The sequence below is a fragment of the Rana temporaria genome, chromosome 3 (genome assembly GCF_905171775.1).
Source record: "Rana temporaria chromosome 3, aRanTem1.1, whole genome shotgun sequence".
Lineage (NCBI taxonomy): Eukaryota > Metazoa > Chordata > Amphibia > Anura > Ranidae > Rana > Rana temporaria.
The window spans coordinates 409183382-409244329 of record NC_053491.1 but is presented as its reverse complement, the minus strand read 5'-3'; the positions used below and the strand labels follow the sequence as shown (position 1 = coordinate 409244329).

Here is a 60948-nt window from a genome sequence, read left to right as displayed (position 1 = left end):
CAGTGAAAACACCCGGGACCCCCGGGCAGGCCCCCCCTGCACACACGGCAGCAAAACAGCACCCCCAAGCAGACACAGCCCCCAACCACTGGATGGAGCCCCCCCACCTCACAGCCGACCCCGCCAGCTAGAACGTGGGGAAAGGAGGGAGAGAGGAAAGCAGGGCGGATCCCAATCGACCTCCCCAGGAATGCACCAGCCGCACCACCCTGCCAAAGCAAGGGGACTGCTACTTATCTGTCCTGCGACCACCGGCTGGAGGCATCCCGGACAGAACCACCATCCGTGCAGTTACGGCATGGCTGTCGGCCCGGCACACTGACATAGAGCCCGGTCATATGTGTGCCCTGGAGCATATAGCTCACCGGCCACCCCTGGTGCAATGGGGCATGCCGTGGACAGCCCAGCGCGTAGCTAAAGGCCGGCACACGCTCGATGGCTGAACTTGGGGGGACTACAAGGATAAAGGATCCAGCCTGTCACCCAGTCGGCAGTTGATTGTAGATCTCAGGATCCAAAAATGCAGGAAAAAAAAAAAAAAGCAAGAAAATTAAAAAAAATCCCCAGAGCACATGGGCCCAGAGGAGCCATGTCATCTCAGCAGATCAGAGAGTGGGGGGATGTATCCGGGGAACCGCCCCCTGGGAGGTACTGTACTGTGTGGCGTGTTTAACACTTAACATGCTGTTTTTCTGCCTAGTCAATCTCATAGAAAGGAGGAGAATACCCTAAGGTCAGATGCTGCTGTGTCCGTCCATGAACAAAAGAGAAAAGTAAATACTAGCCTGTGGCATGCAGTGGTAATAGAAGTCTATATAAAATAGGCATAGGGTTGTTGCGAGGTCTTGAAAGATAAAAAATGGCATATCTGTGCTTGGAGATTGTTTCTGTGTTGTACACCCTTAAGATACCACCTCTCATGTCACAGCTCTCTAGAAGAAGTACCTTAAAAGCAGCTCAGAAACAATTAAAAAAAAAATTCTGATTTCCATTCTCAGTTTTATCAGGAATTGCAAGACAGCTGAAGTGATGAGAGGGAAAAATAAAAAGCTAGCCACTGTCTCTATGCAAAGGCAGTTTGATGTGATAGCAAGCATACATGGCATGGGTCAGCAAGGCTGAGCTTGGGCCTAAGGGGCATCTTTCCTGGAAAAGACAAGGTGGTTGTCGTATTTCTGCAATTGCCAATTTCCTGATCATCAGGTTTACCCATTTGCTTTAATACGGTACTTATTGCCATACCCGTTTCAGGTAAGGGATAAAGGAAAACAAAGATACGTTCTATGTACAGAAACAGCACATAGGCAATTCATCCAGAGCTCAGTTAATAAATCCAAAAACCTGTAGAGTCCACACGATGTAATCAAAGTCCATTACAGGTTCTGGTGTACACATCAAAGGAAAAAAAAAATCCCACAGCTCCTCAATATAGATCATGGGATGATCCAGCCAGCAATATGAAGAGGAAACAAAGTAGCAGGGTATGCTGTGCATTCTGCTACATGAATCCATTTTAATTATCTGTGTCAACATATTGGATGCAATGGTAGACGGAATAATCAATTATAACGTTCCTTTCTATATAATGTCTAAATTTAGAAATGCCTTTAGAATGTTTTCATTTTTATATTTTTGGCATTACATGTGTTCAAATTTTTTGAATTGTCAATAAACTTTTAATAAAAATTTGAGTCCGTTGATATTAACTTAAAATAGCTTTATTGTCCCATTTAAAAATATCAGGTTAGTGGTTTAATATCCTTTTCGGATATGCTCACACATAAAAGTATAAAATTTAAAAATACACAATTCCTCTCTTTTAAAACACTGAAAAGCATCTTCAAAAATACCTCCAGGAAGTTAAAGAATTATTTAAGTGCAAAGTACATAAATAATTATGTTTCTCCAATATCTTGAATAAAAAAAGGTTCCTATGTAGATACAATAAAAAAAAATAAAAAAAAGGGCTTCTACTAAATGGTAAATTAGAGTCTCCCAGAAGGTCTTCTGCCCATTGTTTCTGACCCCTCTGTAAAGTCTACTTGCACAGAGACTTTACAGCAGGGGTGCCAAACCTTTTGAAGAGTGAGGGCCATTTAAGTAACTGGTCGGGGGCCACAATGAGCAGAGCGGGCAGGTGACCGGTCCATGTTCACTCTGCATATGCAGAGTGCCCTCATCTACCCCCGACCTCATTCATTGGCGGGTCGGCAACCCACAATCTGGGCTTGCCACCCTGATCAGGAGGTCGCCGGCCATGTCAGACCACTCCACAGGCCACTGGCTGGGCACCCCTGCTTTACAGGAAAAGGCAAAATGTTAATCTCCCTGTAGTATATGCTTCTTTATGTACGGAATTCAGGCCATTAGTTTGAAAAATGCTTACAGAGAACACGTTTATAATAGTGACCAAGCAATGAAATATAGAACATGCAATGCACACAAAAAGCATCAGATATGTGAAACCCTATACCGATGGAACATGTTTAGACAGAACATACCATTAGATTCCAAAATGAGATTAAGTGTATATAAATATATAGCAATGTCCCTTACTGAAGTAGGCTGTAGCTTCCATGGATGGATAGCATGCTACACAAACCCTACTGGGGAGGCAGACTTCCGATGCAGCATTTCTCCAAGTCCTATGTCTTTGATTTGTCCAGCTTGCAATTCTTTAAACTTTTCAAATTCATATAAAAAATTGGCCTTCTAGGAGGTCAACCCTGACCATGAATATGGTTTATCATCAGACAGTGGGCAGCTCTTTTTATAGCTGTAATACTGTAAACAAGTAAACTAGATTTGCAACAAAGATTTAGGGTCTAGCTATGAACCCTAAAATGCATACAGTATATGAATATATGCACTACTGAAGTGTACAGCTGGCTTGGCTCCATGCACACTTCTACAAGAGATTAATACTGTATGTGGCAACAAAATTGCATGTACCATAGCGGCTCTGCAGTTCAGATGCATCACTAATTTATAGTACAGCGTTGCATTATAATGTAATACACATTATCTGAACAGACAGCATATACCAAATATATGCGGTGTTCATCAGGTGCATAGTGCCTCTATACTTATATTTGAATGAAGTCAGTCTTCTGTCCATATATAATATGGACAGGAAGAGTGTTGTTGGCCAATGCTCTGGCACAGCGCCTGCTGCCTGTGGTTCCGAGATGGTAGTGACTTCCCAGTGCACTACACACAATTGGCTATAAATGATCTCATGCAGTTTAAAGTAACTAGACCTTTCTCCTCACATACATAGTGAAGTTACATAAAGCCACCAGCTTTTAGGACACAAAGGTGAAAAAAAGGTGAAACGTTTACAGCTGACATTTGTCCTATGAAGCATATTTATCATGTAAATATACATGGCATTTCACCTTTTCTTTTCACACAGCCTGCAGTATGGTTACATTACTTGAAGCTGGATCACATTTCAGATTATAGGTGGACATAAAAAATAGGTCTTGTTCAGAGATCGCTGTGCTCCATAAAGCTCATTTGATTACGTTGGGGGTAACCTTGACATTATCACAACTTTTATTTATCTCATGCTGGTTTTTCATTTTGACCCTCTGAATTGTCCTGCTTCACCATACTAAGGATGGTGTGGTCTGCCTCCGTTGGCAGAGCTTCATTCCTCAGATACAGGTAAGCCTCTGTGTCGGCCATGTCCAGGAGCTCATCCAGAGAGGCCACCACAGTGTCATGTTCCTGTACTACTTCTGGATACTGAACTGCCGACTGATGGATTCGCTGCGACCTCCGCACTGGAGTCAGACACTTCCATTCCTGGCTGCCTCCATCCTTTTTCTTCTTGCTGGAAATGCAATTAATGAACATCTTTTAAATGTTGTTTAACCACTTACCCCCCGGAACATATTGCTGCCTAAAGACCAGAGTACTTTTTGCGATTCGGGACTGCGTCGCTTTAACAGACAATTGCGCGGTCGTGCGACGTGGCTCCCAAACAAAATTGGCGTCCTTTTTTTCCCACAAATAGAGCTTTCTTTTGGTGGTATTTGATCACCTCTGCGTTTTTTATTTTTTGCGCTATAAACAAAAATAGAGCGACAATTTTGAAAAAAATGAATATTTTTTACTTTTTGCTGTAATAAATATCCCCCAAAAATATATAAAAAAACATTTTTTTTCCTCAGTTTAGGCCGATACGTATTCTTCTACATATTTTTCGTAAAAAAAATCGCAATAAGCGTTTATTTATTGGTTTGCGCAAAAGTTATAGCGTTTACAAAATAGGGGGTATTTTTATGGCATTTTTATTAATATTTTTTTTACTAGTAATGGCGGCGATCAGCGATTTTTTTTTTCGGTATTGCGACATTATGGCGGACACTTCGGACATGTTTGACACATTTTTGGGACCATTGGCATTTTTATAGCGATCAGTGCTATAAAAATGCATTAGATTACTATAAAAATGCCACTGGCAGTGAAGGGGTTAACACTAGGGGGCGGGGAAGGGGTTAAGTATGCCTGGGTGTGTTCTTACTGTGGGGGGGGGGGGGTGGCCTCACTAGGGGAAACACTGATTTTCTGTTCATACAGTGTATGAACAGAAAATCAGCATTTCCCCTGCTGACAGGAACGAGAGCTGTGTGTTTACACACACAGCTCCCGTTCCCCGCTCTGTACCGAGCGATCGCGTGTGCCCGGCGGCGATCGCGCCCGCCGGGCACACGCACGGGAGTCGGGGGCGAGCGGGGAGCGCGCGCGCGCGCCTCCGGCGGCGCGCGCGCGCGCCCCCTAGTGGCGGCTATACGATAGGACGTATAGCTACGGGCTCTCGCCCAGGAGAGCCGACCTGCCGCCGTATAATGACGGTGGCTGGTCGGCTACTAGTTAAAAGGGTATTCCTCTACACAAACCCATAAAACATTTTTCAGCAGGATTTCACTCATTCTACTGATGTATTAAAAGGCACAATATGAACATTTTACCTGCTGGGCCATCTACAGTATTGAAGTAAAACTGCAGAAAGTCTCCCCCCCCCCCCCCCCCAAGAACTACACCAGGATCCTCAAACTACAGCCCTCCAGCTGTTGCGGAACTACACATCTCATGGAGGTATTGTAAAACTCTGACATTCACAGACATGACTAGGCATGATGGGAATTGTAGTTCCTGAACAACTGGAGGGCCATAGTTTGGAGACCGATGCACTACACTTTCCCTTGGTAAGCCAACAATACCATAATAATGGTATTGAATTTAAAAACTGTACATTGACCAGTGTGACGCCAAGCCACAAAAATATTCACCTACAAGACATCAGGTTGTTTCTTTCAGCCACAACTCACTGCACTGCAATCTTCCCATACTAGCTGTTGAGCCCATTGAAATCTACAGTGTTCCTCCAACCCAATGTTTAGAGGTTGGAGATCAACCGATTTATGACAGGGACAGCATTCTGCAGCTCACTGCCTGGGCAAAACTGATTAGTGTAAATGCTTTAAAGCAACATTGAAGTAATTCTGTTTTGCTAAATGAGCTGCCAATAACAGAAAGTGCATGCTTTTGCTGTTTTTATAATTTTTCTCCTCTGAGTTTTATAATTATAACCCAGCTGTGCTGTGACTCCAGGTATGTGGGTACCCCCTGTGCCTGCCGGGACCTACAGAGTCCCGCTGGAGTCTCCACACTCCTATTTAGAACTTTAATCCTATGCCGCAGTTCCTAGATAGGAAGCCAGAGCCATGCCTCTCCTCTTCCTCCACAATGGTGACCGATGAAGCCAAAGCTTTGCTGACAAAGGAAACAAGGGCAGTGGTCTCTTGGCTGCATTTAAGATTCGAGTTCTAAAATGGGAATGTGCACATAGAAGAGACTTCAGCAGGACCCCATAGGCCCTGGCAGGTACAAGAAGCAGCAATGGAGCAGCACGAGGAGAAAAGAAAAGCAAAAAACAAGAGCATGTAAAGTTTTATTATAAGCAGCTCATTTAGCAAAGAAGAGAACATGTACACTATTGTAAACAGGTCCCAATTTATATTTTATCTCTACTGCTCTATGCAAAGATAGTATTGACTGAATATTTGCAGAACTGGTCCGACACCGGAAATTAAACATTTTTAAAGGCCAGAGGACACTAAATGGGGTGCTGCTACCTAAAACTATTGTTTTTTATTTCCTGAAATGCTAAAAGTTGGAGCCGAGATCTGCATTTTTGCTATAAACAATTAAAGCAGACCATGCACTAAAATGCAGTCTGCTTATTACATAGTGCTGCCTCACCCCCATCTAAAAATTGCATTCTGCCCATCCAGTTAACAGCAATGGACAGGAGCTAAAGATTTTGTGGATGGAAAGATTTAAGCAGGTATTTTTAATGAGAAAAGTGCTTCTACTTAGACATAGGTGTGCACACAGGGTGTGCCAGGTGTGCCCAGGCACACCCTAATCACTCCCTGCAGTGCAGATTCCCCCTGCTGCCCGGTGTCCCCTCCCACAGCATGGCTGGCTTCCCTCCTCTCCCAATGGCTACTGCAGTGGGCACTCATAGATGATATGTCAGGATGAGTGGGGGAAAGGGTAATGTCATTTACTGGCCCCTTTCCTTTCTGAATGAACATAGTGAGAGATCGGTACCGTGTTTTTGAGCTTTCAGGGGCACACCCTAATGCAACAGGCTGCGCACACCTATGTACCTAGAACTGAAAAAAGTTCTTGTCAAACAGCCTACCCGACTCTGCATCTCTAAGTTCAGCACTGGAAGGAATAAATGGCATTTTAAAAAAGTAGGGTTTCTTGTGCTGTAGGTCACAGGACCACTCCCTGTGACCCATATTAAGCCAACCGCAGGCTAAAGTCTGTCAGCCGACGTCACTCAGCCCATCCAGGCTCTGGAGGGATCCCAACTTTAATGTCGGGACTCACCCAGATGCCTAGACCAATAGCTGGCACGGGCTCTCAGCAAGTCGCTGAGAGCCTGAGCCAGCTGCTCCTACCCCCTGCACAGTCATCCGCAATGAGCATGTAGCGGCCTTTGATCACTCGGTTCCCGGTCTTAGAGGCAGCAGGGGACTGATGCTGCATCCACCTAGTGGAGTATAATGTTTATTTTGTTTCCCATAGTTCTCTTTTAAAAGTGGTTGTAAAGGCAGGTGGTTATTTTTCATTTTTTTTATCTTCATGCATTCTATGCATGAAGATAAAAAGCCTTCTGTGTACAGCAGCCCTCTTCATCCCCCCCCCCCCCCCCCCTCTTCATCCCTGGACACACGGAGCTGCGGCTCGGCTCAGGGGCCCCCATAGCAAGTCGTTTGCTCAACAGGAGGGAGGGGCCAGAAACTCTCCAATGTGGCCAAAATAGAATGGAGAATTAACACATATGCCTAAAATGTCTAGGTAAGCCCATCATATACACAGTACAGCCAACCAATTACACACACACACATTATAATTATAATTATATATATATATATATATATATATATATATATATATATATATATATATATATATATATATATATATATATATATATATATATATATATTAGGGTTGTCCAGATACCGATACCAGTATCGGTACCGATACCGAGTATTTGCGCTAGTACTCGTACTCGCGCAAATACTCCCGATACCAAAATAGAATATTTTTTTTTTTTTTGTGACATCGAACACAAATTGGATGGCACCATTGGATGGCACTGATAGGTGGCACTGGCATTGATTGAATGGCACTCATAAATGGATGTCACTGATAGGTGGCACTGGCATTGATTGGGTGGCACTGATGAGATGCACTAATAAGCTGCCTCCCTGCACTGATGCACTAATGGGCACTGAACTGCACTGATAGGTGGCACTGGCTAGCTGCACTTTTGGGCACTGGCACCGATGAGCTGCACTGACAGTGATCACTCCTTCAATGATATGTAGTTTTCCAGTACCGTATGCTAAAAAACAGCCCCACATCATGATGTACCAGTTCTTCATAATTCTAAAGAAAATATCTTTGGTCTGTATTGTGGTTTGAAAACGGTCACATGACATTAAAAAAAGTATCGGTATTGGCGACTACTTGAAAAAAAGTATCGGTACTTGTACTCGGTCCTAAAAAAGTGGTATCGGGACAACCATATATATATATATATATATATATATATATATATATATATATATATATATATATATATATATATATATATAAAAACCAAATGGGTCAACCAGTGTTGCAGAACTATGGCCAATTCTATGAATGATAAATATAAAAAGGAACCCATTACCTGGAGAGACAGGCAACCTGGAATTTGACTGCAGAGCCCTGGTCACACATGCCCATTTCAAAACACGATGTCTCCATGTCATCCACAGACTTTATGACTGGTGTAGCATGACTGCATATATCCTTCTCCTCATACTGCTCACTGTCCACTGCAGTGTCCTCAATAGGCAATGGTCCAAAGGTAACAACTGCAAACACCAAAGGAAACATGAAATGAGGATTACACATAGCACTCATCCTCAGAAAGAAGATTAAGTGGAAGGCAATTACCTTTAGATTTCCTGCCTGTAGTCTTCATAATATCAAAGACAACTTCTCGTAATTCATCAATTGGCTACAAAATGAAATACAATTTTAATAACATTTTAAATCAGTATTTGTGATAAGCTCATAGACCTATGTATAGAGCTGACAGAAAGCATGCCAAGTAACATACACAGTGCTGATCACATAATATGTATTACCTTTTAATAAGTCCTTGAAATGTTACATTATGCAATGGGGGCACAGGTGACTTGAACACCTGTTGGAAAAGCCATAAATATTGTGGCGGATGTAAAGTATGCCCATGTGTCTACATGAAGGTCAGTGGTGAATATGTGGTGGAATCCATGTTTTTTTTTTTTTAAATGGCGTTGCCTTGGAAGGGGGTAGTCTTATACGGTGAGTATAGCCCCAAAGCTATGTTTTCCCTTGAAAAATAGGGGGTAATTTTATACGCCCAGAGACCTTATACGCCGGCAAATATGATAAATGTATTTTATGTGATAGACCAACACAAAGTGCCACATAATTGTGAAGTAGAAGGAAAACGATAAAAGGTTTTCCACATTTTTTCCAAGTACGAAAAAAGTGTGGCGTGCATTTGTATTCAGCCCTGAGTCAATACTTTGTAGAACCATCTCTCTCTGCAATTACAGCTGCAAGTCTTTTTGGGCATGTCTCTACCAGCTTTGCACATCTAGAGAGTCACATTTTTGCCCCTCTTCTTTGCAAAATAGCTCAAGCTCTGTCAGATTGGATGGAGAGCATCTGTGAACAGCAATTTTCAAGTCTTGCCACAGATTCTCAATTGGATTTAAGTCTGCACTTTGACTGGGCCATTCTATTACATGAATATGTTTTGATCTAAACCTTTCCATTGCAGCGCTGGCTGCATGTTTAGGGGCGTTGTCCTGCTGGAAGGTGAACCTCCGCCCCAGTCTCAAGTCTTTTTCAGACTCCAACAGGTTTTCTTTTAAGATTGCCCTGTATTTGTCTACATCCATCTTCCCATCAACTCTGACCAGCTTCCCTGTCCCTGCTGAAGAAAAGCATCCCCACAACATGATGCTGCCACCACCATGTTTCACGTGGGGGATGGTGTGTTCAGGGTGGTGTACATCGTTTGTCACACACACACACACACCGTTTTGCTTTTAGGCCAAACAGTTAAATTTTGGTCTCATCTGACCAGAGCACCTTCTTCCACATGTTTTCTGTGTCACCCATATGGCTTCTCACAAACTGCAAATGGGACTTCCTATGGCTTTCTTCTTATCACTCTTCCATAAAGACCAGATTTGTGGAGTGCATGACAAAGTTGTCCTGTGGACAGATTGTCCCACCTGAGCTGTGGATCTCTGCAGCTCCTCCAGACTTACCATGGGCCTCTTGGCTGCTTCTCCGATTAATGCTCTGCCTGTCAGTTTAGGTGGACAGCCATGTCTTGGTAGGTTTGCAGTTGTGCCATACTGTTTTCTGTTTATGCTCTGTGATCACTGTGTTCTCTAGACACAGCCGATTACAGATCAGTGTATGTGCCACTTTGTGTTGGTCTATCACATAAAATCCCAATAAAATACATTTACTGGTTGAAAGTGACTAAAATTGCAGTGTGGGGCCCAACTGTGGATACTGTACTAAAATGATATACGGGTCATGGACAGTCAAATTAAAAAAGCAAAGCCATAGCAGCATAAAATGCAAAACAAACCTGAGACAAGCAAGTTTACATTTGAGGTAGAATACATGTATTCTCAGAATTCATCAGAACTTACTGTAGCTCCACACTGGACGCCCTGCTTGTACAACTCCACTACATCAGTGATGCCCTCCCTTTCTAGGAGCTTTGCCTTGCACACCCAGTACTTAGCAAACTTTTTCCTTTCAGGAATTTTGTCCAGAACGGCATGGATATCCTCTGATGGAACACCCTTTAGAAACAAAAATAGCAAGTTGTTAACAAACAACTCTATGACTACATTATTCATCAAAGAAATGCTGTTTGCACGCACACTGAAATGCATGGCTAAAAAGAGAACCTGACCAAAGGAGAACAAAGATTTGCAGGCCAAGGACCCCGACTGTGGAATGCATTACCAACCAATATCTGAACGGAAGTGAATCACCAGGCCTTCAGAAAAAAAACTCAAGACCCACCTACTCTGAAGGCCAAATTAGAAGGAAATGGATACCAAGTGCCTTGAGGCCATTCAGTTTTCATTTGTAGCGCTATAAAAGTTTTTCATTCACTCACAATATATACCAGTAGTAAGCCATTCTTCCTGAAACTGCCTTTTATTTCATCAACATAAGCCGAAAGCCCTGCTGACTTCCCAATTTTCTCTTCTACACTTTGACATGAAAAGTAATGCCAAAAGCAGTGTGCCTGGGTGTGGGGGCCGTTTACGGCCCATTCACACCCACACATGTACTTTGTTCATGTAACACCACATGCGGTGGTACAATGTACCGGAACGTGGTCAGACGTGGAGAGGCCATTGCTCTGTCAGAAAGCAAAGACTGGTGAAAATAGCAGTGGGACAGGCAAGCATTAACCTTTTGCAGTTTCCACTTTTTAACATTTAAAATCAGGGACAGAGTAGCTTTGAAGTGGTTCTAAATTTTACTTAATTTTAAAAACCTTCTAGGTGCAACTCCACCCCCTTATGCTTAACTGAGCCCCATCTGGATCCAGCAGGCCTCTCTGCTCATTGGCTCACACATCAGCGGGAGCCAACTGTTAATCACAGCCAGTGAGGAGAGAGCGAGGGGGTCCCAATGCCAATTTACAGGAGTGTAGCTTGAGATTGAGCCTGCTCAAGTGCCCCATAGCAAGAGGCTTGCTATTGAGGGCACTTGGCGGGGGGTTGAGGAGCCAGGACTGTCGGTGGGGGACAAAAAAAAAAAGGAGGATTGGGGCTGCTCTGTGAAAAACCATTGCACAGAGCAAGTATAAAAGGTTTGTTATTTAGTAAAAATAAAATAAAAATAATCTTGCCTGTAGAATTACATCAAAGCGGTTGTATACCCCGCATACTAGTACATTATGCCATTGTCTTGCAGGTTTTTTCCCTCCCTCCAGTCATTTACTGCCACTTTAACGACTTGCTGACTATAGCAAAATGATGGCTACAGCACGGCTGGCCAGTTCTGGGAGGGCATCATTTAATGTCCTCCCATGATCACGTCCATCATCCGCTGTGGTGCGCTCTGTGATCACGGTGTTCTCTGGACACAGCCGATCACAGATCGGTGTAAAGAGCCAATCAGCGGCTCTACCACGTCCAATCACAGCTGATCACCATGTAAACACAAGCTGGTTATCGGCATTCCTTTTTTCAGGCTAATTGCAAGACTATAAATCGGTTTGTGCGAAAGGTACATCTACACTGATAACCAGGGCACCGATGATCAGCATCCTAATTATAAGTACAGTCCCAACAGTGCTGCCAATCCATACAGGCCTATCCCGGAAGGATAGGCCTGTATGGATAACAACCTATGAAAAACATTTTTTTTTTGTTTACTTAGCAAAAAAAAACAAAAAAAAAAAGTGGTGAATAAATACCACCAAAAAGAAGGCTCTATTTGTGCGGAAAAAAAATATTATAAAAATGTCATATGGGTACAGTGTAGCATTAACGAGCATCGTCACTCAAAGTGTGAGACTCAAGGTTTGCATAATGGGGAACTTTTTGAAGTAGTCCACCTCTATTTGCTCACCAGAGATTAATAGCCTGTAAACGCCTTATCACCAAGATTTGTCTGTGGCATTTTCCTTTTTACTAGACTGAAAAAAATATCTGGGTATAACAAAAAAAATCCTTTTAATATGCAAATAGCAGTTTGTTAACTATGGAGTGTACAGAGAAATATATAAATACACACACACACACACACACACACACACACACACACACACACACACACACACACACTCCCCCTTACCTTATCAATGAGTTCCAGGCACTCGCCAAGTGTCTGGCCGATTTTCTTGGACAGTAGCAGTAGCTCCTCCTCCTCTTCTATTCCCTCCCACAATGAAAGGTTGGGGTTCTGTTTTTTCTTTGCAGTAGGGGGCTGTTTAGGTGGCAGTGTCATTGGTGGCCGCTTGTAAGTCTTACCCTTTGACCTAAGCCATTCTTCCAGTTGCCTCCTTCAAAAGTAAAAGAATATTGCTAAATTTCTTCTATTGTGTGGGTTTTACATCCGACGTATCTTCTACACACAATGCAGATTCAACAATTATATGAAAGCAGCCACTAGTGGGCGTTACAATTCTCCCACTAACAATATACTCACTACTTTTAATAAAGTTCAGGTCAACTATTCTCGCTCCACATATCACAATTTATAACCAAACTACTGATCTCAGATCACCTAGTAATATATACCATCTTAAGCTGCTTCAATCCTCTTGAATGAGCAAGGAGACACATCATGCAAAGGACAAGCCAATTTTAGGCACTCAGGGTGGCTGCTGCTTTGTTAAAGTGATACTAAAGGTTATTTTATTTTTTATTTATTTATTTTACCTCCACTGTGCAGTTTGTTTTGCACAGAGTGGCCCCCGATCCACCTGTTCTGGGGTCCCAAAGTGGCTCTCTCGGCTCCTTTCCGCAATAGCCAACTCCCCTCTGGGAAGCCCTCTCCCGAGTCATACACTCGGCATCCATAGACACCAAGTGTGGGACTCTGTCCTGCCCCCCAGCGGCTGCGTCATTGGATTTGATTGGCGGGAGCCAATGGCTGCGCTGCTATCAATTTATCCAATTAATGCTGAGACGATGGGCATGGGCCGAGTAGGTGAACTGGCACAGGCAAGCAAAACGAGGGGTGGGGGGGGCCCGTGATTGCCAGGTGTTTTTTCACCTTAATGCATAGGATGCATCAAAGGTGAAAAAACAAACCTTTACAACCCCTTTAAGGTCCACAAAGAAAAGTCCTGTACAGTACAATGTTGCCCACCAGCTCAGGAAAGAAGACTGACGCTTTCCAAAAAGCTGGTACCGTCCATAGGGGGGTACATGTGACAGGGAAAGGGAGGTAAGGGAAGTTGGGCCAACTTTATTAAAAGTGGAGCTATGCTTTAAGGCATTTTTTTGTCGCGCTTAGGAGCATAGTAAATAAGCGCCGATTCTGGAGTTGACCTACTTACCATACCAGGTGTATAAGCAGGTCCTTCCAAGAGGGTCCTGAATCTAAAGCGTTAAAAGTTTTCTTCTACTGTGTTCATGCTCTAAGGCAGAGGTGTCAAACACAAGGCCCGCGGGCCAAATCCGGCCCTCCAAGCCATTTCATGTGGCCCCAGCACCTCTTCTCCAGACCCTTACTTTCTGCTTTCAAGCAATGCATTCAGCCTTTTCCCAGCAGCTAGCAGCATAAGGTAAGGGGGGTGCACTGTGATGTAAGGGAGAGTGGGGGACTCAACTTCTGTTGACGGGGTGGCTCTTGACATCTAATGTAAGGGGAGGGGGATGCGCTGGACATTTAATCTTACAGATACAACCGGCCCTTTTGAGGGCAATCTTAATGCTTATGCGGCCCACAATGAAATTGAGTGACACCCTTGGGTAATCAGGGCAACTATGTTTATATGTCAAAGCTACTTGTTACAATGTAGAATTGTTCCACTGTGTCCCTAGGTTGATATGCTGTGTTGGTGGTTCCTGAGAAGGAAGAGATACCATTGCCAGGCAGGTTTTCCACTCTTTTCAGGAATGCCTCCCCATACAGGTCATACCTAGGGGCTCATTAGCTCCGGGGGGGGGGGGGGGGGTTAGGGGGAAAGTCTAACAACATGTATCCATTGCGCTGTCCGTCTGGACAACCCTTTGGAGGAGCCCAGTCGGTTTCCTGTTGGGGGCCTGGAACCTACGGACTTGCATGAACTTGCACTACCTTAACTGGAGTCTGTTATAGGTTATTGCCACCCCTTGGGAATTTACTGCCTTCTAAGCACTCTTGCCTTGAGAAGGACTTATGTATCTAGCCATCTGCCTGAGGCAAGACTTCCTCATGGAGGCACTAGTTAGGGGGAACTAGAGAACTTTGCATAGGAAAGTGTGTGGAAAAATTGTCTTTGGGGAACTGTTTGTTACCTGCATCTACATCAGTAAACGATCTTTATTGTTCATCTAAATTGCCTGGTCTGAAGTCCCTGAAGGAATGCATGCATAGAATATCAAAAGAACAGGGCTTACCACATGGGACTAAAGCGGTTAGAGAAGACAGTATAGGGAACTAATGAGGATGATCCTATTGCTAATGACTACCATACTTGCTAAAGCAACCAACCAGCAAACTGGTGATGGCATGGGCGATGGATACCCTGGTAAAGAAGAGGCATTATGCTTGCCACCTTTGATAGCGACTGGTTCCCCACATATTGGCATTACCTAGGGACCTAGCCTGGAGTCGTGGAGCGAGATGAAGAGCAGGGCCCCGGGAGGAGAACAAGCATGGAGCCATCGAGAAGTATTTCCTGTATATGTTAGCAACATACAAAACATCGTCCCTGGGAGCGAGGTGAATGGGATTTCTGAGTCGATTGAACCAGTCCTGCAGAGCTTGTACTGGTCTCTGAAAACGCACATCTGGAGAGAGAGGTGTTCTCTAACAGAAGTTGTGTCTGAAGTGCTTTAGTGTCAAGCTCAACAGTAAGAAGTGTGGCCACGATTACAAAGTGTTAACTGTGCATGTGCTTTGCCTGCTTCTAAGTCTGGAGTATCACCTTAATTTGAATTTTACATGACCGCAGCTCCTGCCTATGGTTAATGCATTAGCGAGCGCAGTTGCAGTGTCCCCGCTAAGGCGCCTTAAGCCCCGCCCACAGGTGGATTTTTTTTACATAAAGTACAGATACTACCCCAGGTATCTCTATATTTCCCATTCTGCAAAGGAACATCCAGGGCAGTGTACACTTGCTGTTAATTCTCAGTGTGCCGATAGCAAACCACAAAAAAAAAAAAAAAAAAAAAAAAAAAAAACACACACAGAAGCCCTTCCTCCTTTTCTGGGGTCCCTCAGCAGCGCTCCTGGCTCCTCTTCTTGAATGCCCCCTCGGAGAGCCAATGGCTCCTACTGCTATCAATCTATCCAATAAGGACCCAAGACAGCGGCAGTCGCTGGAACGATCGGATTCAGGCAAGTAAAAGAGGGACTCTGGCTGCTGCACTACAGAAGTTTTAATGCATAGAATGCATTAAAGTGAAAAACCTAGAGGGTTTACAACCCCTTTTTTAAACGGTTTTCCATCGTTTATAGAACAAAACCCTTCAGTTTGCTCATCTTTGAACATATTTTCTGCCATACAAAAATGCCATTAAATCCAACCCTGCCTGGTTTTAGTAATGCTCAATATAGACAAGCATGCAAACGAAAAGGCCAGAGAAAAAAATAATAATCAATCTGTATACTTGTTCTGGTCGGTGACTTAGTGTGACGTACCATTAGTGGACCAGTGGAATAATCCCACCAATGAAGTCTCCCGATAGTTATTGTGCAATTAACCCATTTAATATCCATTTTAAAGTACTAAAGACTTTGTGATTTAAAAAAAAAATAAAAACCTGTGCAGTGGTTTTGCACAGAGTAGCCCCGGATCCCTAGCCTGCTTTCCTAGCCCCTCCCTCCTGCCCCCAGAGCAAGCAGCTTGCTATGAGGGCACCCAAGCCGCTGCTCTGGGTGTCCATTCTGACACGGAGCTGCGGTTCGGCCCTTTCCCCCTCCCTCTCTCCTCATTTGCTCACTGACTGACAGGCAGGAGCCAATGGCACCACGCTGTTGTCTTAGCCAATGGAGGAGGGCAGCTGAGACTCTCTTGCAATATCGCTGGATTGAGATGGGCTCAGGTAAGTATTAGGGGGAACTGCTGCACACTGAAGGTTTATCTTATGGCATCAAGATAAAAAAAAAAAACTTCTGCCTTTACGACCACTTTAAGGGAGCAGTGTTATGTAGCTGCCTCATATAGCAAGATATTCTGAATGAACAGGGGGATAAGGAGGGCAGATGAATAACTGGCTTTTCCCATGTTTATTCATAGCCTGGAATACCATGAACAGAATACAAGTGCTTTTTGTAGAAGAACGGAGCAGAGGGGGCAACTACACAATGCAATCCCAGCATTCTGAGCATCGTAGTTCTCAGGCACAGCACTGGGAGAAGGGTATCAACACCAACGTATGGCATTAATGAATTATTTTTATACTACAAAAGCAGCAAGCTGAACCAATGATTATTACCAGATGCAACTCATTTGTACAATGCACAATTAAAAAATAAAATCTAAGGTTCAGTTTTGCACGATGGCCTATTTTAAAGACAAATTCTATGCAGATCTAATGAGCAACAAGAAGATTTACGCGATTCTGCAATCATTGGCATGCACACGAAAGGAACTCTTCTGCACGACTGTACTTTTACAATATAACATTTTCCACTTACCTACGATCTTCTACAGTCATTTTGGGAGTCTGTGGTTTGCTGGGGGTGTCACTGGCCATCACACAGGGTAGGTTGGAAGAAGTGGCGCTCTGGTTAGTGCGGTTGGTCACTACTGAATTGCTGCCTGTGCCTTTTGTCCTGTTAGTGCCACCAGTCTGTGGTCTGGGAGCTGGTCTATTGGAGCCAGGCATTCTTGTGTTTTTTTGACAAACTGCTGGTTTATTGAGAGTGTGACGGTTCTGAGCAGGAAGCACTTTATTAGAGGTGCATGCTGAACTACTATGCTTAGTTTTGTTAGTAGAAACTGGATGAGGGCAGAATTTTTGTGCTGTGGCTAATGAAGTAGTAGTAGTCTTTACAGCTGTATTTGGTTTAGCGGCACAGCTTGGCTTAAGAGCTGCAGATTTTGCCTGCTCCATACGTGCAGCCACTGGCCCCAAGTTATTTGTTCTGGAGGATTTAATAACAAAACTCCTTTCATTGGGAGTCCCAATGTTAGACACATGCTGGCTTACTCTAGAGATAATACGGATATGTCTAGGAATTGTTTTACCCGTTGGCTTATGGGCATTTGTCTCCAGACACGCAGATTTTGGTTTGGAAGGCAGTGCTTGGCTTTTCTTTGCAGAAATCCCTACAGAGGGCTTATGTAAGGTTCGTAGTTCTGAATCCTTTGTCTGTGTGCTTTTGATGTCACCTTTTTCAGAAGCAGAAGCTTTGTCCACCAAACACACATCAGAAACTCTGGTTTTATCTCCATCTTGGTTTTTGATCAAGACAACAGTTAACCCAATCTCAGCCTTTTGGTGAGCTGTAAGAGAGGACTCCTTTCCAAGTGATCTGTCCTTGACAGTTCCATTTTTGCGCTGTATTGCCTGCCCAGAAAGGACAGGTCCCCCTCTCTGTACATTGTCTTTAGGTAATGCAGGCTTTCTGGATAAGATTTGTGGCTGGGTAGTTATTTTTCCTGCAGTTGGTCTGCTTTGAAGAAGTCCAGAATTTAAAGTCCTGTTCTTGTTTGCTTCAGAATTAAATCTGGTGTTTTTAGGGGGGGCATCTTTTTTCTCTCTGACCTAATATAAAAAAAATAAAAATAATTGCATATGTGAAATAGCCAACAAAACATGCAATTAAGAAAGGATTTTCTGTTTTAAGAAATTCTATTAGTGATGTAAGATTTAAACAGAAAGTCATTAAAAACAGCTTATGAAAATAACATCAAGCTTAAATAGTTGCCATTACCACAGGTTTCTTGGATGGCAAACCAAGTACAGGAGAATAACCAAAGCCTTCAATTTGTCAGTTCAGTGCTTTTCAGGAAACATTTAAAATGTAACAAAATATCCCACAGCTCAATCCATTTTGTTATTAAATTTTATGTAGATCTGACACATCAAGCCAATGCTTTATGAGCATCAAATTGCCCTTCAGTTGCTTCTTGAGCTGCCCTGTCCAAGCACCATCATCTTGATACTCTTGGTTGAGGAGACTGCTTTTCTCCCCATCTTTCCTGTGCATACACACCATGAGACCCCATGTATGTGTAAACACACTACAGGGCTCTGCTGGGTTTCAAATACCTGCAACTTGCGCATACCGTAAGGAACAAAGTACTTCATCCCTCATTAAATTCATTGAAGTATTTGCAGAATACTTCATCCCTCATTAAAACACTGCCTTCTGGGATGTGTGGCGTGGATATCCACGGAGGCAACGGTCGAAAGAAGGTTGAGCGGGATCATACATCTCTCGCCTAAAAATCAGAAAGTGGTGGATCACACCCCTACAAAAATGTAAAAAGGCATTTGTGAAGGATATGTCAGTGTAATTCTCCCTGCTTGGTTAAATTGTGGGTTAGAGGTGAAATGGATTCATGTGTTACAAGCTATTGACATGTTAATGACCCGTCTGCAGCTAGCTCCTTATTTCAAAAGGGATGTTAATCCTGTTTTACTGTGATTAGAGGTGACTCATGTTATGTATTCTGATTGCTTCATTATGCGGTGCCAGGCTGCCCAGCTAATGTGTTCTGTACACCTTGTAATTAACTTCCCTGATGTCATTATTTAAAGAAAATGTGTCTTAGGTCGGCTTCGAATTGTCTGGCTATATTCTGTATGAGAAACTCCAGAGTGTGTGAAAAGGGGGTGGAGCTCCCATTGTTCCTTGATTAAGGATTTAGCTTGTAAAACTGTATTTATAACCAGCAGCAAGCTGCCAATAAATCAGTCTTGACTCATGTGTGGATGATCCTGTGATGTTCTTGTATGGAGAGGAGGGAATGCTTGACGGGGATATCGTACCAATACCGTCACAGCATTTACTTTTCCTGAGCATTAAAGCGGAGCTCCACCCAAAAGGGGAAGCGCCACTTATTTCCCCCCTTCCCCAGTTGGCACTTTGGGGGGGGGGGGTTCAGATCCAGGTACCCACTCCTGGTTTAGAATGCTGCGGTGATCTACGAGCATGTTCAGCCCCTCCTCCTTCCCCGCTGCAGCCTTCTGGGACACACATGGGTCCCAGAAGACCATTCACAAAGCACAGCGTGACTCGCGTATGTGCAGTAGGAAACCAGCTGTAAAGGCGGTTTTCCTTACTTAAAATGCTGGCGCCTGCACCCAAAGTGGATTGAAGAATCAGCTTGGGTGTCGACATAGCTGGATCTCTCGACAGGTAAGTGTCCCTATATTAAAAGTCAGCAGCTACAGTATTTGTGTTTTAAGTATTTAAAAAAAAATGGGGGGGCATACTGTAGCACCTCTTTAATAACCCATCTACAGTTGGGTCAGGCCTCATTCAGAGATGCAGTAAAAGCAGGCAGTAGAGCCATGATTTTACTGCCTCCCAACTACCCACCTAAACAAGAGCATGCAGTCGCTCAAAAGTTGAACACATGCCACAGCTGTGATGCTTTGTGGATATGGCAAAAATTAATTGGCATGTCACATTTGGCAGGCAGAAAAAGAAAGTAAGTACATTTTATGGCCAAAAATTCTACTTGAAAGGATAAAAAAAACAAAAAACACACACACGTCAATTTTACAGCCTAAATTCATTAAAATGTTCCATTGTCTCTTTCTCTTGGTTTAATTATAAGCTGCAATTTTTAATTACCGTATTTATCAGCGTATAACGCGCACTTTTTTTCCCTTAAAAACAGGGGGAAATCGTAGGTGCACATTATACGCCGAGCGCTGCCGCCGACATATACCGAGCGCAGTACACCCGGGTACACTCGGCCATGCTCGGCTCCGCTCGCAGTCACGACCTGCAAGAGGGGCCGAGCGTGGCCGAGTGTACTGCGCTCGGTATATGTCGGCGGCAGTGCTCGGAGACAGCGTGGGAGAAGCGGGGAGGACACTAGAACTGGGTGCGCGCTATACCCAGATAAATACGCTACCAGTTTCTAAGTGCCATAATGCGACACCTCAAAATATTTAGTGCTTTCAAGTAGGCCAATAGTTTCATCCGAGATTGACATATGAAAATATGGAATAGACTCCCTCCAGAGGTGGTTTGGGCAACCTCAGTAGATTGCTTTTAAAAAGGGCTGGATTATTTCCTAAATGTACAGAATATAACTGGGTACTGACATTTATAGGTAAAGTTGATCCGGGGGAAAATCTGATTGCCTCTCGGGGATCAGGTGTCGGCAACCCGTGGCTCCGGAACCGCATGCGGCTCTTTTGAACCTTTGCCGCGGCACCTTTTGAGGGTAACGAGTAATCTACCCGATTACTCTTACCCTCACGGTAACGCCGTTTCCATTACTTGGGCGGCGTTACCGCAATTACATCTACCGCGCGGCGTGCGGGGGCATCATGTGGCCACAGGCCTGAGATTCGGTCACGGCCGGTCATGTGGCCACAGAGATGGCATGTCTGTGATGATCGCGGGTGGCGCTGGCGCATGCACGTGCCTGGAGTCTCCCGCCAGCCTGTCACGAGAGCTCTCAGCTCAGCCACCGACATCTCCCCCGAGGAGGCTCAAAGAGACTCAGCTCAGCACCGACCGTGGCCCTGCGACGTGGTTGAGAGAGACACAGACTGCAGCACAGGTGAGGACCAGCATGTGTGGACTTGATTGGAAGTGTCTGGGACTGGGGGGGTTTGAGCGGCCTAGTCTAGGGCTGGGGCTGGGCATGTGGAGGTGGAATATGATATTGTACAGTATAGCATTTGCTGGGGATGTGGAGGTGATATTGTACAGTATTGCTGGCCATGTGGAGGTGGAATCTTATATTGTACAGTATTGCATTTGCTGGGCATGTGGAGGCGATATTGTACAGTATTGCTGGGCATATGGAATATGATATTGTACAGTATTGCATTTGCTGGGCATGTGGATGTGGAATCTTATCTGATATTCACAATATCAGATAAGATTCCACATGCCCAGCAAATGCAATACTGTACAATATCATTAAGGTAAGAAACAATATATGCAGTGTTATATTTGTTTTAAATGTTGCAATGGTTTTGCGGCTCCCAGTTTTTTTTTTCCCTTCGGAAACGGGTCCAAGTGGCTCTTTATGTCTTAAAGGTTGCAGACCCCTGCTCTGTGGTGGTGAAGGATTATGTATATGGGATTGTACGATTTCTTTTTTTTTCCCCTTTTTTGGTTGAATTTGATGACATGTTTTTTTTTTTTCAACCTAGCTATGACATACCCAAAGTAGGCTATTCATTTTTTTATTGGCCTCATTCTAAGCGGAGAGCAAAGAAACATTACATATACATTTTAGTACAACCCCAAAATAAAAAAAGTTAGGACACTGAGTAAAAGTGTACAGTCTACATAAAACAGAATGCAATGATTTGTTAATCTCATAAACCCTCTTATTCACAGTAGAAAACATATCAAATGTTTAAACTGAGAAATTGTACCATTTAAAAATAAAAGGTCATTTTGAAATTGATGGCAGCAACATGTCTCAAAACAGTTGGGACATGGCAACAAAACAGCATCTTAGAGAGTCAGGGTGTCTCAGAAGTAAAAAAAGGACAGAGGTTCACTAATCTGCAAAAAGCCGAGTCTAAAAATTGGCTTACAGTTTTAGAATAATGTTCCTCAACGTAAAATTGCAAAGACTTTAAACATATCTACAGCAGGGCTACAAATTTCAAGTCCTGAGCTACTAGCCAGGCTTCAAGGGTTACTCGCCACCAGTTGCCCCACCCAGCCCGCCCCTAATTTTGCCCCTAAACACGCCCTCATAAATTATCTCATGAAATGACACAAATGTTTTATGCAGAAGTTCTAAAAATAAATATTAACAACTGTATCCGTGCCCACCAATGCAGACTGACTATGCCCACCACATGCAGCCCGTGCCCACCACATGCAGCCTACCTGGGCAAGGGAGGAGAGGAACAGGAGAGCCGCCCAGGTGATCAGAGCGGGGAACACAGGATAACAGGTTTTCATTTTAATTGCTGTGTTCCCGCCACTCAATGTCATATTCAGCCCCGCCCCCTGGCCGGGAAACTGATTGACAGATCACCCGTCACCAGGATTGGACGGTGATCTGTCTATCAAAGTCCCGGGACCAGGGGGCGGGGCTGAATCTGAGAGCGAGTGGTGGGGAACACGGAAATTAAAATAAAAACGGTTATCCTGTGTTCCCCACGCTGCGCTCTAAACACCTAGGCGGCTCTCTCTTTCTTCCCCCTCCGTGGTCACTGGGAGGACGACTCCCATTACACACAGGCTCATTGCGGTGCTCGCCCCCCGCCCCGGCTCCCAGGCAGCCCTTCCTCGTCAGCCCTCAAAATCCACTCGCAAAATGGCGAGTGGATTTTTTGAGCGCTGATCTACAGTACATAGCATCAAAAGATTCAGAGAATCTGGAGAAATCTGTGTGCAAGGGACCAAGCGGAAATGCAATATTGGATGCCTGTCGATTCTCTGGGCCCTCAGACAGCAATGTAAAAAAACAGGCATCATTCTGTAGGTGCAGGGGTTTAGAAATATTTCAGAAAATCACTGTCTGTGAACACACAGTTTGCCATGCCATCCAAAAATGCAAGTTAAAGCATTGCCACCGCAAATGCAAGTTAAACATGATCCAGAGATGTTGTCTTCTCTGGGCCGAAAGGCACCATCAGTGCTGAAAGATATATCCAGGTTTTAGAGCAGCATATGGTCTTATCTAGACAACGTCTTTTTCAGGGAAGGCCTTGCATATTTCAGTAGGACAATTCTAAACCACATACTGCATCCATGACAACAGCATGATTTTGTAGTTGAAGAGTACAGGTGCACAATTGGCCTGCCTGCAGCCCAGACCTTTCCCCATTTAAAAATATTTGGCACATCTTAAAACCAAAAAAATACAACATAGATGACCCAGGACTGTTGAGCAGTTAGAATCCTATATCAGCAAGGATGGGACAGCATTCCTCTCTCAAAACTCCTGCAACTGGTCTCCTCAGTTCCCAGACATTTACAGAGTGTTGCTAAAAAAGAGGGGGTTCTACACTGTGCTTAACATGGCCCTTTCCCAACTTTTTTGAGATGTGTTACTGCCATGAATTACCTTGTTTTCTTAAAATGTTACATTTTCTCAGATTAAACTTTTGATATGTTTTCTACTCTGAATATCAGTTTTCTGAAATTTGCAAATCCTTACATTCTTGTTGTATGTAGATTTTTCACAGCGTTCCAACCTGTTTGAGAATATTGGGTTGTATGAAAAATAGTTTTGTTTGCTTACCTGTTTAGAAGGCTGCTGCCACCTTGCGGGTTGTAAGTTGGTGCTGTCCTTTAGGTAGGGTCTGCATAATTAAAAAACAAACATATAAGATCTCAACTTACGACAGATGCAAACCTTTTCACAAATGTATCTTCCTGCTTTGTCTTCAATTCCTCTATGACAAGTTAAACCTAGTCTTTTCTTGTATAAAAAAATTGTATGAAAAAAAAAAAAAAAAAAATAATTGTATAAATGTATGGCCAGCCAAGACTGACCATTTGCTTCGGATAATTTGACTTTTCTACTTTGTGATTTTGTGAAAGTGGGTTAACAAACACTTTATCTATTCTGTATCTTAATGCAGTACCCCACTGTCTTTTTTTTTTTTTAAAAGACCTCCTTACCGTATTTCACGGTGGCTCCCGGGGCTCATGTGACTGGCCATGTCTCCTCTCTGCCCATCTGACAGAAGTAGCGGGAGGGGCTGAGATTCTCCCGCTGACGTCAGCAGGACGCGAGGAGGGGAGGGGGAGACATGGCCAGTCACGTGATCGCCGGGAGCTGCCCTGAGATACGGTAAAGGAGTTATTTTTTAAATAAAACAACACAGAGAGGCACTGCATTAAGATACAGAACGGACAGTATACACAAATATTTGTTATTCCTGCAGGAGGGAGATGGGGCGGCACCGTTTACAGAGGGGAGGGGAGAAACTGGCAGGATCAGCCAGATTTTAATTAATTTTTTTAACCATTACAGGGGTCCAAATTACACAGCACAAGCACTTTGTTGTATAAAATGCTTTAAAAGGAGCAGGATCCATTTATTTTTTTGTGTTAACAAATGCTTTAAAGCGGATGTGCCACTAAAACAATATATTAAAAGCTAGCAGCTACAAATACTGCAGCTGCTGACTTTTAATATAAGGACACTTACCTGTCCTGGAGTCCAGCGGTGATCGCAGCAGAGGATGAGCCGATCGCTCGTCACCCTGCTGCTCCCCCCTCCATCCACGGTGAGGGAACCAGGAAGTGAAGCGCTGCGGCTTCACTGCCCGGTTCCCTACGGCGCATGCGCGAGTCGCGCTGCGCCCGCCGATTGGCTCACACGCTGTGTGCTGGGAGCCGAGTGTTCCCAGCACACAACGGGCGACAGACGGGATGTGACGGAATGCCCGTCTTTCGCCCGTAGCGTGTGGCCGGAAGTGGGTGCAAATACCTGTCTTTAGACAGGTGTCTGCACCCCCCTCCCCCCTGAAAGGTGTCAAATGTGACACCGGAGGGGGGGAGGGTTCCGATCAGCGGGACTCCACTTTAGGGTGGAGGACCGCTTTAACCACTTCAATACAGGGCACTTTGACCCCCTTCCTGCCCAGGCCGATTCTCAGCGCTGTCGTACCTTGAATGACAATTGCGCTCTCATGCAAGGTTGTACCCAAACTACATTTTTACAATTTTTTTGAGACAAAGCTTTCTTTTGGTGGTATTTAATCGCCACTATTTATTTTTTGGTAAATAAGTACGTTTTCTCCTTTGCTGAGGGGCACTAATAGGCAGCACTGATCGGCACTAGTGGGTATCGCTGATGACACTGTACTGATACTCACTGCACTGATTATCAGTGGAGACCCCTCCTTCAGGAGAGACGCTTATCGTCTCTCCTCTACTCACGCCCTGTCAGCAGTGAATAGAGGAATGCCGATAATCAGCAACCTCCTAGTTACGCTGTGATTAAAACACAGCTGATCACATTGTTAAGAGCCTATGTCATAGGCTCTTTACCGTGATCAGCTCTGACACACCGCACTACCGATCCCTGAGCGCCTCGTTCTGAAGGATATGCTGTCCAGTCAGAATGGGAGAGCCACCGGCCATCATTTTGCTATAGGTTAACTAGTCCATGTTTCCTGGTCAAAGGATGACCCAGAACCACCACAGCAAATCTCCCCCTTTCCCACATCATCATCTCTCTTTCTCTTATTCTTCTGAACATGTTACTTCCTAAAATGATTGTTATAGCACAATAAGAAGGGCGCAACACAAGCCATTGATATGGTGCTGCTGTCTCTAGATTGTAATCACACTAGAACCTGATTGTATGTACTTCCTTTCCTTGATGAAAATTATGACAATTGCAATTATTTTTATAAAACCATGAAAAAAAAAAAAAAATTGTATTGAAAGAGAAAAAAAAAAAAATTAAACTCACTTGTTATTTTCAAGTTTCAGTTTCCCCTTTCCTGTCAGGTATTCCTGCAGCTTCCTTCGACGTTCCTCTGTTAATATAATCAGAATAAATACAAGCAGATGTTAAAAGGGAACATACAGTCTTTTATACATTAAAGTATAGCCAACATGTCATGCTTCAAAATTGCGCCTGCTCGTGGAACGGCGACAAACTTTGAGCCTTAAAAATCCCCATAGGCGACGTTTAAAAATGTCTACAGGTTACCAGTTTTGAGTTACAGAAGAGATCTAGTGCTAAAAGTATTGCTCTAACGAGCGCAGCGATACCTCACATGTGTGGTTTAAACACAGTTTTCATATGTGGGAGCGACTTACGTATGCGTTCGCTTCTGTGCGTGAGCTCAGCGGGATGGGGCGCTTTAAACTCCAATTTTTTTACACTGTCCTAGAGCTGCACGATTCTAGCTAAAATGAGAATCACGATTTTTTTGCTTAGAAGATAGATCACGATTCTCGCGGCGTAACATCTTTCACATTAAAACAAAAAAAATGTGTCTAACTTTACTGTTTATTTTTTTTTTTTATTAATTGAAGTGTATTCTTTCCCAAAAAATTGCATTTGAAAGACCGCTGGGCAAATACAGTGTGATGTAAAATATTGTAGGAATTGACATTTTATTCCCTAGGGTCTCTGCTAATATATGTTTGGGGGGTTCCATGTAAATTTCTAGCAAAAAAATATTGATTTTAACTTGAGAAACAAGTGTCAGAAAAAGGTTTAGACTTTAAGTGGTTTAACTTTCTGCATTTACACACAGAAGTTTGACCTAAGAAGGAAGTTGGTTACAATGTTCAGGGGGAGGGGGAAGCAGATATCTGTCTAACCCAGGAATTTTCTCCCACCGCAGATTGCGTGGTGAACTACACCATGTCTGCCCCCCCCTGCCCTCTGGGAGACACACAGGTCCCAGAAGACAGTAGGGACCAATCAGAAGATGCAGCGCAACTCACGCATGCGCAGTAGGGAATCAGGCTGTGAGGCCGCAAAGCTCCACTTCCTGAAGATGCCGACGCCTCTACCCGGGAGCCAAGGGACAGGTCAGCTCCGGGTGAGGAAATCGCGGGCACCCAGGACAGGTAAGTAAGTGTCCTTATATTAAGTCAGCAGCTGCAGTATTTGTAGCTGCTGCAGAACTGCATGACCCCTAACAACATATTTTTTTAATATACACACACACAAACATATGTATATATTGCACCACACTAAAATACATAGTACTATATCACCATGTGTATTGGTGGGCATCTTAGAGGGGTGTGTGTGTGCGCGTGTAATTCACCTCTTGTGTATACACACAGATCGCCAATGTACACACACCAGAGATAGATATATAGGAGGGCTGTGCTGTGTTTATAGGAGAGGTAGCTGGGGGGTGTGTGTGTATAGGAGGGGTAGGTGGGTGAGTGTATAGGAGGGGTAGGTGGGTGTGTGTATAGGAGGGCTGTGCTGTGTGTATAGGTAGGTGGGTGTGTGTATAGTAGAGCTGTGCTGTGTGTATAGGAGAGGTAGGTGGGTGTGTGTATAGTAGATGTAGGTGTATAGGAGGGCTGTGCTGTGTGTATAGGAGAGGTAGGTGGGTGTATATAGGAGGGCTGTGCGTGTAGTAGCGGTAGGTAGGTGGGTGTGTATAGGAGAGGTAGGTGGGTGTGTGTATAGGAGGGCTGTGCTGTGTGTATAGTGGATGTGTGCTGTGTGTATAGTAGAGGTAGGTGGTTGGGTGAGGTGTGTGTATAGTAGAGGTAGGTAGGTGTGTGTATAAGAGGGCAGTGCTGTGTGTATAGTCAAGGTAGGTGGGTGTGTGTGTAGTAGAGGTAGGTGGGTGTGTAGTAGAGGTAGGTGTGTGTGTGTGTGTAGTAGAGGTAGGTGGGTGTGTAGGAGGGCTGTGTGTGTATAGGAGAGGTAGGTGGGTGGGTGAGGTGTGTGTATAGTAGAAGTAGGTGTGTGTATAAGAGGGCAGTGCTGTGTGTATAGTTGAGTGTGTGTATAGTCGAGGTAGGTGGGTGTGTAGGAGGGCCGTATGTGTATAGGGGGTAGGTGGGTGTGTATAGGAGAGGTAGGTGGGTGTGTATATAGGAGGGTTGTGCTGTGTGTATAGGAGAGAGAGGTGTGTGTGTGTGTATATAGGAGGGCTGTGTGTAGTAGAGGTACGTGGTTGTACATAGAGGTGTGTACCCGAGGCTAGCACTCGGTATATAAGCATATCTCCCTCCCCCTCCGGTATATCTCACCCTGGGCACTCAGTGTCTTTGCCGCTTCCATGTTCTCTCACTCCGCAGATCGCTGCACTTCTCACGCCAACCGCCCTGCATTCAAACCCAACAACCAATCAGGTTAAAGCATCAAGGGCTTCTTTCGAAAAACTTTATAGACAACAAACACTTACTTTGCTTTAGGCAATCTGATTGGTCAGGCAGTTCGTTGGGCGGAGGTTTCTTCTCTTCTGAAGACTACCGTAGGAGTGGAGGAGGCTGTGTGTATGTGTTGTATAGAGCGGTGCGTGTATGAGGATTGGTCAGTGATCAGTAGAGCAGTGTGTGTGGGGAGGATTGTTAGCACTGTGGATAGTATTTGTGTTTCTGCAATAATAGATTTTACATATTCAGGTAAAGTGGAACAAAAAAAAGGGTGTACAGTCAGATTTGTAATGCAGAAGAGACATGCTTTGTGTCTTCTGCACCCGGGGTCACACTGCTGCAGTTCAGACACCGCATGTAAGTCGCACAGAAATCGCAGCACTTATCTGTGCGAATTACACGCGGTGCGATTTGATCCGTGGATTTGTATGGCTCAAATTATACCACATTCGTGCCGAACTGGTGCATGACCCCCTTTTTTCTTGTCTGCGCCAGAACTGGATCATAAGAGTGGTCACTCCCATGCGATCTGATTCTGCAAATCACGCGTTTTGTAAACCAATTGCGGGGTGTCATTAACCAAAAGTGATTGTAAAGCCAGAAGATTTTTTTTTTCTTTTTATCTTAAAGGGGTTGTAAACCCTCCGTTTTTGTTGTTTTTTTTAAATAACAAATATACTTACTTCCACTGTGCAGTTAGTTTTGCACAGAGTGCCCCTGATCCTCCTCTTCTGGGGTCCCGCAAAAGGGCTCGCAGCTCCACCCCACATTGGGAAACCACCTAGGAAAGTGCTTTCCTGGGGGGTTTCCTTGTGGGTGCGCTCCCGGGTCCTGTATTTGATTCCATAGACACAGAATGCCGGACTTCGCCCACGTCATTGGATTTGATTGACAGCAGCGGGAGGCAATGGCTGCGCTGCTACCAATCTATCCAATCAAGAGCTGAGACAATGGGCAGAGAGGGTGAGTGCGTCTCCGGCATGGGAACAAACTAGCTCAGGTGACTGGGGGACCCGTCAGTGACAGAATTTTTTTCACCTTAAAGGGGTTGTAAAGCCTTATGTTTTTTCACCTTAAAGCGGTTGTAAACCGCATAAACTTTTTTTTTTTCCCCCCAAACCTGCAATGCAAAAGGCATAATAGGCTAGTATGCATCGCATACTAGCCTATTATGAAATACTTACCTCGGAACGAGGTGTGTACCACTTACCTGGTCCACGCCGAGCAGGATGTCATCTTGCTCCGGCGTGTCTTTCGGGTATCGCCGCTCCAGCGCTGTGATTGGCTGGAGCGGCGATGACGTCACTCCCGCGCGTGCGCGCGGGAGATTTAAAATCGGCAGGGTCCGGCGATGCCGGTCCTTCAGCCGTGGAGTCCCCCCTGCGCATGCGCCGCCCGCATTGCGGGGGTAATATCTCCTAAACCGTGCAGGTTTAGGAGATATTCTCCTTACCTACAGGTAAGCCTTGTTGTAGGCTTACCTGTAGGTAAAAGTCCAAATAGTGGGTTTACAACCACTTTAATGCATCCTATGCATTAAAGCAGAGTTCCACCCAAAAAATGGAACTTCTGCTTTTCAGGACCCTCCCCCCTCCAGTGTCACATTTGGCACCTTTCAGGGGGGAGCAGATACCTGTCTAATACAGGTATTTGCACCCACTTCCGGGCATAGATAGCCGCATTATCTGTAGGTATCTACGCAACTTCCGGGGTCCCAGAAGACAGCAGGATCGCACATCGCGACTCGCGCATGCGCAGTAGGGAACCAGGAAGTGAGGCCTGATTACCTTAACGAAGATGGCGGCGGCAGCATCCGAGGGACGGGTCAGCCTCGGGTGCCGACATTGCGGCCGCCCTGAGCAGGTAAGTGTCCTTATTTTAAAAATCAGCAGCTGCAGTATTTGTAGCTGCTGACTTTAAAAAAAAAAAAAAAATTGTCAGACCTCCGCTTTAAGGTGAAAAAACACCTTGCACCATCCGCTCCCCCCAGAGACCCCGTTTTACTTACCTAAGCCCCGAACTTCCGTGGGCGCTATCCCGCGCCATTCTCCCCACGGCTTTTCAGCTCTTTATTGGATAGATTGATAGCAGCGCAGCCATTGGCTCCCGCTGCTGTCAATTAAATCCAATGATGCGGCCGCCGGGGGGGTGGGGCCGAGTCATACATGTATGTGCTATGTACGCCGAGTGTATGACACGTGAGTGCGCCCGCAAGGTAACCCCCTCGGGAGAGAGCTTCCCAGAGGGGGTTATTTAATGCGAGAGCCACCGCGGGACCCCAGAAGATAAGGATCGCGCCACTCTGTGTAAAATGAACTGCACAGTGGAAGTAAATATGACATGTTTGTTATTTTTTAAACGTGAACCCATAGTGTCACTTTAATGCATAAGATGATCATTTACAGAATGCCTTGATTTTTCTTGGAGAATGTAGGGCGTTTTCTGAGTGGATAACAGGGATGGACTGGCCATTGGGACTACAGGGAGTTTCCCGGTGGGCCGATGACTCAGTGGGCCGGCTTCAGTGACAGCAGACCGCTGCCCCTACCGCTACTTTGTCTCTCCCTTCCCGCAGCGCTCACCTCCTCTCCCTCCCCGCAGCGCTCAACTGGGGGGAGCAGAGAAGCGGGGGGACAACAGAGGAGCATGGGGGAGGGGACAGACAGCTGACTCAACAGCTATGGCCTGGGTGAGTTTCTCACTTCTGCCTAATCTTGTCCTATAAGGGGGGGGGCACCGAACTGATTCTTTGCCCCGGGTGAAATGTCTAGCTTCCCCACTGGTACTGCCTATAAGAGTACCAGTACCAGCCGTTCTACTCTAATAAAGTAGAATGACTAGTGAAGGGGGAGAGGGGGCTTGGGTGGCCGAGGTGGGGGGGGGGGGGGTGCGGGAGTTGTCTGGCCGCCATGGGAGAGACCTGTCAAAGTGGGCCAGTCTGGATGAAGTCCAGGGCCAAATTTTTGTCCCAGTCCAGCCCTGGTGGATGAGGTGGAGATTGTGACATCAGCTGCCTCTTCACCTTGTCCAAACACTTTGCGACCTCCTGTGTTCACTATGCAGCAGGGAAGCTGCTTGGCACAGCACCTGGAATCCAGTAGCTGTCACTCTAGTAGTGTTGCCAGTAGCTATCACTCTAGTAGTGTTGCCAGTAGCTATCACTCTAGTAGTGTTGCCAGTAGTGTTGCCTACTTGTATGAATTCCAAATTTCACGGGGATTCCACAGGTATGGCACATACATACTTTCTTTGGTCCAAGCTGGACCATTGTAACTTTGCAAAATAGTCATACCTAAACTTCAGATTTAAAGCTCTGAGCCTATTGAATAATTTTAAACAAGCTCATGGCTGCAGCTTGTTTTAACCTTTTAAATGCCATATTATTGGCAGTCAAAGGGTTAAAGTATACATGTGTAGGGAAAAATATGGAGGGTGCTCATTCAGGCTTAATTCTGGAAATTCTGGCTGCCTAAGTAACTTCCAGAATTGGCATGGACCATGTGAGTACCATAGACATGCTGGGATTCCTTATTTCTATATATCCTCTGGGTTATTGAATCAGGAAGAAGTTCAGTCTAAGTGTTGGTATGACTTGAATAACGACCAAGCTTATATACACAGCAAATTAATTAACAGTTTTACATTTGACTTAGTATATGAATGGTTTGTAGTGCATTTTGAAAAATATACAAAACTCAAGACTAAACTTCTTTCAACTTTTTTAGTTTAAAATCCCCTTTGACCATAGCTATCTGTGGACAGATAGACACACTGCCTGAGTGTCATTAGAAACCATGCAGAGTAAAAACCTTTTTGCCTTTACAACCACTTTACTTACTCGATAGTTGCTGGTCTTGCCTGAAATCCTAATGCATACCTTCTAATGGCCCCAGATTATGCAGGACTATCCCAGGATTTTACCAAATAGCACAGATCTGAGCTATGTCCTGCTGCTGGCCGTCGCAGGAGTTTACAGCCTGATCGCAAGCAGTTCCCTGATTGGTGCCCAGAACCTTGCCCCATGGATCCAGAAATTACTTTCCACAACAAGCTTCGGAGACCACACATCTATCTTTACATGTTTGCCCACAATGAGTAAAAAACAGGCCCATTGAATCATGAAGATTTTGTTCTGGGGGTAGGTTAGATGGTGTAATGCACAGGATGTAGAGGACAAGGCCCTGGATGTCAGGTAAGCAAGCCTGATATGTTGGCCTGTGCGGCTTACAAACCTCCCCCTGCTAGTATGTATCAGAGACGTTTACAGCAGTCAGTGCCCGGCGTCCCTAATGCATTCTTCTGGCAGCAAGCCAAAACCTACTTCTACCTCATCTGAACCTACAGCATCGAGCAGTTCAGTGAAGGGCCCAAACTTTCTTCTCCACACCTATCCCTTCTTTCTCCACACCTTTACCCTCTTCCTCCCTTCCACCTGTACCCTTTTCTTCTCTCTCACCTATAGATTCTTCTACACACTCACCTCTACCATCTTCTTACTCGAAACCTCTACCCTCATCTTCCTCTAAACCTGTATCCTCTTCTTTCCTCTCACCTGTACACTCTTCTTCCTCTTCCATACCTGTACCCTCTTTGTTTTTCACACCTGTACCATCTTCTTCCTCCACAACTGTACTCTCTTCTTCCCTCTCACCTATACCATCTTCTTCCTGGTCCACACCTTCCCTCCTCTCACCTGCAGCTTCTTTATCTTCCTTGGACATTTTAAATTAACCCTCTGAACACTGCTAAACACTCTTAAATGTTTCTAGCAAATCTTGCATAAAAACAGGGTTCACATACTCAACTGTACTCTCTTCTTCCTCCTCTATACCTGTACCCTCTTTGTCCTCCACACCTGTACCATCTTCTTCCTCCACAACTGTACCCTCTTCTTCCCTTCCACCTGTACCCCTTTTCTTCTCTCTCACCTATACATTCATCTTCACAATCATTGTACCCTCTTCTTCCCTCTCGCCTGTACCCTCTTCTTCCTCCAAACCTCTACCCTCTTCTTCCTTCTCACCTGTACCCTCTTCATCCTCCAAACCTCTACCCTCTTCTTCCCTCTCACTTGTACCCTCTTCTTCTAAACCTGTATGATCTTCTTCCCTCTCACCTATACCCTCTTTGTCCTCCACACCTGTACCCTCTTCTTCCCTTCCACCTGTACCCTTTTCTTCTCTCTAACCTATACATTCTTCTTCACACTCATCTGTACCCTCTCCTTCCTCCAAATCTCTACCATCTTATTCCCTCTCGCCTGTACCCGCTTCTTCCTCCAAACCTCTACCCTCTTCTCCCCTCTCACCTGTACCCTCTTCTTCTTCTAAACCTGTATCCTCTTCTTCCCTCTCACCTGTACCCTCTTCTTCCCCCTCTATACCTGTATCCTCTTTGTCTTCCACACCTGTACCCTCTTCTTCCTCCACAACTGTACCCTCTTTTTCCTTTTCACCTATACCATCTTCTTCCCCCTCCACACCAGTACCCTCTCCCCCCCCTTTCTCATCTGCACCTTCTTTATCTTCCCTGAAATATGTAAATCCCTCTGCACACTGCTATACGCTCTTAAATGTTTCTAGTAAATCTTAGATAAAAACAGGGATTTGGGTTTTACATAAATTTCAATACATGTTCAAGCAGACCAACTGTGTCAAAGAAACGCCTCTTTGGCCAGTCCTTACTCCACTCTGCAAAATGCAAAATACTTTCTTGCCTATAACATACTTCAGTGGATATAGCGCTGATATGAGGGAAAGAGGCAGAGTTGATTGAAAGTTACTGGCTCAGGTCTGGCAATTGACCTTCACTATACAGTAGAAACTAGATATATCTGTTCTCAAATCCAAATAGCTTGCACATATTTATAGCCCATCGGGTGATAAAGAGGTGTGACCACTTGTTAACATTGAAATTCATAATTAACCCTCTGCACACTGCTATACATTGCTCTTTCTTCTCTCTCACCTATAACGTCTTCATCCTCCACACCGGTGCCCTCTGATTCTACCACCACATCAGCCTCTGTTCCTTCCTCAACACCTATCTCCTCTTCTACTTCCTCCACACCTGTACCCTCTTTCCCATCCCCTTTATCTGTACCCTCTTTCTCATGCCTGACACCTGTATCCTCTTTCTCATCCCCTATGTCTGTACCCTCTTTCTCATGCCTGACACCTGTATCCTCTTTCATACCTCCCAACAGTCCCAGATTATGTGGGACTGTCCCAGGATTTTAGAAAAGATCCTGAATTTCTGCTTTACATCAGTGTCCCATTGTTCTCTGTCTATATTCTGTTTTATTTTTTAAAGTTAATTCTTTAGCTTTATATGTGTCTCTGAAACTCTCATTTGTGGCATAGTACATGAGGAGTATTTTATGATTGCAAGGACTGATGCATATGTTTACAGAGGTTACTGTGAGTAAGCTTAGCTATATTTAACTGCGTTTGTTTATGCCACTCTAAATATTCGTCGCAATTTTAGCCCCATCCACACGTCACCACCACTGTGTACTCAGTCAAAGTGTCCCTCTTTCTCAAGTTCTGATGCTAATGTTTGCCAACAAGTACATGTGCAGGCTCTTGCTGTCTGTCTATATAGAAGCAGGGTGGCACAAGTAGGATTAGCACTTCCAGGAGTGGTCAGATTCCTACTAATGTTGTACATGTCACATCATGGGAAAAAGTGCAGAATGCAAAAGATCATCATTACAAAAGAATCTTGTTTCCATTACATTTATTTACATAAAAGTCTGCCATTAAAAAAAAATACAATAGTTTTCATACAAAATATACAGTTCATCAATAAAAAAAAATGATATTGTGTATTCTGTGTGGTTATTTTAAAACATTATAGTTTCTATTTACCTTAGAATAAGGTGAAAAAAAAATGTATGTTTTATATTGTGTTGCATTATGTTTACTGTTAAAAATAAATAAAGTATTAGATAAATAATTAAATATAAAATTCATAATATAACTTGCAGTGCAATATGAATCACAAGAGATATTACAAACTTATATAAATATAAATACAATATAGTTAAATAACTCTTGATGGAGTTGCTTTTTTGTCTCGAACCGAGACTATGAACTTTATAAAAGTTCGGTACATTAAATTTATTCTGTCACATCTGAACAACAGTTTGGGTCAACTGAGAAGCATATTCAAATATATAACAGAAAAAAAACACAGGGTTTTGCACTGTACATGGTACATACATGCATGGGTTGGTTCTGAGGTTATTGGGTTCAATAAAGCAGGAAATCCTTTATGTGCACTTGATCACTTTGTGGCTTTATTTGCACAAATTGGTTTTCAGCCTGGGAGGTACAAATATACCAGCCAGGGAAAGCAACTGATTCAAAGGTATTGCTGGAATTGGCATTTATTCTTTTGTAAAACAGGAAGGGGTGTAAGACATCATTCTTCTTTTCCTGGATGTTTTCAACCTCCTATTAAAGAAATACCAAAGACAAAAGTAAGAAGAGATTCAGGAATAAAAAAAATAAAGCGAAATCAGAAACACAATTAGTAATAGATCCCCCCTCCCCTAGTCAAGGCCTATGTTAGGTCGATGAAATGTAATGTTAGGATTGTGTGATTGTAATTTCAGTATTTTAAATCTGACCTACCAAGACTTGATATGCAATTCCCTAATTTTCTGTGTTGAGGAAAGTATCCACAAGCCCAAATGGCCCAAACTTAGATTGTACATTCACCCAGAATTTACAATCAATCTTTAAAAAACAACTGAACCTTTGCTACAAGTTGTCCTTTAAAAAGCACTTACAGACACTTTTTTGGGACTATTGACAGTTATACAGCGATCAGAGCTATAAAAAATGCACTGATTACTGTGTAAATATCACTGGCAGGGAAGAGGTGAACACTAGGGGGCCATCAAGGGGTTAAATGTGTTCCCTTGTGAGTGTTTCTTACTGTGAGGGGATGGGACTGACTGGGGAGGAGACATATCGCTGGTTGTAATTAATACAAACAGAAGATGTGTCTCTTCTGCCCTGTCAGAACAGGGATTTGTGTGTTTACAAATACAAATCCCCATTCTGGCTCTCGTGTCTGTGATCGCGGGTGGTCGGTGGCATGCGCATCGGGTCCCTCCACCGTGCAGCTATGGCTCTTAAAAGGGCCGATGTGCCAGTATGTCGTTTTTCAGTAACAAACCACTTTGCCGACATAAATGTGCGTGAGCCGGCCGGCAAGTTGTTAAAGCATGTCCCTACCTCTTTTACATACTTCCATCCTGGATGGAGTTTCCCCACTTGGTCCTCTTCATCTTGCACATGCAAACACATTCATTCCTATAGACAGCTGTGATAAAGGTGGCCAGCAGCAGTCTTGAAGAGTACAGCTCTCCCCATAGGAATGGCTGGTATGAGTATGCACAGAATGAAAAAGACCTGGTAGGGTCTCTTTCTAAAAGTAAGACTGTGCGGTTCAGGGTAGGGCCACACAGTGAAAATTGTTGGAACAAGTACAAGGGTAAGAATTTCTCCAGGAAGGGTAAACAAAAGGTATAGTTGTCCTAAAAGCTTTCAGACTGCTTAAAATGACATATACATGCAGATTAGAAATCACTTATGAAGACCTATTGACATATGAACCTGTGTCTATGTAGACATTTTCCTGTTGGATGTTTCTAATAGCAGTAAAAGTCAGCGACCAATGCTTACCGTTAGTGATAACACTGGGGTATCTTGGTCACCCTCTTCAACTCCGCAAGATAAGTAGAGGTTGCGACCTACAATACTCAATGTAACTGGCCTTGTCTGTCCATTGAAAGGTGAAGACATGTAGGCGCCCATGTTTATCTTTGCTGAAAACAATAAAGAAAATCAATTAAAAATGCATTCTTGTTTTTTCTTTTTACAAGATGCATAAACCACAAAATTTAATCAGTTGTGCTTTACTATCATGAAATAAAATTGGTTGTTAAAGAAATGGATTAAAATATGTATTTATGTATGTGTTATACTGTGTATGTGAATGTCATCAGTTGGAACGTTAAAACATTAAAGCAAAAAAAAGGTCTAAAGAGCAGCTTACAATAATCAGAGGTTTTAACATCAAAGGCACTATTTTTGCCTTTAATAATAATAAAACCCCTGATTATTGCAATGCTCCTCAGAACTTTTCTTCACTTTGAATGCATTTAGAAGCCCCAACAAAGCTGAGGTTTGTGAGAAGTGGCATATGGATACTGCTTAGGTTCCCATGTGGCGTCAGCAGCATTTTTTATTTATTTTTTTATGTAAAAAAAAAAAATCATGTCTGTGTGCAGTTAGTTGGTTTATGTATGTGGTGGCACTGATATTTGCTAATTACAAATGTAGGCTATGTTCCTACTTAGTAGAGCTAAATAATCACTCTGCTTTAAATCTAAAGTTTTAGGGCCAGATTCACCAAAGAGATACAACGGCGTATCTCCTGATACGCCGTCGTATCTCTGTTTCTATCTATGCGACTGATTCATAGAATCAGTTACGCATAGATATCCCTAAGATCCGACAGGTGTAATTGTTTTACACTGTCGGATCTTAGGATGCAGTACCGCGGCCGCCGCTGGGGGGAGTTCGCGTCGTAAACCAGCGTCGGGTATGCAAATTAGGAGTTACGGCGATTCCCGACGGATTTTCGCGTTTGCTACATCGCTGCTAGTCTAGTTTCCCATCGCAAAGTTAGTCGTCGTTTGACCTGCCCTAACTTTACTCAGCAATCGTATTGCTGTTTAAAGTATGGCCGTCGTTCCCGCGTCGAAATTTAAAATTTAACGTCGTTTGCGTAACACGTCGGGGAATACGGAAGTACGCTACGCGCGTCGCCAGTTCGAAAAAATGACGTCACGGTGCGCAAAGCACGACGGGAATTGCGAAACTGAGCATGCGCAGTAGGTCCAGCGCGGGAGCGTGCCTAATTTAAATGGCACACGCCCATTTGAATTGGCCCGCCTTGCGCCGGAGGCTGCCAGCGTAGTTTTCATCGCAACTGCTTTGTGAATCAGGCACTTGCGATGAAAACTTGCGGCGGTGTAACGTATCTACGATACGTTACGCCGCCGCAGTTCTATGTGAATCTGGCCCTTAGTACCTTTTTATATTTACAATTTTTTTTTTTTCAAATAAGTAGCTTTTGTTAGATTATACCAGACAATGAAAGATCTCCAACCTCTAACCTAACAGATTATTTTGTATACTGTAGAACACTGAACTGTAAATGAGAGCATACCTTCACTGGTACGGTTGTTGTCTTGTAAAAACAGAGCCACAAGGTGGGCATTTCCCTGGTGTTCCTGCAGCGTGAGACACTTCTGCCTGCTGTCCCGAATGAAATGTACCGTTGTGTTACTGTATCGGAATTTCGGTGCAGCTGCACTTGTCTCATCCACGTTACTGATGGAAATGTCTTCTAAAAGCAAAAAAAAGAGGAGCACGTTAGAAATAACTATCAGCAAGCATTATTTTTTATAATTGTTTATCACAATACATATTTAATAATATCCTATTATTGTGTGTTAATGAGCGTATCAGGATGTGACGACTACACTGTATTTCATCATAGCCTGTGGGGTTTTCTCAATTTTTCAGGGGGAATATACTGCCGCTACAATAAAACTTACTACAGGAGTAGGGAATGTACAAATTGAATCAGCTACTAATTGATAAAAATGTACTTTATTAATCCAGTGGCAGCAATAAATTTTATTTTTTTAGTTGGAGACCAAAGTTAACATAACTTCACCAAATTTACTGAGATAAGTGAACTTGCTGTTACTAAATACTAGAAATACTAAAACGACACTGTATTGAATATTTTTTTGTAAAACACAGTTTGTGGTGCATTGTGTTGAAAAAAAATAGTGCAGGTATGTTTTCTGGTACTTTGACAGCCCATTTAAATGCATTGGCTTCCTTAAATTCTATTTTACCTCAACATTTCATTTTTATAATATATGTCTGTATTACCATGTATTTTTTATAATTGTTTATCACAATACATATTTGACTAAATTGTAATTTTCCTTTAAAATACAGCTACATGATATAACCTAAACCAATCTAATCAACCTTCTTTTGACATGGAGGTACCCTTTGGTCTCAGGGAACCCATGCCAGTAATTGCTATAGCTACCGTTTACAATACATTACCCTGGTGGTCATTGAGAAGAATGGTTATTTTATTGGTGGTCATTGAGAAGAATGGTTCTTTTATTGGTGGGCATTGAGAAGAATGGTTCTTTTATTGGTGGGCATTGAGAAGAATGGTTCTTTTATTGGTGGTCATTGAGAAGAATGGTTCTTTTATTGCTGGATCATTGGGAAGAATGGTTCTTTTATTAGTGGTCAGTGGAAAGAATGCTCACCATACAGATGGCTAAAAAGATCATTGGTGTCAGTGGTTACCTATCTGAGAGAAAGAAACTACTTATTGCTCAAGGAACTCCTAGCAAGCTCTGGAGGAACCCTAGGGTTCCATGAAACCCTGGTTGAGAAAAGCTACTCTAAATCCTACTAAGTTTATGTAGACTTTTTTTGCTACATATTATGTGAATACACATATAAATATTGCATGCATTAGGCAATACAAAAGGATATAATTTTTAAAAGGAATCGTTAATGGGTTTCATGTAGCACACATTCTGAGTTTTAACATTCCGCTATGACAGTCATGGCAAACCTTGGAACCCCAGATGTTTTGAAACAACATTTCCCATGATCAACTACACTGCAGAGTGCATGAACATCATGGGAAATGTAGTTCGAAAACATCTGGGGTGCCAAGGTTCGCCATCACTGTTCTATAAGAATGTTTTTGTGCACTTTTCGTGTTTTATATGTTTGTTGTGCCATATTTTGATTATTGTAACTTATGTTAATATAGGCTTGTTAATTTTCTTTCTAGTGTTCTTCTTCGTATTTGGGAATGCGATGAGCATACCTACCTGAGAAAAATTTATTTTATACCACATACACACGATCGGTTAAACCGATGAGAATGGTCTGATGGACCGTTTTCATCGGTCCAAACCGATTGTGTGTGGGGGCCATCGGTTATTTAACCATTGGTTAAAAAAAAAAGGTCAACTTGTTTTAAATTTAACCAATGGATTCCTAACCGATGGGGGAAAAAAACGATCGTTAGTAGGCACAACCATTGGTTAAAATCCATGCATGCTTAGAATCAAGTCGACGCATGCTTGGAAGCATTGAACTTTTTTTCAGCACGTCGTTGTGTTTTACGCCACTGTGTTCTGATGCGATCGTTTTTTTTAACCGATGGTGTGTAGGCGTGACGGACTATTAAGTCAGCCTCATCGGTTAACCGATGAAAACGATCCATCAGACCGTTCTCATCGGATGGACCGATCGTGTGTACACGGCATTAGTCTTACATAAACAGACTGATAACAGTTTAAATACTCTTATCCTCATTTCACGTCAATTTATTGATCATGTGAAGAGGAAAGAGAGTTTATTTTATCTGCACATGATTGGATATTAAAAAAAATAAAAATACAGCTACAATTTATTAAGTGAAGATTCTTGACTCCTATATTAATTCAACATCAAAGTCAGGTCATACCTTACATATAGAATTGCATTGAAAAAGAGAAGCTGCAAAGTACAGTCACTGTGTAACACTGCTAAGCAGGAAACAGAGCCTGCATATGTAATGAGCAAATGTGTCTGTCTCCATGTGAAAATTTATTTATAAACAATACACAGAAACAAGTATTTTTTTTTTAAATCATTAATGCTCATTGATAAAATCAAATGTCTGAAAATATATATTTTTTCCCTTTAATAAATTTAGGTGGAATAAAGAAGATACATTTTGTGGTAAAAGTATCTCATATTGGATTGATTTTTTCCTAATCATAATGGTAGTTAAATATGTTAGTATATCTGGCTATCTTTAGTTGCCAGATAAACAGTCTTTAATTTAATTAATTTGTCTTTTAATTTAAGGTGTTAAGTAACTTACCCTCCACTAAGATGTGGTTCAGCAGATCCTGGTCATCGAAGAGGCACTCAAAATGTTTCTTTCCTGACACCCTTCCAATAATTACTACTAAGTTGATTGCTTTCTTTAAGGATGGCATAGTTTTTCTTGGCTTTCTAATCTCCCGAGTTATACTAGATCTGCAGCTTGACTGAGAGGAAGTGCAACCTTTCCATCCAAAGTGGTTAATATCGACCTGTAAAATAATGAAAAAAGAAATTGAGATTTAACATTTTACATTTAAAAATGCTAAATAATGTGCGTTTTATATTAAGGAAATAATTGTAATATATCATTATCTCAAATAAAGTCTTTTTTCTTATGGTTCTTGTATTGTTTTTATAGCAGAACATCAGGCAAACAGTTAACTACACAGCTGCATTACATACATGTCAATTGTGACAATTAATCACCAGTGTGATGATGCTCTCTCATTGTTCAATAAAAAGATAGGTGGCACAGGAAGCTGCCATACTTGGATCCAAAAGTAGTGATGTCACCTTTCTCATTAGAAAGTTTGGCAGAGCTTTGTGGATTCCAAGACTGGCTGAACAAAAATACCAGTCCTTGGGCAGGTAGAAAATTTCAAATGTTTTTTTATTTCAATTGTATATTTAAATGTTTGCATGCTATTCCAGTTGTAGGGATATTGTAGCAAACAAGCACAAGTCATTGTAAAATCACATTATTTCAATCACAATTTACCTTCATTTCAGAGGAGCATTCAGCATAAAATTCTTCTTCACTAAACACAAAAAAAATGTTTTTTTTTATTACACTGTAAGTGAACACGGCAAAGTAACATTAAACTAATACTAAATTGTTTGTAACAGGAGCTAGTGATTTTCAACATATCTAGCTAAATATAAAATAAATGTATATAAATAATACATATATGGAGAGAGATATTATTAATATAAAATATTCTATGAATTTATATTGTTGATCCTAACATTCATCTGTCTTAGAATAAATAATTTGCAATCATCAAATAATTTAGTGACCGTACCTGTAGCTGTCCATTGGGAGGTCATTTATTTCAGGAACTACTGCCATTGTACTTTCTGTGGAGAGACAAAATTAAAACAATATGCGTTTACAATTTGCTGTTGCATCAATGCCTTGTTCCAGTACAAATAGATAAAGTAGCATTTTAAAAATATACGGAAAAAAAAAATCATACCTTGCGATTTAGAAAATCTATAAATTGAGAGCTGTCACTTTCCTCCTCTATAAGAGGAATGTTATCAGATGCTTTGCCTTGGTGAATGTGTCTGAGCACTTCCCTCCAGCTACTTTAATAGCCCATGAAGGCGTGGCTGTAAATTCTTGAGCAATGTAGGATTTTCACATCCATCCCCTTGTATAAGAACTACACACAGCATCGATATCCTATCGTTGTGTGTTAATGAGCGTATCAGGATGTGACGACTACACTGTATTTCAACATAGCCTGTGGGGTTTTCTCAATTTTTCAGGGGGAATATACTGCCGCTACAATAAAATTTACTACAGGAGTAGGGAATGTACAAATTGAATCAGCTACTAATTTGTAAAAATGTACTTTATTAATCCAATGGCAGCAATACATTTTTTTTTTTTAGTTGGAGACCAAAGTTAACATAACTTTACCAAATTTACTGAGATAAGTGAACTTGCTGTTACTAAATACTAGCAATACTAAAACGACACACTGTATTGAATATTTTTTTGTAAAACACAGTTTGTGGTGCATTGTGTTGAAAAAAAATAGTGCAGGTATGTTTTCTGGTACTTTGACAGCCCATTTAAATGCATTGGCTTCCTTAAATTCTATTTTACCCCAACATTTCATTTTAATAATATATTTCTGTATTACCATGTACACCTACTACTAACTATCCTGTTCTCATTGTGTTTTTGATTTTTGAGAAATGCTTGGTGATCCCGCCAGTCCCACTGCCTTTCTATTTCAAACTGTTCACTCTAGGCATAGAAGCACACCCCTCTAAGCTGGACTATTGTACCTATGCAAAAAAGCCATACCTAAACTTCAGTTTTAAAGCTCTGAGCCCACTGAAATTTTTTAACACAAGCTCATGGCTGCAGCTTATTTTAACCATTTGAATGCCATGGCATTGGCAGTCAAAGGGTAAAGTACACATGTGAAGGGAGAAATATGGAGGCTGCAAATTTGGGCCTTATTCTGGGAATTCTGGCTGCCTAATTTTCTCTGACTTCAATACTCCTGAGTAACTTCCAGAATAAGCATTGGCCATTTGAGTACCAGAGAAGTGCTGAAATCCCTGATTTCTATATATCCTCAGGGTTATTGATTCAGAAAGAAGTTCAGTCTAAGTGTTGGTATGACTTGACTTGCAGCTGAGCTTATGTACACAGCAAATTTATTAACAGTTTTACAGTTGACTTATGTTATGAATGATTTGTGATGAATGTATTTTGAAAAATATACAAAACTCAAAGCTAAACTGCTTTCAACTATTTAGTTTGAAATCCCCCTTTGACCATGGCTAGCTATGGACAGATAGATATCTCCCTGAGAACGATGGGCTGGCACACATTTGTCAGTCTTTGAACAATACCTGAGCATCATTACACACCATGCAGAGTAAAAACCTTTTTGCTTACTTTACTTACTCAATGGTTGCTGGTCTTGCCTGAAATCTCAATGCATACTGTACCTTTAAATGATCCCAGATTCTACAGGACTATCCCAAGATTTTACCAAAATCCCACAGATCAGAGCTATGTCCTGCTGCTGGCCGTCGCAGGAGTTCACAGCCTGATCGCAAGCAGTTCCCTGATTGGTGCCCAGCAAATTTCCCCATGGCTCCACAATTTACTTTCCACAACAAGCTTCGGAGACTACACATCCTCTTTACATCTTTGCCCACAATGAGTAAAAAACAGGCCCATTGAATTGTGAAGAATGTGATCTAGGGTAGGTTAGACAATGTAATGCACAGCATGTAGAGGACAAGGCTCTGGGTGTCAGACGAGCAAGCCTGATGTGTTGGCCTGTGCGGCATCCACTATTCCCCCGGCTAGTATGTATCAGAGGGGTTTAGAGCAGTCATCGCCCAGCATCCCTAATCCATTCTTCTGGCAGCAAGCCATAACTGACTTCTTTCTTATCTGAACCTACAGCATAGATGAGTTCAGTGAGGGACCCGAACATCCTTCTCCACACCTGTCCTTTTTCTCCACACCTGTGCCTTCTTCCTCCCTTCCACCTGTACATTTTTTTTTCTTCTCTCTCACATTCTTCTTCACACTCACCTGTCCAAACCTCTACCCTCTTCTTCCCTCTCACCTGTACCATCTTCTTCCTCTAAACCTGTATCCTCTTCTTCCTCTAAACCTGTATCCTAGTTTTCCCTCTCACTTGTACACTCTTCTTCCTCCTCCATACCTTCTAACCTCTTTGTCTTCCACACCTGTACCCTCTTCTTCCTCCTCCATACCTTCTACTCTCTTTGTCTTCCACACCTGTACCATCTTCTTTCTCCACAACTACTCTCTTCTTCCCTCTCACCTATACCATTTTCTTCCCAGTCCACACCTTCCCCCCTCTCACCTGCAGCTTCTTTATCTTCCCTGAAAATTTTTAATTAACCACCTGAACACTGCTAAACACTCTTAAATGTTTCTAGCAAATCTTGCATAAAAAACAGGGTTTACATACATTGCAAACACAAGTTCAAGCTGAACAACTGCATCAAAGTGATGTATCTTTGGCCAGTCCCTACTCTACTCTGCAAAATGCAAAATACTTTCTTGCCTTTAAAATACTTCAGTGAATACAGTCCCGATATGAGGCACAGAGACACAGTTGATGGAAATTTATAGACTCAGGTCTGGTCATTGACCTTCACTATACAGTAGAAATTAGATATTTCTGTACTCAAATCCAAATAGCTTCACATATTTATAACCCATCTAAAGGGGTCTGAACTCTTGTTAACATTGAAATTTAAAATCAACCCTCTGCACACTGCTATACACTGCTCTGTTTCTTCCCTCTCACCTATATTGTCCTCTTCTTCATCCTCCACACCTATTCCTTCTGATTCTACCACCACATCAGCGTCTGTTCCTTCCTCAACACCTATCTCCTCTTTTACTTCCTCCACACTTGTACCCTCTTTCTCATCCTCAATATCTGTACCCTCTTTCTCATCCTCAATATCTGTACCCTCTTTGTCATGCCCAACAACTGTATCCTCTTTCATACTTCCCAACAGTCCCAGATTATGTTGGAGTGTCCTAGGATTTTAGCAAAATTCCAGAAATTCTACAATCCCACCAGTGTCCCAATGTGTTCTGTCTATATTCTGTTTTATTTTTTAAAGTTCATTTTTATTTTATGGTTGCAAGGACTGTGGCATGACCGAGTGAACTGTAAGTAGGCATAGCTATATTTAACCATATTTTTTTTATGCCACTCCGTCATAATTTTAAACACGGCCACGTGTGACCACTGTGCACCCTGTCAAGTTTTAATGCTAAAAGGTATGCTAATCTTTGCTAACAAGTACATGTGAAGGCTCATGCTGTCTGCCTACATAGAAGCAGGAGCAGGATGGCACAAGTAGGATTGGCACTTACAGGAGGGGTCAGATTCCTACTAAGGTTGTTCATGACACATCATGGGAAAAATCATTATAAACAAATCTTGTTTACATAACATTTATTTACATCAAAGTCTGTCATAAAAAAAAAACAATAATTTTCATAAAAATTACAAATAGTACAGTTCATAAATATTTTTTAATTTTGTTTTACCATTTTTGTCCTCTTTGTGTATTCTGTGTAGTTATTTTAAAACATTTTAGTTCGTATTTGCCTTAGAATAAGTGGAAAAATATTAAGTTTTATATTGTGATGCATTTTGTTTATTGTTAAAAATAAATAAAATATTAGATAAATAATTAAACATAAAATACATAATATAACTTGTAGTGCAATATGAATCCATCCTTTGTTTCAATGTTTTTTATTGAAAGTTGCAAAACATGTTCGACATTTTGGCATAAACTGTTTGCTATAACTCTTTACAGAAAAGCAAGTTATTTACTTCCGGCTAGCACATCTGTTATTGTATTATTACAATTCCAGAAAGAATGAAACACTAACACAGCCAATTAACATTTCTGTAGTCTAGAAGGAGGCAATTATGAATATCGCCTGGGCCCCCCCCCCCCCCTTCCACAAACCACTCCAGAAGAAGGAAAAGGGAAAGAATAGAAGTAAGAAAAAATGAATTTCAGAGAGAAAAGTGCACTCCCTAAGGTTGGTTTGGTGAATCTCTGATATCTCACAGGGGTCCAACAATATCTTATCCAGGGTTCCCACACCTTGTCAAATTAGGCTTGTTTGTCCTGTAGAATCGCAGAAAGGTGTTCATTTACCATGATCCATGTCAGTTTATTTCTAACCCAATGGAAAGAGATGTATGATTTTGACGCACACTGTGACGTTGTGGACCATTCGGCAAGAGTGAGTGTCTCACCTATGTCTTGATCCCACTTCTTCATGTAAAACAAATTTTCTGACGCAGAGGTCAGTATACTATAGATTTTGGAGATCAGCCACCATCTTGTTGTAAAGAGGGGGATAGTTTGCCAGATACAGCTTATCTAGAGTGGGGGGTCAGGAAGATTTCTAAGTATGGGAGGGCTTCCGTCTACCATTTAAATGGAAATTAAGTTTGTAGTTGTGCTACTGTGTTCGTGTCAAGTAAGAGGTTGAGGTCAACCGATTTTGAGTGGTTGATGGAGAGACCCGAGATCATGGAGAAGTGGCGCAATGTTATGTATAGATTTGGTAGTGACGTGACCAGGGACGAAAGGGGCATGAGGATATCGTCAGCAAACATAGCACATTTGTGCTCAAGCTTACCACAATGTATGCCTTTTATGTCAGGACGACTCCTAAGTTTAATGGCTAAAGCCCTGTACACACGATCGGATATCTGATGGAATCTAATCCGATGGATTTTTTCATTGGATATCCAATGAAGCTGACTTTCATCAGTCTTGCCTACACACCATCGGTTAAAAATCCGATCCTGTCCAACGCGGCGACGTAAAACACTACGACATGCTGAGAAAAATTAAGTTCAATGCTTCCTAGCATGCGTCGACTTGATTCTGAGCATGCGTGGATTTTTGACCGATGGACTTCCCCACAGACGATCGTTTTTTTCTATCGGTTTTTTATCCATAGGAAAAATTTAAAACAGGTTCTATTTTTTTTTCACAGATTGAAAAAAAACAATGGGGCCCACACACGATCGGTTCGTCCGATGAAAACGGTCCATCGGTTTGTTTTCATCACACAAACCGATCTTGTGTACAGGGCTTAAGGGTTCCAGGGCCCATAAAAAAAGAATGGGAGATAGAGGACACCCTTGTCGAGTTCCTCTATGGATATCTATTTGAGGTGACATGAATTCCTTGTCCTGGGTTCTTGCCGAGGGTAAACTGTAAAGAGTCTGCAACACCCTCAACATTTTTGGGCCAAACCCGTAGCCTTTCAGTGCATAAAATAGGGGTAATCCCATGACGCATTCCATTGCCAATTTCTGAGATGGAGAAGAAATTCTGCTAGACCTTGGACTGATCACTCGGGAACCCTCATCGCCCCCTCCCCGGCAAGCAAGGGAATGGTCGATTTCACCCATATGGTCCCAACAAGGTCGCTCCTCATCCAAGTGGTCCGACCCAGCCAAGGGAGCACACGGATGAGGCTGAACTGAAATTAGATCATCTGCCCTAGAGTTGCGGCATTGCCTGTCGATACTCAGATCTGTTGGATGCTTAGTGAAATTCCCCCCTGATGATGGACACCCAGCTCCTCTTTGACTCAAAAGGGGGGGAAAAGAAGGGAAGAAATCCCTCCCCTTTTTTTGGCCTCCCCTCACTCTTCAGCAGCCTCTCCAAATGCCTCTGCCATTCCTCAGGAAACCAAGATGCCGGATCCCTTCTCTTCCCAGTGAACGATCAGAAATTGCCCTGGGAAAATATTGGACTGATTCCACCAGTTTCTGTCCCGCCCCTTCAGCAAGTACGGTGTCAATTCTGGACAAGGGCTTATGCGTTTCCGAATAGCAAGAATATTCTCTAAAGTCTGGACGTTTGTGCCTCCAGACATTCTGAAAACCATAAATAAACAACCATATCGCAAAACGGACCGGAGAGCCGGAAGATCCAGTCCTCAAATCCAGAGAGGGGTCCACCACAGCATTAAAATCCCCCATAATACATATGTTTCCCTCTGCAACCAACAAGGTCACTTGGAGCATGTCCTCCAAGTAAGTGATAGAAAAAGGAGTAGACACATAAATGTAGACCAATGTTAAAGGTGTATTCTAGACCTTAATAACCAGAATGAAACCAACCATATGGGTCAGTAACAACACTTAATACTGAGCTGGGCATTGCCTTCATCACCAAGGTGGAAACCCCCCTGGCATTGGATGAGAACGTGACATGGTAGGACCCAGCTATGTGAGCCCACTTTAAAGAAAGATTCCTGGAGCCCTGTAAATTAATGATATGCGGCTTGTGCTTCTAATGTATAATAGGAAAAATTACCACAGATACCAATAAAACCACAAGACGCATATTCTGCATTCCAGAGCTCCAGGTTCCCAACCATTGCAGAGTACCCTACCAACAACAGGAATCACAAAGACAGTAGAGTAAGGGAACATAGTCTCCCAGGACCATGGAAAAGACCCTTAAGTAAAAAACATATTTTTTTTTGATCAAAAAGGTTTTTATTGCTCACACAACAGACAAACAGAGTACAGATGACATTATACATTCAAAATGCAAATGAGCATATCTTCAATAATGCAATTCAACCATGAGATGCACTTTATAAAATCACTGTGCACAATCGTTTTAGCATCAGAACCAGCTGGACACCGACCCCTAAACTCCGCCCCCATCCTCTCTCCCATTTCACCACCCTCCATTCATCCTCTCAAGTAGTCAGGCCCGAAAAAACATATTTGTAAGAAAAACTTAAACCCCTATCCCCCCCTCCCTGCACCCAATCCCAAAATGCCAAGTGCCTCATACCCATAACTTGTGAACTATGCATGGGAAACCGAGTAGAGACCCTGTGGGATCACTTAGGCCTGTACAGACCTACAGTTCCAGTTCTTAAGGTTTGGGAGTCCAGAAAAAGGCAAAAAATCCCCCAAACATTAGGATATTATCTAATGAAGGTAAAGAAAAACAAGTCAGACCTCTGAGAGTCTCAAAACAGTACTAAATAACCAGGAGCAGTGCATTAGAAGCTCATGGTTCAAAAAGGTAAATAGGTTAATTCCATAACCCTCTAAAGCAGGACAGGAGACATATCCCTCACATACATCATAAAGGAACACGATCCTTAGAGAGGTCTAGGAGAGACGGTCCCCCACGGACTGCCACAGGCATCCAGCTATCAAGAAGCTTCACTTGGTGTGGTAAAGAAGTATGCTTTCCCCTTGTTGACCTCCTGCAACTTGGCTGGGTACCGCATGCTGTAAATCAAATGCATATCTCTCAGGCGTTTCTTTACGTTGAAAGCTGGCCCGCTGTTTTAGGGTAGCAACAGAGAAGTCACGGTAGAATAAAATGTGATAGCCATTGAATTCCAGCTCAGGACAATTTCTTGCAGCTCTCAGGATGTTTTCCCAATCACGAAAGTGAAGGATTCATGCAACCATGGGATGTAGTGCATACAGTCCTCCATATCCACTATTTTTGCAGTGTTTAAAACGAGCCTTTCTAGTAATCTGAGCCTTAGTTTCCAGGGGCCTAACAGTATCTTCCAGGGTACTGATACACTACTCGGCAGCCGCTGTGCGCTTCCCTACTTTTTGCACAGCCTGCTTCAAGGAGGAAAACTCAATTTTTAGCCTCTTTATATGATCCATCAGAGTGGATTGGCAGAGGTGTATGGCAGACATTACCTGTTTGAGTGAGGGTTCAGGGTCCCCTTCCCCCTTCTTCTCACATCTCTCAGCCCGGTAGCACAGTCAGTCCAGGGATTTCCTTCTGGTCTTCAAACAACCTCTTTGTGGCAGCAGACTCACCCCCAAGTGGCACAGCTCCCCCATCCTCATCACTGTCCCATCACTGTTAACTGGGTGTCTCCTCAGCCGCATGGTTACTGGCACCATCTTGGGATCCCCAGGCAAACTGAACCAACCAATCTCCTGGCAGTTTAGGAGCCGCATGCCTGTATTTTACCATCTCTGCAGCCACTGAAGTTATTATCGGGAGCTCTGCTCTCAGGAACATGTCAGGATTATAGACTCCTTCGCTGCTCATATCAAGCACCAGCTCCGCAGTCCCTCCAGCTACTTTATTAGCCCATTAAGGTGTGACTATAAATTATTGAGCAATGTAGGATTTTCACATCCATCCCCCTGTATAAAGGCTGTGCACAGCATAGAAATCCTATTGTCGTGAGTTAATGAGCAAATCAGGATGTGACGGCTACACTATATTTCATTGTAATATATATGTCTGTTTTACCATGTACATGTACTAAAAACTATCCTGTTCTTATTGTATTGCTTGATTTTTGGGAAATGCTTGGTGATCCCGCCAGTCCCACTGCCTTCCTATTTCAAAATGTCATCTCTAGGCATGGGAACACACCCTTCTAAGCTGGACCATTATAACTATGCAAAAAAGCCATACCTATACTTCAGTTTTAAATCTGAGCCCACTGAATAATAATAAAAAAAAGCTCATGGCTGCAGCTTGTTTTAACCATTTAAATACCTTCATTGAAGGTCTCGAACGTCCTTCTCCACACCTGTCCCTTCTTCCTCCATAACTATACCCTCTTACTCCCTTCCATCTGTACCCTTTTCTTCTCTCTTACCTATACCCTCTTCTTTCTTCTCCATACCTGTACCCTCTTTGTCCTCCACACCTGTACTATCTAGTTCCTCCACAACTGTACCTTCTTCTTCCCCCTTCCACATTTTTCCTTCTCTCGCCTGCAGCTCTTAAATGTTTTCTATCAAATCTTACATAAAAACAGGGACTTTTGGTTCACATACATTGCAACACAAGTTTGAGTTAAAAAACGGTGTTAAAGTGAGGCCTCTCTTGCCAGTCCCTACTCTACTCTGCAAAATGCAAAATACTTTCTTGCCTATAAAATACTTCAGTGGATATAGCACCGATATGGGGCACAGAGACACAGTTGATGGAAAGTTACAGATTCAGGTCTGGTCACTGACTTTCACTATACAAGCTCAAATTGCTTGCACATATGTATAACCCATCAGGTGCTAAAAAGGTGTGACCACTTAACATTGAAATTCAAAAATTAACCCTCTGCACTGTGCTATACACTGCTCTTTTTCTTACCTCTCACCTATACCATCTTCTCCTCCACACCTGTCCACTCTGATTCTAACACCACATCAGCCTTTGGTCCTTCCTCAACACCTATCTCCTCTTCTACTTCCTCCACACCTGTACCCACTTTTTCATCCCCGATATCAGTACCCTTTTTCTCATGCCTGACACCTGTATCCTCTTTTATACCTCCCAACAGTCCCAGATTATGTGGGAGTGTCCTAGGATTTTAGCAAAATTCCAGAAATTCTGCAATTTCATCAGTGTCCCACTGTGTCCCACTGTGTGTCTGTCTATATTCTGTTTTATTTTTTTAAAGTTAATTTTTATTTTATGGTTGCAAGAACTGTGGCATGACAGAGTGCGCTGTAAGTAGGCATAGTTATATTTAACCATGTTTATTTATGCCACTTTGTCGCAGTTTTAGCCATGTCCACTGTGTCAAAGTGGCCCTCTTTCTCAAGTTCTAATGCTAAAGTTTACTAACAAGTACATGCGCAGGCTCATGGTGTCTGCCTACATAGAAGCAGGAGCAGGGCAGCACAAATAGGATTGTCACTTCCAGAAGTGGTCAAATTACTACAGTACTAAGGTTGTACATGTCACATCATGGTAAAAACTGCAGAATGCAAAAGATTATCATTACAAAAGAATCTTGTTTACATAACATTTATTTACATCAAAGTCTATCATACAAAAAAAAAAAAAACTTTCATAAAAATTACAAATATACAGTTCAGAAATAAAAAAATAAATATTATAGCATTTTTGTCCTCTTTGTGTATTCTGTGTAGTTATTTTAAAACATTTCAGTTCGTATTTGCCTTAGAATCAGGGACAAAATGTATGTTTAATATTGTGTTGAATTGTTAAAAATAAATAAAATATTAGATAAATAATTAAATATAAAATACATATTATAACGTGCAGTGCAATATGAATCACAAGAGATATTACAAAATAATATAAATATAAATACAATATAGTTAAATAACTCTTGATGGAGTTGCTTTTTTGTCTCGAACCGAGACTATGAACTTTATAAAAGTTTAGTACATTAAACTTATTCTGTCACATCTGAACAACAGTTTGGGTCAACTGAGAAGCATATTCAAATATATAACAGAAAAGACACAAGGTTTTTGCACTGTACATGGTACATACATGCATGGGTTGGTTCTGAGGTTATTGGGGTGAATGAAGCAGGAAATCCTTTATGTGCTTATTATCACTTTGTGGCTTAATTTGCACAAACTGATTTTCAGCCTGGGAAGTACAAATATACCAGCCAGGGAAAGCAACTGATTCAAAGGTATTGCTGGAATTGCCATTTATTCTTTTGTAAAACAGGAAGGGGTGCAAGTTATCATTCTTCTTTTCCTGGATGTTTTCAACCTCCTATTAAAGAAATACCAAAGAGAAGAATTTAGAGGAGATTCAGGAATAAAAAAAAAAGCTAAATCAGAAACACAATTAGTAATAGATTCCCCCTCCCCTGGTCAAGGCCTAGGTTAGGTGGATGAAATATAATTTTAGGATTTCATGATTGTAATTTCAGTATTGTAAAAGTCAGCGACCAATGCTTACCATTAGTGATAACACTGGAGTATCTTGGTCTCCTTCTTCAACTCTGCAAGATAAATAGAGGTTGCGACCTACAATACTCAATGTAACCGGCCTTGTCTGTCCATTGAAAGGTGAAGAGATGTAGGCACCCATGTTTATCTTTGCTAAAAAAAAAAAAAAAAAATCAATTAAAAATAAATTCTTGTTTTGTTCTTTCACAAGAATGCAGAAATCACGCAGAGATGCATAAACCACAAAATTTGATCTGTTGTGCTTTACCATAATGAAATAAATAAAATCGATCTTAAAGAAATTGATTATAATACGTATTTATGTTTTAAGGTCAAAAGAGCAGCCTGCAATAAATCTAAGATCAAAGGCAATTTTTGCCTTTAATAATAATAAAACCCCCCGATTATTGCAATGCTCCTCAGAACTTTTGTTCATTATGAATGCATTTAGAAGCCCCAACAAGGCTGAGGTTTGTGGGAAGTGGCGTATGGATATTGCCTAGTCTCCCATGTGGCATTAGCATTTTCTTTTTTTTATGTTAAAAGAAATCATGTCTGTGTGCAATTTGTTATGTTTATGTACATGGCGGGACTCATATTTGCTTATTACATATGAAGGCCATGCTTCCTACTTAGTAGAGCTGAACAATCACTCTGCTTTACTCTTCTTCTCCAAATATCAAGTTTTAGTTCCTTTTATATTTACATTTTTTTTTTCAAACAAGTAGCTTATGTTAGCTTATACCAGACAATAAAAGATCTCCAACCTCCAGCATAACGGATTATTTTGTATACTGTATAACACTGCACTGTAAATGAGGGCATACCTTCACTGGTACGGTTGTTCCCTTGTAAAAACAGAGCCACAAGGTGGGCATTTCCCTGGTGTTCCTGCAGCGTGAGACACTTCTGCCTGCTGTCCCGAATGAAATGTACCGTTGTGTTACTGTAGCGGAATTTCGGTGCGACTGCACATGTCTCATCTACGTTACTGATGGAAATGTCTTCTAAAAACAGAAAAAAGAGGAGCATGTTAGAAATGTGTTTTGTTTAATCAGTTTCTTGCATGTTAACCTATAACGCCTGTATTTCATGAGTTAAAGCATTTATTACCACAGCAAATTCTTGATATGTGCCTGCTGTATCATGTACTTGTATGAGAAAGTATCCTGTTTTCTTTGTATTGCTTCCTTTGTGTGAAATCCCTGGTGTTTCTGCCAGTCCCTCTGCTTTCCTATTAAAAACTGACCACACTAAGGAGAGCACACTGTGGTCAGTTCTCTAGCTATGCTGGGAACTCAGCCTGTTCTCCTCTAATAATCAGACTTGTCCGGACACCCCCGCTGCACAGTCATTCACTGGGAAGCTCAGGGTGCTGCTGCTTCTCCTCCCCCAAGCTCTTATGCAGCTGAGAACAGAGAGAATGTGATCATTTATAAAAAAAAGAAAAACTTTTTTTTTATATATCTATACAACATTTTTTGCCTTTCATTTCTATTTTAAACGGAATGGGTTGTTTTACAAGGTGATTGTTTACAATCACTTTAGGAACTATTAGCAAGCATAAAAAATAAAATTGTGTATTACAATATTTGACATATTATTTAATTGTAGTTTTTCTTGAAATACTCTAAACCAGTCTTTTTTAACCTTTTAACATGGAGGAACCCTTTGGTCTTAGGGAACCCTTGACAATAATTTCTATATCTACAGTTCACAATACATTAGACTGGTGGTCAGTGAGAAGAATGGTTCGAATGGTTCTTACATTGGTGGTTTGTGGGAAGAATGGTCCTTTCATTGGTAATCAGTGGAAAAAATTGTCACTATACAGATAGCTAAAAAGATCATTGGTGTCATTGGTCACTTATCTGAGAGAAAAAAACTGCTCATTGCTCAAGGAACCTCTAGCAAACTCTGGAAGAATCCACGAAACCCTGGCGGAGAAAGGCTGCTCTAAACACTACTCTATTTATGTAGACTGTTTTTGCTGCATATTATGTGAATACACATATAAAAACAGCATACTTTAGATAATACAAAAGGATATAAGGGTATCGTCAATGGGTTTCATGTAGCACACATTTTGTGTACTTTTCATGTTTTATATGTTTGTTGTGCTATATTTTGATTGTTGTAACTTATGTAACCATAGGTTTGTTAATTCTCGTTCTAGTGTTCTTCTGCGTATTTGGGAATGCGATGAGCATCCCTACCTGAGGACTGCTGAGACAAATACATTTTGGTCTTACATAATCAGGCTGATATCAGTTAAAATACTCTTATCCTCATTTCACTTCAATTTATTGATCATGTGAAAAGGAAAGAGAGTGTAACAGGCGCTCTTATCGCCGTAATGCGTTCCACGCTGGAATGCATAAGGGGACCGCGCGATGACGTCATCTCCCGGCGCCGTGTGCATTCCAGCTTGGAACGCGGAAGTGCGCCACGCATCACCGCTGCCTTGGAATCAGTGCTTATGCACTGCACCTGTCTCCTGCCTATAAAGGCATTCAGGTTTTAGAAATGGGGTTATATTATAGTCGGCCGTAGCCGGCTTGGCTACCAAGCTACAGGTACCATCTGTCCCTAAAGCTGATGAGCATGCCATGCTGGATCCCTGCTACATTTATGCTAATCACCTAACTGGATCCATGCTGCCATTGTTGGAGACACCCTAAGAGATCTTCCTTGCTGACACCCTACACTACGGAATGCCTTGCTGCTAAACTCAAGCCCTGCAAACGGATAAGTAGCAATTATTTCACTTGTAGTGCCTCTGAAAGACCTGCTACATATATTTCTTCTAATCAATTGCTGTATTGAACTCTGGCTTACTAAGTACTAACATACTGCTTGAGATAGTCTGTTGTGTTCTCGGCTGCTTGCTGTGGAGTATCTTAAAGGGACATACACTCTCAAATTACCTGAGCTATATTTGCCTCTCTTATGCAACTATCAGTTGCCTACACCTTGCTTAATTACTACGTGCCTGACATAAGTTGTTACTTGTTTATGGGCCCATGCCCGAAGTTACTGAACATGTTCGCTTTAACTTTTCTATGCTAAGGGTTGAAGGTATTTCATACCTGCTCCCTTAGTGGCCTAATGCATTTCTTTGTGTTAAAGTGATATGATGTAGAGAACCCCCAAACTCCTGTTCCTTGATTGGAGTGACGCCTGGGGACCGATACTGATAATCACTTACATACAGTAGTGCACTGGAATCTTCTCGTGCCTTGTAATCTTTTAACGCTAGGCGTTGGACACATGTTGTAATGTGTCCACACTTAGTAGCTCAACGCATTCCTTTATGTAAGAGAGAGATGATGTAGAGAACCCCCATAATCCTGTGTTCTGATTGGAGTGACGCCTGGGGTCCAATACTAAAATCTCACAAAGAGAGGTGCATTGAAATCCCTGCTAGCCGCAGTTGTGGTTCACTCCCGTTCACCGTAGTTTGTGACAGAGAGTTTATTTTATATGCACATGATTGGGTATTAAAAAAATAAATAAAAATACAGCTACCATTTATTGAGTGAAGATTTTTGACTACCATAGTAAATCAACCTCAAAGTCTATCTATCAATCAGGTCATACCATACATATAGAATTGCATTGAAAGAGAGAAGCAGCAAAGCACAGTCACTGTGTACCACTGCTAAGCAGGAAGCAGAGCCTGTATATGTAATGAGAAAATATGTCTGTCTCCATGTGCAAATGTATTTATAAACAATACACAGAAACATTTTTTTTGTAATCATTAACACTATGAAAATATGTATTGTTCCCCTTAAATAATTTTCCCTTTAATAAATTTAGGTAGAATAAAGAAGATACTGTTACCACAAAATTTATCTCATATTGTATTGATTTTTCTAGTCATATTGGTAGTAAAATATGTTAGTATATCTGGCTATTCTTAGGTTAGTTTTTAATTTATTATAATTAGTCTTTTAATTTAAGGTGTTAAGTAACTTACCCTCCACTAAGATGTAATTCAGCAGATCCTGGTCATCAAACAGGCACTCAAACGTTTTCTTTCCCGACAGCCTTCCAATAATTACTACTAAGTTGATTGCTTTCTTTAAGGAAGGCATAGGCTTTCTTGACTTTCTAATCTCCCGAGTTATACTAGATCTGCAGCTTGACTGAGAAGAAATGCAACCTTTCCATCCAAAGTGGTTAATATCGACCTGTAAAATAATTAAAATTTGAGGTTAATTTTTTTTTTATATAAATGCTAAATATTGTCTGTTTATATTAATAAATTATTCTGAAAATTATTTGGAATATATTATCATCTCAAAGAAAGTCATTTTTTTTAATGATTCTTGCCTTATGTTTATAATAGAACATCAAGCAAACAGTTAACTACACAGCTGCAATGCATACATGTCAACTGTGACAATTAATCATCAGTGTGATAATGCTCTCTCATTGTTCAATAAGGTGGCACAGGAAGCTGCCATACTTGGTTTAAAAAGTCGGGATGCCACCTTTCTCATTAGAAAGAGCTGTGTGCAATCCAAGAATGGATAAACAAAAATACCAATCTTTGAACAGGTAGAAAATCTCTAAACTTTGTATATATATATATATATATATATATATATATATATATATATATATATATATATATTTAAATGTTTGCATTCTATTCCAGTTTTAGGGATATTATAGAAAACAAGCACATGCAGTCATTGTAAAATAACATTATTTTAATCACACAATCATGTACCTTCATTTCAGAGGAGAATTCTGAATAAAATTCTTCTTCACTAAACACAAAAAAGAAAAAATATATATTTTTTTATTGCACTGTAAGTGAACATAGGCAAAGTTACATAGTAATGTTAAAATACTACCAAATTGCTTCCAACAGGAGCTAGTGATTTTCAAAATATCTAGCTATCAATAATGTAAATAAATGTATTGAATATAAAATAAATGTATATAAATAATACATATATAGAGAGAGAGATAATATAAATATAAAATATTCTATGAATTTATATTGCTGACCCTAACATTCATCTCAGCATAAATAATTTGTAATCATCAAATAATTTAGTGACCGTACCTGTAGCTGTCCATTGGGAGGTAATTTGTTTCGGGAACTACTGCCATTGTACTTTCTGTGGAGAGACAATGTGAACAAAATGCATTTACAATTTGCTGTTACATCAATGTCTTGTTCCAGGTCAAATAGATAAAGTAACATTTCAAAAATATAGGGTGGGGGAAAAAAATCATACCTTGAGATATAGAAAATCTACAAATTGAGAGCTGTCACTTTCCTCCTCTATAAGAGGAATGTTATCGGGTGCTTTGCCTTGGTGAATGTGTCTAAACACTTCCCTCCGGCTACTTTAATAGCCCATAAGGGCGTGGCTGAAAAATTCTTGAGCAATGTAGGATTTTCACATCCATCCCCTTGTATAAGACCTGCGCACAGAATAGAAATCCTGTTGTTGTTTATTGATGAGCGTATGAGGATGTGACGACTACACTACATTTCATAATAGCCTGTGGGGCTTCCTCTATTTTTCATGGGAATATACTGCCGTTACAAGAACTTTTACTACAAAAGTAAATATGCTGTTAATTGGTGAGTAGGAGACCAAAGTTAACATAATTTCACCAATTTCACTGAGATAAGTGAAATTTCCATTACTAAAAATTAGCAATACTGAAAAGATACACTGTATTAAATATTTTTTGTAAAATACACTTTGTGGTGCATTTTGTTGAAAAAAAAAAACAAAAGAAATAGTGCAGGTATGTTTTTTGGTACTTTGGCAGCCCATTTAAATGCATTGGCTTCCTTAAAGTGCATGTTACCCCAACATTTAATTTTTACATTATATGTCTGTGTTATCATGTACATGTACTAAAGACTATCTTGTTCTCATTGTATTGCTTGATTTTGGTGATCTTGCCAGTCCCACTGCCTTCCTATTTCAAACTGTCCACCCTAGGCACAGAAGCACCAGTGTGGTCGATTTTATTCTTTGCATTCTACTTGGGAGCATGGCATGTGTGTCCTCCAGTGGTCAGACTTGTGCTGACACTCCCCACTGCACAGCTCTTCACTGGGAAGATCAGTGTGCTGCTGTTTCTCTGCCTCCTGCTGACAATCCCCCCAAAGTCTCAAGTCTCCACCCCCAGCTCTCTAAGCCCAGGGTCTTGGCAATCTTCTTATAGCCTAGGTCATCTTTATGTAGAGCAACAATTCTTTTTTTTTTTTAGATTCTCAGAGAGTTCTTCGCCAGGAAGTGACATAATAAACATCCAGTGACCAGTATGAGAGAGTGAGAGCGATAGCACCAAATTTAACACACCTGCTCCTCATTCACACTTGAGAAAATCGCTAATTGGGCCCGATTTGGACATTTTCACTTAGGGGTGTACTCACTTGTGTTGCCAGTGGTTCAGACATTAATGGCTGTGTGTTGAGTTATTTTGAGGGGATACCAAATTTACACTGTTATACAAGCTGTACACTTACTACTTTACATTGTAGCAAAGTTTAATTTCTTCAGTGTTGTCACATGAAAATATATATAATAAAATATTTACAAAAATGTGAGGGGTGTACTCACTTTTGTGAGATACTGTATATATTTGAATTGTTTATTTTTATCAATTTCACAAACTGCAAAGTGAGCGAACAGAAGAAAAATCGAAATTTAAATAATATTTGGTGTGACTTCCCTTTGGCTTGAAACCAGCATCAATTCTTACACTTGCAGAGTTTGCACACTTGCACAAAGTCAGGGATTTTGTAGGATTAAAGTCAGGTGTATGATTAACCAATTATACCTAGCAGGGGGTAATGATCATCAATTGCATATGTAGGTTTAAACAGAAATTGCTGTGTAGGAGGCTTAAAACTGGGTGAAGAACAACCAAACTCTGCTACTAAGGTGACGTTGTAGAAGACAGTTTCGTGTCACAGGTCATACACCATGGTAAGAATGAGCTCAGCAACAAGACACAAGGCAGTTATATTGCATCAACAAGGTCCCTCCCAGGCAAAGATATCAAAACAGACTGGGGTTTCAAGATCTGCTGTTCAAGCTCTTTTAAATAAGCACTGCACTGCTCTGGACTGATGTGCCAAAATGTAAAATATTTGGCTGTAGCAGGAGGGTGAGCGTTACAATAATAAATGTCTGAAAGCACACGGTGAAGCATGGTGGAGGTTCCTTGCAAGTTTGGGGCTGCATTTCTGAAAATGGAGTTGGAGATTTGGTTGGGATCAATGGTGTCCTCAATGCTGAGAAATACAGGCAGATATTTATATATCATGCCATACCATCAAGGAGGCATATGATTGGCCCTAAATGTATTTTGTAGCAGGACAACAACCCCAAAAATACAGCCAATGTCATTAAGAACTATCAGTGTATCAGGAGTACTGGAAGTGATGGTTTGGCTCCCACAGAGCCCTGATCCCAACAACTGTAAATCTGTCTAAGATTACATGAAAAGACCTGAGGATTTGAGGCAGCTCACATCCACAGAAGATCTGTGGTTAGTTCTTCAAGATGTTTGGAACAGCCTACCTGCTGAGTTCTTTCACAAACTGTGTGCAAGTGTTTCCATTTTGTTAATTGATTAAAATAAACTAATACCACTTCTATTTCTGAAAGCATTCTTAATTGACAGCATTTTTTCACACCTGTCTA

At 41.9% G+C, this 60948-nt stretch overlaps 3 protein-coding genes across 3 annotated transcripts; all 3 read right to left on the bottom strand.

Moving 5' to 3' along the window:
• Nucleotides 1-1702: 1702 nt before the first annotated feature.
• Nucleotides 1703-28264, bottom strand: CKAP2L (cytoskeleton associated protein 2 like). The gene is made up of 9 exons (XM_040345990.1): nucleotides 28150-28264; nucleotides 25883-25949; nucleotides 23696-23756; nucleotides 16981-18053; nucleotides 12481-12688; nucleotides 10308-10463; nucleotides 8539-8602; nucleotides 8270-8456; nucleotides 1703-3838 (listed from the first exon to the last, which is right to left on the bottom strand). Exons 1-9 carry the CDS (start codon nucleotides 28178-28180, stop codon nucleotides 3568-3570), a joined length of 2118 nt encoding a protein of 705 aa, XP_040201924.1. The 5' UTR covers nucleotides 28181-28264; the 3' UTR covers nucleotides 1703-3567.
• A 6734-nt stretch (nucleotides 28265-34998) lies between these two features.
• LOC120933043 (interleukin-1 beta-like) lies at nucleotides 34999-42642 on the bottom strand. Its single transcript, XM_040345989.1, has 7 exons — nucleotides 42482-42642; nucleotides 42308-42362; nucleotides 42004-42043; nucleotides 41281-41494; nucleotides 38524-38703; nucleotides 36972-37114; nucleotides 34999-35732 (listed from the first exon to the last, which is right to left on the bottom strand). The coding sequence occupies exons 2-7, from the start codon at nucleotides 42352-42354 to the stop codon at nucleotides 35529-35531; spliced, it is 828 nt and encodes a 275-aa protein (XP_040201923.1). The 5' UTR covers nucleotides 42355-42362; nucleotides 42482-42642; the 3' UTR covers nucleotides 34999-35528.
• Nucleotides 42643-52392: 9750 nt separating this feature from the next.
• IL1B (interleukin 1 beta) lies at nucleotides 52393-58620 on the bottom strand. The gene is made up of 7 exons (XM_040345988.1): nucleotides 58513-58620; nucleotides 58338-58392; nucleotides 57996-58035; nucleotides 57237-57450; nucleotides 54082-54261; nucleotides 53265-53407; nucleotides 52393-53075 (listed from the first exon to the last, which is right to left on the bottom strand). The coding sequence occupies exons 2-7, from the start codon at nucleotides 58382-58384 to the stop codon at nucleotides 52863-52865; spliced, it is 837 nt and encodes a 278-aa protein (XP_040201922.1). The 5' UTR covers nucleotides 58385-58392; nucleotides 58513-58620; the 3' UTR covers nucleotides 52393-52862.
• Nucleotides 58621-60948: the final 2328 nt, after the last annotated feature.

Bases quoted from the DNA above. Each gene is read 5' to 3' on its own strand.
- IL1B (XM_040345988.1), bottom strand. From the start codon at position 58,384: ATGGCAGTAGTTCCCGAAACAAATTACCTCCCAATGGACAGCTACAG. The intron at 54,262-57,236 runs GTAAGTTACTTA...TTCTGTTTTTAG, and splicing joins GAATTACATCTTAGTGGAGG to AAGACATTTCCATCAGTAAC. The intron at 53,408-54,081 runs GTATGCCCTCAT...TTTTTTTTTTAG, and splicing joins GAACAACCGTACCAGTGAAG to CAAAGATAAACATGGGTGCC.
- CKAP2L (XM_040345990.1), bottom strand. From the start codon at position 28,180: ATGGAAGCGGCAAAGACACTGAGTGCCCAGG. The intron at 25,950-28,149 runs GTGAGATATACC...TTATATTAACAG, and splicing joins AAAGACACTGAGTGCCCAGG to AGGAACGTCGAAGGAAGCTG. The intron at 18,054-23,695 runs GTAAGCAAACAA...TTTTTATATTAG, and splicing joins GGCAGCAGCCTTCTAAACAG to GTCAGAGAGAAAAAAGATGC.
- LOC120933043 (XM_040345989.1), bottom strand. From the start codon at position 42,354: ATGGCAGTAGTTCCTGAAATAAATGACCTCCCAATGGACAGCTACAG. The intron at 41,495-42,003 runs GTAAATTGTGAT...ATTATTTTACAG, and splicing joins AATGCTCCTCTGAAATGAAG to GTCGATATTAACCACTTTGG. The intron at 37,115-38,523 runs GTATGCTCTCAT...TATTGTTTTCAG, and splicing joins CAACAACCGTACCAGTGAAG to CAAAGATAAACATGGGCGCC.